The 71,144-nt window shown below is 32.7% G+C and overlaps 6 protein-coding genes, 2 long non-coding RNA genes and 3 pseudogenes across 17 annotated transcripts in view; 2 read left to right on the plus strand and 9 right to left on the minus strand.

The window, feature by feature from the left end:
- Positions 1-3,098: 3,098 nt before the first annotated feature.
- LOC146908773 (putative polygalacturonase) lies at positions 3,099-6,979 on the plus strand. 2 transcript variants are annotated; one of them, XM_085722892.1, is made up of 6 exons: positions 3,099-3,168; positions 3,304-3,639; positions 4,767-4,887; positions 5,592-5,766; positions 5,859-5,929; positions 6,140-6,979. In XM_085722892.1, the coding sequence occupies exons 1-6, from the start codon at positions 3,139-3,141 to the stop codon at positions 6,850-6,852; spliced, it is 1,446 nt and encodes a 481-aa protein (XP_085579018.1). In that variant the 5' UTR covers positions 3,099-3,138; the 3' UTR covers positions 6,853-6,979. The 2 variants fall into 2 exon arrangements, with proteins under 2 accessions (XP_085579018.1, XP_085579019.1); XM_085722893.1 differs by having other exon boundaries at positions 3,103-3,174.
- A 71-nt stretch (positions 6,980-7,050) lies between these two features.
- MPK4 (MAP kinase 4) lies at positions 7,051-11,055 on the minus strand. Its single transcript, XM_085722894.1, has 6 exons — positions 10,726-11,055; positions 8,767-8,896; positions 8,369-8,506; positions 7,744-8,076; positions 7,436-7,619; positions 7,051-7,344 (listed from the first exon to the last, which is right to left on the minus strand). Exons 1-6 carry the CDS (start codon positions 10,881-10,883, stop codon positions 7,169-7,171), a joined length of 1,119 nt encoding a protein of 372 aa, XP_085579020.1. The 5' UTR covers positions 10,884-11,055; the 3' UTR covers positions 7,051-7,168.
- A 9,760-nt stretch (positions 11,056-20,815) lies between these two features.
- Positions 20,816-24,055, minus strand: LOC146908775 (protein BPS1, chloroplastic pseudogene; annotated as a pseudogene). Of its 4 annotated transcripts, none has more exons than XR_015017592.1 (3): positions 23,931-24,055; positions 21,653-22,765; positions 20,816-20,941 (listed from the first exon to the last, which is right to left on the minus strand). The product of XR_015017592.1 is annotated as a protein BPS1, chloroplastic pseudogene, transcript variant X3 (transcript). The 4 variants fall into 4 exon arrangements; XR_015017591.1 differs by lacking the exon at positions 20,816-20,941 and adding an exon at positions 20,969-21,134; XR_015017593.1 differs by lacking the exon at positions 20,816-20,941 and adding an exon at positions 21,189-21,421.
- Positions 22,235-22,753, minus strand: LOC146908776 (protein BPS1, chloroplastic-like). Its single transcript, XM_085729303.1, has one exon. The coding sequence runs from the start codon at positions 22,751-22,753 to the stop codon at positions 22,235-22,237; it is 519 nt and encodes a 172-aa protein (XP_085585429.1).
- Positions 24,056-34,159: 10,104 nt separating the features above from the next.
- Positions 34,160-38,409, minus strand: LOC146908777 (Protein kinase superfamily protein). Its single transcript, XM_085722896.1, has 7 exons — positions 37,462-38,409; positions 36,076-36,180; positions 35,860-35,982; positions 35,597-35,767; positions 35,329-35,458; positions 34,843-35,052; positions 34,160-34,592 (listed from the first exon to the last, which is right to left on the minus strand). The coding sequence occupies exons 1-7, from the start codon at positions 38,043-38,045 to the stop codon at positions 34,440-34,442; spliced, it is 1,476 nt and encodes a 491-aa protein (XP_085579022.1). The 5' UTR covers positions 38,046-38,409; the 3' UTR covers positions 34,160-34,439.
- Positions 38,410-42,641: 4,232 nt separating this feature from the next.
- Positions 42,642-44,357, plus strand: LOC146908778 (uncharacterized). Its single transcript, XR_015017594.1, has 2 exons — positions 42,642-43,132; positions 43,418-44,357. It is a non-coding gene; the product is annotated as an uncharacterized LOC146908778 (long non-coding RNA).
- On the minus strand, positions 43,104-45,340 carry LOC146908779 (uncharacterized). 2 transcript variants are annotated; one of them, XR_015017596.1, is made up of 3 exons: positions 45,158-45,340; positions 44,998-45,076; positions 43,104-43,421 (listed from the first exon to the last, which is right to left on the minus strand). It is a non-coding gene; the product is annotated as an uncharacterized LOC146908779 (long non-coding RNA). The 2 variants fall into 2 exon arrangements; XR_015017595.1 differs by lacking the exon at positions 45,158-45,340 and having other exon boundaries at positions 44,998-45,138.
- Positions 45,341-50,759: 5,419 nt separating this feature from the next.
- Positions 50,760-58,787, minus strand: ATSTE24 (Peptidase family M48 family protein). Its single transcript, XM_085722897.1, has 14 exons — positions 58,659-58,787; positions 57,412-57,559; positions 57,166-57,250; positions 56,987-57,082; positions 56,665-56,730; positions 56,415-56,513; positions 56,106-56,219; positions 54,862-54,972; positions 54,641-54,703; positions 53,474-53,566; positions 52,930-53,043; positions 51,543-51,614; positions 51,287-51,352; positions 50,760-51,197 (listed from the first exon to the last, which is right to left on the minus strand). Exons 1-14 carry the CDS (start codon positions 58,687-58,689, stop codon positions 51,075-51,077), a joined length of 1,281 nt encoding a protein of 426 aa, XP_085579023.1. The 5' UTR covers positions 58,690-58,787; the 3' UTR covers positions 50,760-51,074.
- A 1,486-nt stretch (positions 58,788-60,273) lies between these two features.
- On the minus strand, positions 60,274-67,560 carry LOC146908781 (TMV resistance protein N-like). 3 transcript variants are annotated; one of them, XM_085722899.1, is made up of 5 exons: positions 67,343-67,560; positions 62,883-63,045; positions 62,420-62,695; positions 61,335-62,330; positions 60,274-61,128 (listed from the first exon to the last, which is right to left on the minus strand). In XM_085722899.1, the coding sequence occupies exons 1-5, from the start codon at positions 67,420-67,422 to the stop codon at positions 60,601-60,603; spliced, it is 2,043 nt and encodes a 680-aa protein (XP_085579025.1). In that variant the 5' UTR covers positions 67,423-67,560; the 3' UTR covers positions 60,274-60,600. The 3 variants fall into 3 exon arrangements, with proteins under 3 accessions (XP_085579025.1, XP_085579024.1, XP_085579026.1); XM_085722898.1 differs by lacking the exon at positions 67,343-67,560 and having other exon boundaries at positions 60,274-60,888; positions 60,991-61,128; positions 62,883-63,961; XM_085722900.1 differs by lacking the exon at positions 67,343-67,560 and having other exon boundaries at positions 62,883-63,877.
- LOC146908782 (toll/interleukin-1 receptor-like protein pseudogene) lies at positions 63,915-64,623 on the minus strand (annotated as a pseudogene).
- Positions 67,561-68,355: 795 nt separating the features above from the next.
- LOC146908783 (TMV resistance protein N-like) overlaps positions 68,356-71,144 on the minus strand; it is a 4,485-nt pseudogene continuing 1,696 nt past the window's right edge. The window contains exons 2-5 of the transcript XR_015017598.1: positions 70,794-71,144; positions 70,334-70,609; positions 69,192-70,244; positions 68,356-68,976 (exon numbers count right to left, since the gene is read on the minus strand). The exon at positions 70,794-71,144 is cut by the window's right edge and continues 745 nt beyond it. The product of XR_015017598.1 is annotated as a TMV resistance protein N-like (transcript). The remainder of the gene's footprint in view (positions 68,977-69,191; positions 70,245-70,333; positions 70,610-70,793) is intronic.

A 71,144-nucleotide genomic window follows, 5' to 3' on the forward strand; every position in this document is an offset into this window, starting at 1 on the left:
CAATGCTCTGATATTAGCCCAAGATTTGTCACATAAAATAATAGTGTCGTCCGCGAATTGAAGATGCGACACTGCCACCGGGACATGGCTGCCCACAAAGTAACTATTAAAGAGATTATTTGCAACCATAGCCTCCATAAGCACATGAAACCCTTCCGCCGCCAAGAGAAACAAGAACGGAGATAGAGGATCCCCTTGCCTCAAACCCCTACCCAAAGGAAACTCATTTGTTGGAGAACCATTGACTAACACCAAAGTTGTGGCCGTCCCCACACACTCCTTGATCCATTTACGCCAAAGAGTAGGAAAACCCATTTTCACCATCACTTCCTCCAAGTACTTCCAATCAATGGAGTCATAAGCTTTCTCGAAATCAACCTTAAAAATTAAAAGATCCTTTTTGCGTTTACGAGCATCATCAACAACCTCATTCGCCACCAATATCCCATCTAAAATCTGGCGACTTTAATAAAAGCTGACTGAGTATCAGAAACCACATAACCAATTACTGAACGAAGTCGATTAACAAAAACCTTCGCCAAAATTTTATAAATGCTACCAACCAGCGAAATGGGCCGAAAATCATTCAGACTTTGAGGGCTGTCAACCTTAGGAATAAGAGCAATGAACGTGCTATTTATTCCTTTAGCCAACTTTCCGTTCCTATGGAATTCCACCAAAAAACGCATCACATCACTCTTCAGCATATCCCAAAAATCTTTTAAAAACCCAAAAGTAATACCATCAGGACCAGGACTTTTATAACTATCACAATCCCACACTGCATTCTTGACCTCCTCCTCGGTAAAAGGTTTAATCAAATCTATCCCTTCACGAACATTTAAGGATCGAAAAGTCAATCCATCCATACTTGCCGATTCACTCTGTGAGCTTGATAATGAGAAGAAAAATGATCATATACCGCTGCCTGTACATTTTCTACCCCTTCCACCAACACACCGTTTACAAGAAAAAATGGGATAGCATTCTGACGACTCCTATGAGACATTATTTTGTGAAAGAACTTAGAATTTGCATCCCCTTCACGCAACCATTGCAAACGTGACTGTTGCCAACAAATACTAGCCGGTATACGAGACAAGGAAAACAATTCCTCCGAAAAACCATGCATTTCTTCTATCTCCTCCTCCATCAAGGCTGAAGTCTCGGCCTTTATCTCAAATGCCTCAATACGATCCTTCAATGAAGTAATTCTAGCTGGTAAATTACTAGAGTGTTTCCTATGCCACTCCTTTAAAGCTAATTTGATCAACTTTAATTTTTCTCTCAAAACAAAACCACCCCAACCATCCAAATGATAAGACTGCTCTTATTCAACCATTCTATCCACGGGGGTTCCTTTTTATCCATTACAAAGGTATTGCTTTGATTCATTCATAACTCGTCAACTACAAATGTCTACAAGGAAAGAATGACATACACGGCCTTATTTGATATTAAACTTTTGTATGATTTTTTTTTTTATATATAACAAATAGCTTAGAGAGTTGGGTTATCAACATCAACAAGGTAAGGGTGGAGTTCAAACTCTAAAAACCTTGTTACATATGTATTCGTAAAATATATCTACCAATAAGATTTTTTATACGCAACTGTATATGAAACAAAAATAAAAATATCTTAAATTGTCCATTACAAATTTAAGATATACTTGCATTCTTAGTGGACAAGAAATTGTTTTATTCTAAGATTAAATTAATTTAGGCTCTGTTTGGTAAAAAGAAGCTATAAGCTAGCTGATAGCTGATAAGCTAGCTGATAGCTGAAAAGCTAGCTGGTAGCTGGTAGCTGATAACTGATAGCTGATAGCTTAAAAGCTACTAATTTAAAATTAAAGTGTTTGGTAAATTTAGCTGTTTTAAATATAAAATGACCTAAAAGTACATGACAATTTAATTTACAAAAAATCAAAATTATGTAAAAAAAAAATATAACCTTTGAAAATAAATATTCATCAAAACCTACGAAAGTCACGTATTTTTATTAATTGTGGGACCAAAATAAAAACAAGAAATTAAATAAGGGACCAAACAATCTAATAAGCCTAAAAAATAACAAGTAATCACATATGCTAATAAAACCAATAAATAAATACATTGAGGAGAGTGAATTTAGAATGAGAGCACAAAAGGATTTCTCCACCCGTGAGGAAGTGGGTCGGCAAAAGGGCAGTGGGACTGGGTTAGGAGCACTCACGAGACCTAATACTGCACACTCAGAACTTCCAAAATGTGAAACCTTTGGGGCCATGGGTCCCATTACAAAATACCTCAAAAAATTATTTCCACTATTTTAATTCGCGTTTTTGTGGAGTATGAGTCAACTGTTTAACTGCACCCAAAAATGAATATTCAAAATCAACATGCCTAATTTTTATTATATCTATCTTCGTCTTTCAAAAAATAGTTATATTTTTCTCTGTATAAACAGTTTATAGGACCACAAATTTGATGGCTGTGTAGGATTTGAGACTAGGAATGTTTGTTATTTTTTCCAACCTCAAAACCTTCCATAAAGAAAATGAGCATCCACTCATAAATATTGGGGGAACAAATGATGTCAAACACAACTCCAAGTTGAAACAAAATGACTTCCACTAAACTAAACTATCATTTTTTATATATTTTTTGGTATGTTATGCCATGCCTCTTGTCTTGAAGATAATTAGTATTTCATCCTTAGACATTAAAATAGCAATCTCTAAGTTCATACAAGGATAGTATATGTTATCTCTGCATCTCATATAAAAAATGTAGTTTGAGGTAATGCACATTTCTTAAATAAATTATTGAGTGCACTAATTTCTATGACAATAAAATTTATTGACTAAATACTCTTACCAATAAAGTAGTTATGGAGTTGTAAGGTGAAAAAAGGTAAATAATTTTTTTATTAATATTTTAAAATAAAAAATAATATGAGACAAACAAATATAGTAAATGTTACTATTACCCTAATGTGCCTTAATGACAAAATGCTCGTGAAGTTTATCCTTTTCAACTTTTAGGAACCAATGGGCCTATTAGCCTTAACTATACTTCATCTATAAATACTTATCATACATAGCTTCACTCTCCAAATATACCAAAATCAAATTCCAAACTTATTTTTCTTAGAATGAAGCTCTTGTGGAAAACTCACATAAGGGTACAAGTGAGGGAAACCCTTTATCCTCATCACCTATCATTCTCATATTTTATTCTTATATATAGTTCATATGCTTAGACAAATTCTGCTACATTTTTCTAACTATTTATTTTCATGGCTATGTTGATTTTACAGGTTCTAAAAATAATTTTTGCTCTCTTTGTGGTGACACTGGTGTATCCAGAAAGAGCTGAGAGTAGAAAAGCAAAAATTGTGACAACTTCATTTGAGTACAATGGTATAAATTGTAGAGCACATAGTGCTTCATTGACAGATTTTGGTGGTGTTGGAGATGGAAATACATCTAATACAAAGGCTTTTGAGTCTGCAATTAGTCACCTAAGTCAGTATGGTTCTCAAGGTGGCTCTCAGCTGTATGTTCCAGCAGGAAAATGGCTCACTGGTAGTTTTAGTCTTACTAGTCACTTTACTCTCTATTTGGATAAAGATGCTGTTCTCCTTGCTTCTCAGGTATCTCATTAATTTTTACTCCATTTTGGTGACTAATTAACTATGAAGTACTCGAATTTGGTGTGTCCTGGTGTCGCACATGAGTCGTTGTCCCACACCGACGCATATGATTACATTGAATTATGTGTTTTTTTTCAAATTATTAGTGACGTCGACGTGTCAGTATATGGACTTTAAAGGTATTAGTCATCACTTCTAGATTTTGACACTTAGCAAGTGTTTATTATGTGGTTTCTGAGAGAAAATTGAAGTTTGATTCAAATTCACCATAACTTGTTATGTTAAAGCCCTTTTCAAGATGCAGCTACCCCACAATTTTTTATCAAACATTTTAGGATTCTATGAAACACATTTTTTTTCGCCAAAATCTTTTTTTTTTTTTTTTTTGTTAAAACTCTCCGGTTCCTCATGAAAATTTACTATGGTAATCCGAAATTCAGCTAAAGGTAAATAAAATCTGATGAAAGATTCAGATTATACTTATAGATTCATTAAGTTCATTGCAAAATCAGTTATTCTATAATTTGTTAAATAAATTTTGCAAAATAAAAAAGAAAAATTCAAAGACCGTTTTTAATTTTCTTCCAACTAAATTATAGTGTGTATATGTTTGGTTTAATAGTCAAGTATAACATACGTGATTTTGCCTCACGTAAACTTAACTTTACGGTGAATCAATTGGTTGAATTCAAGTGATTAATGAATTCACGGAATCATAGACTCAATACCAATTTAAGAATATCAAGAAAATAGATGGTTATAGAGGGAATCACGTGAGGGAAGCTACAGATTCAATAAATAAATGAAATGTAAAGAATATATGTCACAAGTTTCCTCACTTTCTATTAGAGCAATATTCTTCATTGTTAATTGATGAAAGCAATATTTAATTAAACACCTAAACCTTTGATTCACAAAAACAACTTTATCGTGACACACTTTTGTTTTATTCCTACATTCACACACCAATCAGGCCATAATGTGTGGTCCGTTAAATTTGTCTTTTGCTATCTAGACTAGAAGAACTATTCTGAGTGTGAAACATTTTTGGCACTTTCTTGTGTGCTACTACTAACTTTATTTACTTTGTTTTTTACTATATTGTTTGTATTAATAAAATAATGTAGGATATCACTGAGTGGCCTGCGCTTGAACCATTACCATCATACGGTAGAGGAAGAGATGCACCAGCAGGAAGATTCAGAAGCTTCATATTTGGAACAAACCTCACGGATGTTATTGTCACAGGTATGGGGAAAAACATATAAAAAAATTATTCAAAGCAATAGTTGAGTGATTTGTAAGAAAATCACAAGTTCAAATACTATGCATCCAAAAAAAAACATAGCCTATTCGACGTGGCGGTGATAAAAATTGATTTTGAGCAAATTAGTTATGGTTAAAAAGATTTTGATGTAAAAATATTTGTATTTTAGTACGTTAACATAAAAATGATTTTGAACAATTAGTTTAAGGCTAAAATTTACATTGACAATCAAGTCAAACCGACATCAATAAACTTAACTCATTCATTTTTTCTTGTTTTTGTCAAACCGACATCAGTCAAGTCACTGTCTTAATCGTAAGATTAAAAAAACCGCAAGGTTCTACTTCTTCTAGAAAACGGTGTCAATCACTGTTAGTGTTTTGGACAATGTACAAGAAGTTATCCACAGTGTACCACCTTCATAGGTGGTCCAAAATACAATTTGCCATTATAGATAAATTTTAGGGTCATGTTAACTTGTGCCCTTAGGGCACAAGTTAAGGAACTTAAAATAGAATTAAGTAATAAATTTTATGTTGAAAATATAACTTTTGAAACTTTCAAGACATTGAATGCACAATTTCTAAGAAAAAACTTCTACTTTTGGTTCCTTAACTTATGCCCTAAGGGCACAAGTTAACATTTTCCTAAATTTTAATATCAACTGTGACCCTTTTGTTAACAGGGGAAAATGGCACCATAGATGGTCAAGGTGCATTTTGGTGGCAACAATTTCACAGAAAAAAATTGAAGTACACTCGTCCATACTTGATTGAACTTATGTTCTCAGACAGCATCCAAGTCTCAAATCTAACTCTCCTTAATTCCCCATCATGGAATGTTCATCCTGTTTACAGCAGGTACCACTACTAATGCGTATATTCACATTTCATCTGTTAGTCCCTCTTTTACTTTTAAAGACTGTGATAACAAAATTTTCAACACCATACAGCAACATTATTATACAAGGTATCACAATCATTGCTCCTATCTCATCTCCTAACACTGATGGTATCAACCCAGGTCAGTATTTGAAGATTTTCAAATTATGCTACTCCCAATAAAAATGTATGATTAACGCTTAATGCATAAACGTTTAATTAAGTTGATTATCCAAACATAATCTAACAGAAAAGTTAGTAATAGCATTATCAAACATTTGATACAATGCAACCAAAAAACTATGGATTGGATTGATAAATATTTTGTAATTTTCCTTTATGTTGATGTTAGATTCTTGCACAAATACAAAAATTGAAGACTGCTACATAGTTTCTGGGGATGACTGTGTTGCTGTGAAGAGTGGATGGGATGAGTATGGCATCAAATTTGGCAGGCCTACAAAACAACTAGTAATCAGAAGACTAACATGCATTTCACCATTCAGTGCAACCATTGCCTTAGGAAGTGAGATGTCAGGAGGGATACAAGACGTCAGAGCCGAAGACATCACAGCCATTCGAACAGAATCGGGTGTCAGAATCAAAACAGCTGTTGGTAGAGGAGGGTATGTGAAGGACATATATGTAAAAAGATTTACCATGCATACTATGAAATGGGCATTTAAGATGACAGGTGATTATAATTCACATGCTGATACTCACTTTGACCCTAATGCTTTGCCTGAGATTGCAAATATCAACTATAGAGATGTTGTGGCTGAGAATGTTACCATAGCAGCTAGGTTTCAAGGAATCTCTAATGACCCTTTCAAGGGAATTTGTATTGCAAATGTGACACTAGGGATGGCTGTTAAGGCCAAGAAAAGGTCATGGACATGCACTGATATTGAAGGGATGACTAGCGGTGTGACGCCTCCGCCTTGTGATCTGTTGCCTGATCAAGGGCCTGAGAAAATCGGGGCATGTGATTTCCCAGCAGAGAGTTTACCTATTGATAACTTGGAGCTTAAGAAGTGTAGTTACAGCATGAAATATGTAATGTAGTTACTGTTAAGGAATGATCTGTATCAAACAGTTTTTTTTCTTTTTCTTTTTTCTCTACTAGTTTATGGAACTTAATGGTTTGATGAATGATGTAAGAGTCAAAGCTATTTTGATAAACTTTTTACAAGTAATTGTATTAGTAATCTTATACAGATTCATTCTAAGTAAGCCAAATAAACACAAGTGGTGACATAAGAATTAAATAAAAGGAAACCTCACAACAGTCTTATTCAATCTCAGTATAATTTGTCAAAAAGAAGTTCTCGATAAGGTATCAAGTATTTCACTATATACATAGAACGGTAAATGCAAAATCTCAATAGATAGGTGGATCAGGATTGAACTTCACAGATTCTCTCCAGATGAGCTCCTTGATATCTGCTTCAGTGAAAGACGGTTTCTCAAAATCAAAATTGAAAGGTTTGGAGCAAACAGGTTCCTCGTTAATATCATGGAGAGGTGCCAAGTATTGGTGACGCAGAGCCTCGTCAACTATATAGCAATGGTAAGAAAATAATAGAAATTTAGAAGGGAATAATATTATAAAGAAAAATAAAATAAAAGATCAAACATGTGAGTTTACCTGTAATGCGCCTGTTTGGATCAAAAACAAGCATCCTCTCTAACAAATCAACAGCACCAGGAGACATGTTGGGAAACCTAGCAGCAAATTGCTGCCTTGGATATTGAGGAAGCTGTTTTACATATCTACGAGCATTATCACTTCGTATAAATCCAAGGCTGGCGTCATCAGGCGAACCTATGAGCTTTTTTAATCAAAGAAAATTTGTCAAACTAAAATCAAATTTCAAGAAGGCTCAAGTCTGAAAAGGATCAAAGAATATGACATAATTTGCAATATTTAACGCAAAATGCATGGCCTATTATTACCTCTGTGATCAATTTGAGCTGATGAACATAATCTTTCCCAGGAAATAGGGGTTGTCTTGTCATGATTTCACCAAGGATGCAACCAACAGACCATATATCAATGGCTGCAGTATATTCTGAACAATTTAGAAGCAATTCTGGAGCTCGGTACCATCGAGTAACCACATACTCAGTCATGAAATCGGTTTCAGACGTAGTTCTAGCTAGACCAAAGTCTCCAATCTTAAGATCACAATTGGAATTCAGTAGCAAGTTGCTAGGCTTTAGATCACGGTGAAGAACGTTTGCTGAGTGTACATATTTCAGTCCTCGTAACAACTGATACAGAAAATACTGGAAAAACTTATCGTATCAGTTGCTGAATGATAGTATGTTCACAAATTAAATATCTATTGCTATACAAATCTTTGCTTGTTGAGTACTATTGTGATTCAAAAGAAAAGTAAAAGTTATTGAGTAAGAAAACAATTCAACACAAACTTTTCAGTCAAAAGCTATCATTTCCATTTGGATTAAGCTAATCAAACACAGGAGAATAGATTACCAGTGGCATAATCTAAAGATCTTCCATTTAGGAAGACATTAAAAGCCATATGCTATAAAAAAAAATAGGTGCAGTGCTAACCCGACAATGATCATCAGTCAATGGTTGATTGGAACGAATTATTTGATGCAGATCAGTATCCATTAACTCATAAACAATGTACACATCATTGAAATTCTCCGTCTGTGGTGGTCGTATAATGTCCTTGAGGGCTATTACCTGCATTGGAGAGGTAACCGGTAAGTAAACAGCCTTGTTTGAAATTGAATTCTAATAAAGATTATAGAATTGAAATACAATCACAAATTTTTCATGAATCAGGGAGAATTGCGAAGTTATATCTAGAAATTGGCTGACAAATGGCAAGTATCTGTTTTGTTCTAGAAAAATCAGTATCTGTTGATCCATTAAAGCATAAAGAAATTATTCAAACAAAATTTAAGTAAGAATGCCTCGAAGTAAATGGTTTATCAAATTACATTTTCATGATCCATGTGCCGCTGAAGTTTAATTTCTCGTAAGGTCCTTTTCGCATCAATTCTGTTGTCAAATGCATTGCCAACCTTCTTAATGGCAACTTCTTCCCGTGTCTCCGCATTTACTGCAGCACTGAAGGAAAATGGAAAAATAATAATAATTATTATGTTGCCTTTCACATTATAGATAGCAGAGTCTAAATCCACATGAATGTGAAAAAACAAGTTATTGTTGAACACACCAAATTTTAAGAAGCCGTCGACAAGATACATCTTATCTTCAATTTAACAAGTTTGAAAAACCTTAGGATTGTGTTCTTTACAGTGTAAAATTGTCAATCACCTGAAATAATGATCCTATCGTATTCTAAATTCAGCTTAAACGATAGCATCAATCTCTTTGTTTTCTCTAAAACAATCACTTACGATCAACAAGTTCAGATTTGGATTTTTTTTAGATAAAACTGAATAAATACCACAAGTCTAAATCTACTAGATTATCTTTCAATTAATATATTCCAAGAAAACTCATCCGATGATCATTCCAAGAAAACTCATCCGATGATCAAAAAGAATAAATGTTTAAACTCAAGAATCACAATTAACCCATCGTAATAGCTCACATTCAGCTTAGAAATCCCATCAAAAACATACTTCAAGAAATACACAACCAACTATGATTTATGAACCCCTCCGCTTACATTCAAATCCAAAATCAAAAAAAGGCTTTTGACTGCAATCAGAAATCACTTCCTTCCTCTCAAAACCAAGCCTTCCAAACCCACAAGAAGATTCAAGCAATCACGGCGCATTTGGATTGACTTGCAATTGTCTACTAACCTAAGCATTTGTGAGAGATTATGAAAACGGCTTATGACATGTCTATAAGCTATTTTCAACTTATTTTGATAAGCTCTCCAAGATAGCTTAGAAAACAACTTATAGCTTACAGTGTTTGTCCCTAAGATTTTGAGTGTCCTGTGGAAAGTATAAACTTGCTGCCCTATTTTTTTTATATGTTGGACATGTGCGCTCGCACACACCCATATTTAGAAATATTTGAGTCTAAACCTATTTTTTTTAAGTCAGATATGCACGCGCCCTTGCGCACACACTTATATTTAGATATATTTGAGTCTTAAGAAGCCAAAGTTCCCAACAACTTGGTGCCCCTGAAAATATGGAGCTTTTGCTGCAATTGCACACTCTAAACATGCTCAGAGCCGCAACTTATGGCTTATATAAACATTTTGACTTTATTTTGTTTTGTTACAGAAATAACTTATACATAACCACTTAATTAAGTTGTTTATCCAAACATGCCTAAATAGCTAAGAAAGGGAAACCCTTTACTCCCACAAACAACAACAACAAATCAACCCCATAATTTATTTTTCCTTACGAGAAAATACCATAAGCTCCTCTTCCAACAGGACGAATAGGAGGGACATACTTGTTAGACACTTTAAATAAGTTGTTTATCCAAACATGGCCTAAATAACTAAAAAAGGGCAACACTTCATCCCCTATGAAGGGCGGACGCGGACACGACACTGACACAGTCGATATCAATAATAATTTGAGAAAATGACGTAATTCAGTGTGATCATATATGTCAAAGTCGTATCAGTGTCGGACATCGACGTGTGTCTATGAAACATGGATACGAACACAGACACCACACACTACCGACACCGCTCAACTATGAATTGAATAAAATCACATAATTCGGTATAACTATTGTCTCGGGACACGACACGTGTCTGACACCGAAACACGTCTAATTTGAGGAGTATCCGTAATTCATAGATGTGTCATGTGTATCCATCACTGGACATGTCTAATGTCTAATACGAGGAGGGTCTGTGCTTCATAGTTTACCCCCCACACACAACACAAAATCAAATCAATCAAGCAAGAAAAAAAATAAATGAAGCCCATAAATATGTAGTATTTCCTTACCAGACAATACCATAAGCTCCTCTTCCAATAGGACGAATAGGAGGGACATACTTGTTAGACACTTCAAAGAGGTTACCGTAGATATTATACTGAACATAGCGTCCACCATGAGTAAGAACTCCCTTAATATTGTTGTGATCAGATGAAGCAAGAGACATGTCTGCCTTTTGTAGTAGAAATCAAGTATCCAAATTAAACCAGACAATGGGAAGAGACCCAACAAAGAAAGCAAGAATTTTTATAGAAAAGAGGCAAATTTGTGAAGTGGGGTGCACTGAATTTAGAAGGTACTAGTCGTACGTGTTTTAAGTTGTAGTTAAAGTCTTTGACATTTCGCTTGGGTTCAGGTATTTGGTTTTGTACACGCGGTGAAGGAGAGAGAAAATGTGTATTATGACTTTTGACCAGAGAGGATTAAGGTGTGTTTAATTGCGTAAGCATGTTTATCTGAACATTGAAATTGGATTAAGCTTTTTTGAACTGGGAAACCTCGTGTGAACCCGTGAGAAGATGTGACACTTTTTGGACCCTATTTGGATTTCCAATTATTTATTTATTATGTTTTCTCTAATCATGTTGTGCTTGGTATTCAAAGTCAAAAGATTGTTTTTTAAGTTAAATTTGTATTGTTCTCCTTTGAAAACACGAGTCTCGCATAGTGAAAAAAAGAAATACCAAGAGCATTTATGATGGAGAAATTTATGTTTTGAGTATTTAAATGAATCTTGTTACTCATTTATAATATTTTAATAGTAATAATATTTAGTGAGTATTTGATCTCTTCAACTCAACTCTTCACACAAATATCTTAAACGAGACATGATAATCATCTATCAATAACTATTTATCAATAATTTTATATTTTCAAAGGAGACAGACGGCAGAGAGTGGGAGAGAGAGAGAGGTGCCTATCTTAGACACTCTTCTCATTAGATACTCATCTTCTTTACTCCAAAATGGGAGTACATATTAAGTACTAATGCTTATGAGATGTCTCAATTTGGGGCAATTCATGCACTTTTACAAGACTACTTGTATTAGACATTCTTGTCAGCAAATTTGTTTAAAGTATAGTTGTAATATTAAAAATGCAACATAAAATCATTTTTCCCCTTTATTTGAGGCTCTAGTGTTTTTGCGCTTTTAGAATGAGTCTAACATAAAATGATGAAAGTTGTATGTATTTCATGAGGCACAATCTTCTATTTATTTAGAGTTATATTATGGCTAATTTTTCCAACAACTTCTTCGATGATCCCATGTCATTGGGTCCTAAGGCAAACAAGTTCACATATTCAATTGGTTGGTCAAGCATCTTAATAAATTAGTCATTAACTCAATATTTTTTTTTTTTATGGTCGAGGTTTAAACCCCGAACCTTGCATATATTATGTGTTGTCCATACCAACTAAGGTGAGTTCACGAGACATTGACTCGATCATTTAGCATAACACAAATGTAATCAGTTCATCCTAATTATACTCACTCGGTTATTAGTAAGAGCTCGATCATATGGACAGAGATATTTGGTATCGAACACGGTCCAAGCATTGACTGGATTTGGTGTCAATGTAATTTCATCATAATTTCAAACATCCATTTATATTAGTATATAAAATATCAAAAACATTTTTCTACATGTAAGCTTCGTAGATATTACATTGCCCTACACGATCAAAGTAAACTGAAGCCAAATTCCATGTTTGTTTACGTAGTCAAGTCTTTGTTTGCTTCTTTATCGTGTTAGTTTCTTTTTTTTTTTCCCCTTTGTGGTCACAAAATTGACCATAATTAATTTGAAAAGTGAAAACGAGTGGAAATATAGGGTATAAGTCGTCCCTCGGGTCATTTTTTTTCTATAAATGTTGTGTTTTAAATGATAAGTTTTATCATCTAAAAAAGTTTAGCGGCGGTGCAACTTTTGTTTATCTTACATTTATGTATAATTTTCAATAAATATAAACAATAGAATGATACAACATGTAATATTTTAAAAAAAAAAATCAACAATAGGTCGCTAAATAATAGTAAACGTCTCCAAAAATTTGGTTTTCCAGCTATTACTATTGATTTAATTATGCACTGTGTGACTGCTTCAAGCCTCTCACTCATTTGGAACGGCACACGGTTACCTGCTTTTACTCCTACTCGTGGCCTGCGTCAAGGGGATGTTCTCTCCCCTTATCTTTTTGTGATTTGTATGGAGTTTTTGTCCCGTGATATTTTGAAGGCAGTGGAGTTGAATAATTGGAAGCCGGTGAGCATATCCCGCAATGGGCCGACTCTATCCCACTTATTTTTTGCAGATGATGTTCTTTTGTTTAATAAGGCTACGAGATCTCAAGCTATTATGGTGGAAGGGATTTTAACATATTTTGCAAATCTCGGGGTTGAAAGTTAATATTACTAAATCTCGAGCCTTCTTTTCAGCTACCACCAGAAGAAGTAAGATTGAATCGATGGTTGCAACAACTGGAATTCGGCAAACCTTTTCGTTGGAAAAGTATATTGGCTTCCCTATGATTCATGGGCGGTTAACTAAGAGTGACTATGAGTTTTTGACTGATAAAATTCAAAGGAGATTAGCTTTCTGGAAAAAAAGCTACTTAACAAAGCGGGTAGATTGGCACTAGCTCAGTCGGTGTTGACCTCAATTCCCAGCTATTACATGCAGATTGCTTGGTTACCATCTTCTATTTGTGAGAACATAGATAAGTATGCACGTAGTTTTTTGTGGAAGGGGAACAAGGATAAGGGTGTTCATCTTATGGGATGGGATAAGATCACTAGGCCGCGGAAACTTGGTGGTTTGGGTATTCGAAGGGCCCGTGAATCAAATACGGCTATGATGGGAAAGCTGGTTTGGGACATTCATTGTAACTCAAATAAGTTGCGGGTCTCTCTGCTTCGACACAAGTATGTTGGTGATAAGTTCTTTCTTGATATGCCCATAACCCATGGTTCCACTGTGTGGCAATCTATTATGAAAGCAAAGGCAGCGCTTCAAAATGGGTTCGAATATAAACTGGGAGATGGGTCTTCTTCCTTTTGGTTTGCACCATGGACAAAATTTGGGAAGCTGTGTGAACAGGTTTTATATGTTGATATTCATGATGTCTGTAACGCCCCATTTTTATTCTATTATTTTTAATAGATGTGTGAATATTTTTATATGACTTTATCTGTTAAATATATGATTTTAAGTGAAATATGTGTTTTTGGTGATTTTATGTGATATATGGTGTGATGCTATTTTATTATATGATTTAGGGAGTTGTATATTATTTAAATGAGTATGGCTTTATTATTTGTGGAAACATTAGGAAAAATAAAAATAGGAGTAAAATATTAATATTTTGGTTAATGGAAGTTAATTAGTAATTATGTGAGTTTAAGGGAGTTAAGAAAAATAAAGGAGAGGTTATGTTTATTGGGAAATAGAATAGAGAGGAGTCAGAAACATTTTTCACGTACAAAAGAAAAACATAAGTTTTGGGAGAAGAAGAGAAAACCTAGAAGAGGCAAAGAGAAGAGGAGGAACAATTCTGTAAGCTTTTGATTCATCTAAACTAAGGTAAGGGTGGGATTCCTTTCAATAATCATGGTATATAATTCTGATTTTTGATGATTGTGGTGTTTTGGGCATGTTTCTATGTTATTTGATTGCTATATTGCCTAATTGAGCCTGAAAACTACTGTTGAAACGTATTTTGGGTAATCAGGGATTGAAAATTGGGATTTTGATTGAAACGTCGGTGTCTGAATGTTCTACAGACAAGTGATTATGTGAGGTTGGGAAAACGATTTTTTTTGAGTGGTTTAAACTTGAATTTTCCTGTAGAATATGATAGAGCTTAGTGTCAGGAGCGCATGAGCGAAAACGGCATCGAAAACGGATTAACGGTTTAGGTTTTACGCACGAAAACGTGAGAGGTAGAAAATCTGATGTTGTCTGTCGAATTATGAACGTGCCACGATGGCATCCCAACGTGCCACGATTTTTCCAGGAACGAAACCATTTTTAGGCTGTCCAAACGTGCCACGATGGTACCTTAACGTGCCACGATGAAGTATTGACTTAGACTATTTTTGACCTATTTCTATGCCTCTAAAGGGGTCCTAAGATGTATAGTAAGGCCCCAAATCAATAAACATAAGTGTTAGGGATTTAGTTGAGGTGTTTTATGGATATTTGACTTATGTTCTATTGATCAAAACTTAATTGCTTTTGGGGGATGTTTTAGACTTTGAGATAAATGTAATTGATTTATAAATATATGCTATGTTGTTGATTCCCGTTGTTGACGTTGTTGTAACGTCTAATGTCAAAGTTGGGGAGTGTGTCATAATTGTTGTAGGCACATATGTTGTTGTTGTAGTCGTTGTTGAAGTTGTATGTTGATATACACAAGTCGAGTCCATATGCATACTCATGTTCTGTTGGGGGCTTATGCCCTGGAATGTTTATCATTCAAATTGTTGGGGGCTTATGCCCTGGAATGTTATCATTCACCTGTTGGGGGCTTATGCCCTGGGATGCTTTAACCATCCAAATCGTTGGGGGCTTATGCCCTGGAATACTTAGCATTCAACGCGCGTAGATTGGTACCACCTGCATGATGCATTAGTTGTTGTTGTCGTTGTAGCATTGTCGAGTTGTTGTCGTTGTAGCATTGTCGAGTTGTTGTCGTTGTCGCATTGTCGAGTTGTCGGTGTCGTTGTGGATAACGTTGTTGTTGTTGTTGCTGTACCTTGTTGCTGAAAATAATTATGTCGTTGCTTATGTGTTTATTTAAATACATTATTAATGATGCCTGTTGTGATATGCTTTGTTGTTTTCATTAATTTGATGAATTATATATTATTATTATTGGATAAGTTTCTCACCCCTTCTGCGTATATGTTGCCTCGACCGTGGGTAATGTGCAGGTACTGATGACTTGTAGGTTTGGTCGGCTCAAGTGTCTAGGGCTCTGATACATACTAGAATGGGGAAATCGTTGCGAATGTCTTCTCATTTCTTTTATGTATCACATATTTTGGAAAAGACTTGCTATTAGAGTTTATCGTTGTTGAAAATAAAGTTGAATTATGTTGGGGCCTTTGTGCCAAGATTTTCATTGATGTTGAATTTTGGTTGAAATTATATTTTTAAAGAATTATTCCGCTGAAATTTATTAAGATTCTTTATGTTGGCCTTAAATAAATAGATATTTTCTATTTATGAATTTTTGAAAACTAGTGTGACACTCCGTTGTGTGATTACTCTGATTATAATAATTAATATTACGTTGTTGGGAGAACGGGGTGTTACAATGTCCACTTGACAATAGCGGATGTGATTCAAGATGATACTTGGTTGTTGGGTCGTTTATATACCCAACTTCCTTCTCCTGTAGTTGAGACTATATGTGGCACCCCAGTGTGTTTGAATGGTCGGATTCAGGATGGATTTACATGGAAGGGTAATTTGGATGGTATTTATTCGGTGAAAGCTGGATATAATTGGCTCATGAAGGGGAACTCAAGCTAGGATGAGGTCGGATCTTGGAAGTGGATTTGGCGTTTAGCTGCTCCTGAAAAGATTAAATTTCTATATTGGATGGTTTGTCATGATGCTGCTCCTACGAGGTCGTGCTGCATAACAGAGGTATGCTAGACACTAATAACTGTTTGAGGTGCCTCAATAGTAGTGAAAGTATCATGCACTGTTTTCGAGATTGTCCGTTTGTTAAGCATCTTTGGCTTGCTCTTGGATTTGACAATATTAACTTCTATTTGGGGAATTCTCTGGTCACTTGGTTCAGACAAGGTGCGTTTAGCGCAAATAATCATTTATTCTCTACTGCTCTTTGGTGGATTTGGTGCGCTCGAAACTCACTTTGTATGGAGAATGAGATAATTTCTATTTTCTCCTTGAAGGTAAAAATTTACAATTTGGCAGCCCTTCTTCGTTCTGTTTTCTCTCCGGCATTATCCACGGATATAGGAGGTCGTTATGTGACTTGGCATTCAGAGGAGAGTATGGTTGTTGTCTTGAATGTTGATGGAAGCAGTTTTGGAAATCCTGGAATATTTGGTTTTGGTGGCGTTCTTTGTAGGTATGATGGTAGTTGGCTATATGGGTTTGCTGGAAATGTTGGTATTTCCACAGTCATACATGTAGAGTTGTTAGCTCTGTATTATGGCTTGAAAGCGGCTTGGGAAAGAGGATATAGGGATGTGATTTGCTACTTTGACTCAACTCTGGTTGTTCAGTTAGTTTCAACCATGGTGAATCCCTGACATCATTATGCGGCAATTATTAGAAATGTGCAGGATTTATTGCAAAGGAGTTGGAGCGTCCAGTTAAAGCATTCTGTTAGGGAGACAAATCCGTCCGCGGATTTCATTGCTAAACTAGGAGTTGCAAGTTCTGATGTTTGGCGTGAGTTTTTGGAGCCACCGGAGGGTTTGCTTCCGCTGTTGCAGGCTGATGCCCGGCAAGAGATGCATCACCGAGACTAGTTTTTAACTTTTTATTTTTCTTTTCTTTTTGTTAGCTCCTTTTCCAAAAAAAAAAAACTCTCATATAGGCTCGTAACTTCTTTTTATATGAATTCTTATATGTTGTTACTAATAAAATGTTTGGATATCTTTTCTTTAGGGGGAAATATTAGGATATTTATCTTCTTGAACTTTCCATCTTGATATAAAAGTCAAAAAGGTGTAGAAACTAAAACCTTTCCCCATATATTGATCAAATTCACATCTAATCTACTTAATTGGGTAGTGTTTTGGTATGGGTCAAGGTTCAATCATTGATTGGATATGGGTATCCTGATTAGCAGGTACACAAAGACCATGATATGGATGCTCTTTGGTACGCACTGAAATAATGATCTCGTGCAGTGGTACGGACCGTCCAATCTGAATCTAGTGATTAATCCTAATAATCTGCTTCTTGTTGTTCCTTGAGCACAACTATCTAGGTAAAGGTTTAAGGACCAAAACTCAAAACTTTCTCTATAAATACTAACTTATTGTATCCATCCACGTACGCATATATTTTACTCCAAAATACTTCACAGATCCACGACTCTTATTGATTTGAGCGTTGAAGTGTCCTTGCATGTACCAGTCCCCTCCATTGAAGAAGGTTGTTGACGAAGGTCCAACACGTGAAGGTCATTCAACACCACTATCCAGAGATCTTAAGGTTGACAAGATCAGATAATTTGGTCTATTAAGACATGTCAAACATATTTATTAAGCTTAAAGCAAAATTTAAGTGATGATAGCTTGTGTCCAACAGAAAGAGCTAAACTCTCGCAATGTGACACATTAAAGTTTAAAATTCAACTAAGAGAGATACCCACATTTAATATTTGATACACCTCAAATAGGATTACCTCGGATGGAAGAAACCTATAAGAAAAAGTGAAATTAAAACTGAAGACTTTTAAAAACACCAAACTTAAAGATCTTTTAAAACTAGTTATATTTTACAATAGTAATAGATTCACATGATTTATTAAAAAAATTCCCCTATTAATAACAAAACTAGTGAATGAAGGTAAAACCAATAGGCCGAAAATTTTATATCAAGGATAGTGTTTGATCTGCTAAAAAATGAATGACATGACAAGACAATTTCAGTTGTATAGTGTTTGATTATAGACTTAATTAAGCCTTTGGTCCCTTAACTTATTTTTGGATTTAAATTTGGTCCCCTAACTTTAAACTGTATCAAATTGGTCCCTTAATTATACCTCCGTTTACTATAGTGGTCCCTTCTGTTAGTTTTTGTCAAAAAACTGTTAACCTTTGCCACATGTCAGTTTTGATTGGTGATCAATGGTTGGATTTGAAAAGCACACATGACATACCGTGGACTCCCAACATATGATAACTCCTATTTTTAACATTTTAAAAAACTTATTTAAATTAAAAATCAAATATTTAAGAAAAGACCATACTGCCCCTGACTTATTTCTTCTTTCATCCCTCTCTTCTTCTTTCTTCAGAACCGTGTTTCTTCTTCCCCATTCCCAATTTCTCAATCCCTAATTCTTCTTCCCCATTCCCAAATCCAATTTCACACCCATCCCAGTCGGAAATCTCGAATTTCTGTACATCAATTAAAATCATTGTCGTTGTTCAGAGATTTTCGTATTTTTGCTGTGTATATTGAATTTGGGTTTGAGATTTTCTGGTGAAAATCGTTGTTGTTGCTATTCTGTTATGACTTCGTTGATTGCGGTGGTGATGCATACCTCACGGCGGATAACACTCAATCTTCTCCAATTTGTTGTTGGAATCCACTTTTATGGATGTATGTGATGTTTGGTTTTTGAATGGTGATTGCTGGGTATTTTGTGATGGTTGTTGATGATGTACTGGTTTTATGAAGAAAAAAAAGACGATGGTGTCATGACTGGAGAAAAAAACTTGAGTTTGTGAGATTGTTGTGTTTCTCTGTTTGTGCAGGTTTGGATCTCTAAGAATTGGTTTCTTGGGTTGTTTTTTCGTCCCTATGATTCTGTTTTCTCTTCGTTCTTATAGCCAGACATTTTCAGAAAAAGGAAACAATTTTAATGGAATTAAAAGCCTGAAACGTGTTTTGTGTTTGAGAAAGGAAATGAGCTTCTGACTTTGTGTTTGATTCCTGGAATTGCGGCGTGTTCTTGAGAAAAAAAACGACATAAACCGCACAGGCCACAAAACTCCATCTTCATCTTCTTCTCAAATATTTTCTTCTCATTCTTGTTCTTCGATCCCAGAATCTTTGATCAGAATCTTATATAATCAAAACTCAGTATTTCAAAACTAATAACAAGCAAACCCAGAATTCAAATATTACGAATCTTATTTCTTCAAAAAAAAAATTACGAATTTGTTGTTGAGAGGAATTTGTTGTTGGTGATGATTCAAAGGAAGAGAGTTTTGGTAACCAAATTGTTTTTTTTAAGGAAGTAGAAACCAAATTGTTGTTGTTGTTGTTGAAATTGGATTCCCTTGATGTTGTTGAAACCAAATCGAAAGATGAAGAGGGAAGAAGGTGGAGATTATTGCCACATGAATTCTGGTGTGAAGAAGAAGATGAGGAGGGAGTTATCATATGATGTGAGTCCACGGTATGCCATGTGTGCCTTTCAAATCCAACCTTTGATCACCAATCAAAACTGACACGTGGTAAAGGTTAACAGTTTTTACAAAAAAACTAACGGAGAGGATCATAATAGTAAACGGTGTAAGATTTAAGGGACCAATTCGAGACAGTTTAAAATTAGGGGACCAAATTGAAATCCAAAAATAAGTTAAGGGACCAAAGAATTAATTAAGCCTTGATTATAAAACTGTATTTGGGACATGGCACACTTGGCACAAAGGACATGGCAAAAATTAAAATTATTCTCACTAAACAACATTTGTTTAAAATACAAAAAAAAATATTGTCCAACAAAATCGTATATGACAGAAAATTGTACCATACCAAAAAAGATTGTTAAAAATGAATGCTTACCAAAAAAAAAAAATTGCTCTCATCTTTTGTCAAAAAAAAAAAAAAGTTGCTCTTATCTATATAGGTTTGGTGAATGAATGATATTAAACATCAATCAATATAAACTCATTTTCCTTCTGCTCAATGGTCACTATTTTACTTTTTGTAGTCTTTTTCATAGTTGCTTTTGCACTTGAAAGCACGCAATACGAATTATTAATGTATTGAAATCCTTAGAAATAATGCAAATATGGATTTGAAAGAATGCACGCAGATCTTTCAGATCCACATCACCCAACTGCTGGTTTCATGTTTGTGGGCAGTCTGAATTTGGAGGAGCAAAGAAGCTAATTCAAGTGCCTAGTTTTAATTCACTATTTTCATTTCTAACAATAACTAAAAAATATTGACATCTGCATTGATCTCAATATATATAAATATGCACAACTAAAACTTTTAAAGAGGATCAACCAAGAACCATTTCCCAAATAAATAAGGTGTGAGCAGGATGAAAACAAAGTCCATTTATAATGGAAACTCCCCATCCTTAGTTTTATTTTAGCTTTTCATTACAGAAATTGCTTATTAGCTGAGAAGTTTTGTATAAAATCACTTGACTTCCTCAGATCATTTTCCTCATAAAGCTTGGTTTCTGACATCTGTCTGATGCAAAAGCTCTCTCACCACAGCTCGGACTTGTTATAGCAATTTTCTTCTATATGAAGTTGTGTACTGCAGCAAAAAACCTCAATTTTTTCAGATCTCAACAGCAACTCAGTTTTCACAGATCTCAGCTTGCAAGGAATGCATGGCAAACCCTGATTATCTTTGGCAAATTGACACTTACAAGGAGCCATTGAATGATTCTGCAAGCTGAGGTATCCGGAGATCAGGTGTAACACTTGGGATACAGAGGAGTTAGCAGCTGTTATGTGAGTTGTACAACATCAGTCCATAAGTCACAGTATAGACCGTGTAATAATAAACAGAAAATAACTATTAATTTTACTGCTATGAACCGTTAATCAAGTTGGAAGGCAAAACCTTCCATATCCAAACAAGCTCATAATCAAAAACCAACAACTGAACTTTACCTGTCCCCTCCCCACTTCTACAGGACTGAAATATACCAGTACCACATTAAAATTTCCATGAGAGAACACTCCCTCCAAAACTCGAAGAGATCTCAACTCTCAAGATTTCAAAGTGACACTTGTTCAAAAAAAAAAAAAAAAGATTTCAGAGTGACAGATTAACCAACCTCTTTGACCACAAATAACTTTTTTATACATTATTTCACTGTTCATTGTTACACAGAATATCACAAGTATACATTTCAGCTTGATAATACAATTATAAAACTTATTACTAAAGATAACTTCAATATCATAAGCGAAACATGTTTGAAAAACATTAGCGATAATAAAAGATAAAGCCCAATACCTAGATCCGTCGGCATATACCAGAGGCAGGCTGCAACATATTCAATTGACAGCTTGTGCATCTTTGTTACCCCCTAAGATGTGGTCATTGACAGTTGCACCTGACCTCAGATTAGACAGCAAGGCATCACGACCAGACAAGACCACTTGGAAAAAGCCATCCACCTCCTTTGTAAGAAGATCTAGTCCTTGAGAGAAATTCTCTGTTGCTCTGCCTAGCTTCTCAACAGTCTTCGCATGTGATTCTGTTTCAATGGTATCTACAACACCTTGGATAATAGGGTATAATTCCCTCGCAGACAAATCAACAGCTTCCAACTCGTTCAATACAGTGAATCTCCCACTTGAAAATCTAACCCTAATTTCCTCATTTACAAGATTCTGTAGACCTTTAAAAGTTGGAGCCCAAGAGTACACATCAGCCACATCCATATCCATCAAGTTCTTTGTAGAGCCTGAAAAAGCAGTAGCAAACACACCGCACACAAAAACTGTCAGCGCCTTCACTCCATAGATAGCTTGCATCAAAACCTTCCCTTTTGCTGACTTTTTAACCTTTGGAAGATCAGATGACCCAGCCAGATTATCCAAAATGCTGGCCACAATTTTCAATTCTCAGGTTTTTAGAACCAATATGCTGCCTCCAACCATCAAGTGAAGAACATGCCCGGAAAAGCTGATCTGATGAGAAGGAGCCTAAATTGTGCAACGTGCATTGAAGTAAAAGATGGCCCTGCTTCAGACGTGATAACTCAGAGCTAAATGCAATGCATATGTCTAGCAACTTCACACTGATGTCCAAGTACACATCTATCCATTTCTCATCCCAGTCAGTCACGGGAAGCTCAAGGTCTGTCATCAGGGTTTTAATGTCATTGTGACTTTCACAAAGTGCCTGCATAGCCGAAGTCATCCAAGACAAGCTAACAACTTCATCCTTGCTTTTGGGAGTGAGGTTTTTCAGCCTCTCTTCCAAATTTGCCTCAAAAGCAGATAATACTGACAGCAGTTGTGGAGATAACTTAGTGCCTTTAGGTGCTATCATCCGGAAAGGATTTCCAAATGGGAAAAATGATCTGGGTGGATCCTGTGGACGACTCATTTAGATGTTTTGCTGCAACAAGAAAGACTAGCAAGTAAATACAAAATCGCTAAATAAAGAACATATTCAATTATCCGTCAAAAGAGAAGCAATTTTTATCTAATGAAAATCGACTGAAGAAAAAATAACTCTACATATATTTAATTATTTGTTCCTTAGTTTAATAATATGTATGCCCGACTAGTACTTTCCATATACTGTTAAACGAATATAGGAAGGCAATATGAAATATACATAATATCGACAATATTAAATAACTAGCCTTATTTTGCCAAAATATAAATTAACTAGCGTTGTTGACCGCTTTAAACTTTATTTACTTCCATAATTAAACATTTAGTTTCTTATAACCCGATTAAGCCATGACTACGATAGACATTTAGTCATCTTTACAAGTTTAGTTATCTTTCCGAATTTGAGCTGTGACACACTATGGCATGTTTCGCCCATAGTTGTAAATTGCGGTCCACAACAACAATGGCAGCCACAATACTATAACATGTTCGGAGGCCTTTGCAAATGCATTGCTTCGACCTCAACAACATATATCTGCAATATAATATCAAGGATCATAGTGTAACTGCAGCCATCGCAACCACAATTTAAAACCTTGGTTTAACCAACAAATTCTAAACATCTATCCTAATGATGGTAAGAATGCCGAAAATACCGAAAATAAAAAATAAAAATTCTAAAACTAAAAGTTTTCACATCAGCTCCATTCTAATCAGGTTAAAAAATCTAAATTTTTATCACAAATTAATATCCACCTACCTAAACTTTTCCTACAAAAGCAAATTAGGTAAATCAACAAAACCTATAAAAAAATCTTCCTCAAACTAAAAACCACACACCTGAAATTAAAATTAAAAATTTCTAACAAAATTAACTCTTCATGGATTGATAAGAAAATATTACTGTTTACAAGCAATCCCTAAACAAAAATTAAGTAAATCAAAAAAAAAATTGTTTGAACATAATGAAATACGTTAGATCGTGCACATAGAAAATGAATCAAAGCGAAAGAAATCATGGATTTACAAAATATTCAGAAAAAGACACAAAGAAAAATGAGAAAAATTGGGGAATTTCAATTTGAAGATAATTTAGGGAAATAAAAAAATAGAAAAGGTAAGAATGGTTAAGAAATTGAAGGAGACAGAGAGAAAGAAAGAACCTGGGTGGAATGAACCGGATCGAGAGAGAGAGAGAGAGAGAGAGAGAGAAACTAGGGTTTGAGAGTTTTTTTGTTGTTGTTGTTTTTGCCTCTTGGTGGAATCGAGTGTGTGGATCCGAATATGTGATTTTAGTATTTCTTTTTGTCGAATTTATTAAAGCTTAGTTGGCCTCATATTAAACGTGTTCTAATTCTATTGGAGCCTTCACCCTTTATACTGTCTTTTTCCACTCGTACGTGTATTTTCCTCTTCAAATACGTACTTGTATTTTCTTTTTCAAATACTCAACTCAGTTTTGCTAACGAGTGTTCTAAAGATACTCTTTAAAAAAATTTAATTGAAAAAATATTTGTAAAAAAAGTTAAATAGTTCAATTTTCAATACATTGAATTCATCATTTTTTATATAAGCTTACTATTTAAAATTTATTATCGATGTTCAAAACCAAATCAACTTGATAGAAATATTGAAAACAAAATGAACCCAATTTTATACAATAGAAAACTATATTTGGTTCATATGTATTTGAGTCATTTTTTGATAGAATTGTGTGGTTTGGTTTGAGAATATATTTTGTTGTTGAAAATATCTTTGGAGAAATCAATCAACCACAACATAAAAGAAACATTAATTAAATTTATGTCATCTAATTCAAAACTTGTAGTAAGTCATATCTTTACCTTCAGATACACGAGATAGCAAAGTTATCATAAACGCACGAACATAAAGGGGAGGTGCTGATGTTCAAACCTAGATTATGGCGTTCAGTATAACAATTTTGACATTTTTATCAGTTAAACTACGATTTATGGGACTTGTATTCATTTATTTATTAGTTAAAAATACTATGGGCAAATACTGTTGGCAGAACCGTTGGAATGGAATTGAATGCAGCAAACATATGTATGTATCTGCATCACCACATTCATCTCAACGGATAGTTAATCACACGGTTCACGTGTATCTTTGAGATATTAATCAACGACTTTTAAAAATCACACGTCATCAGGTGGGTCCTACCAAACCCAACATTAGATGGCCCAGGCTCATTGCTTCTGTTTTTCAACATTGATTTTTGGACTTATTATTACGTAGGAATAGGATACATTGTTCTTCCATTCTTGGTAATGCACACCAATCCCTTTTCTACTTAGAGAAGCAATTTCTTTTGAGAAAAGGTACATACATTGCCAATGAGAAATGGTTTAAGTGATAAAGATAATAACTCAATTTGACTAAAGGAAAACGTGATGAGAACTCAACTATTTTATGTGTAAGAGTTGGATTTAAAGCCTGTTTGAAAATGGTGTACAACAAAGGACTTCAAAAACATAGTCATTTAACTCTTATCATTCACGTTGGATCCGGAACAACCACATGAATAAGAGAAACAACACATCTTAATTCAAAACCTTAAAAAAAATCGATTTATAGATCTCTCACTCACTTTTCTAATCAATGTGTGACTTCTAAATCACACTTACTACACAAGACTTGTTAAGCTAACCTTTTCTGCTTATTTTATTTCGTTGGTAGGCAAAATCATAAACACAACATAAAATTTACACACATAACTGTTAAACAAATGTGTCAAGTCTTCTAATATCGGCAATATTCGTTGAGTTAACCCTACTTGACACCATTTCTATTTATAATTAGTATATAAATAATTATAGTTTATATAAAAGTTTAGTTATTTTTAAAATATATTTTTTTTCTTAAATGTCCAAGTTAAAATGATCAAAAATATCGTGTTTTTAATTATATTTTCCGCTAACTTAGTGTGTGTTTCGAACATACTAAAAATCGCTAACTTAGTGTGTGTTTCGAACATACTAAAAATCATGGTGAACCAAAAACTACACGTTAGAGTTTTTAAAAATTATAGTGGGAAAGTTCTAACTCAAGGTGGTGGGATAGTGGTTGCCCACCGTCCAACCAAACATACACTTAGACCATGTACAATGGTCATTTACCTTCAACAACCTTCAACACCCACTTTTTCAATTCCCAACACTCCACATCATTTTCTCTCTCTTAATTCAACACCCATTCAATTTTTACCACTCCAATGGTTTTCATTCAACACCCTACCCCACCACTTTTTATTTCTTATTCTTATTTAATTTTTGTTTTTACAATCACATAAAATTAGAATTATCGATTATAATTAAATTAAAATAATACAAATATATTTTTTTAAAAACAGTATTTATTTAAATAATTTATTTTTATTTTCGTAACTTAAAATGCAATACAACAAACTAAAATTAATTTTTTTTTATTTTTTAATTTTTTTGAATTGATTGTTATTGGGATCCATTTCAAGAGAGTGAAAAGATAATTATAAGATTAAGAGAGGAAAAACTTGGTTTTTGGTTCTGTATCCAAATGAAATGATCCAAGTCTCTATTTGTAGAGAAAAAAAAATCACGAATTTTAGTAAAAACATAAAAAAATAAAAAAATAATTTGCAACCAAATAATTGAGTCCAAAGCATTAAGAAAATAAAAATCGAAACAGCCAATCAAACTGCCCCACGTGTCCTGTTACACCCACAACCATTTCTCTCTCCGCGTCCACCTGCATTTCACGTGCCCTGTCCCCGCGTGTACTGCACGCGCTAGTTTTGACAAATAACAAATCAACGCGTGGCAATTCGTACAGGCATTAAACATGTTGAACTCATTCATCAGCTCACTCCTCCAGCTCAGCTTCAACAAGCCCTCCTCCAATGGTTTCAATAGCTTCAACATGTTTACCCTCCTCATTCAACAAGCCATTGGAGATGGTCTTATATTAACTATATCTTGTTTGTATTACCCAAAACTATTTCCATCTCACACTTAACCATTTTGTTTGTTTTAAATTATAATCAATGATAATATAAAAATGAACATTTCAAAATGTAGAGATTTTGATCCAATTTAGATCCTTGCAACTTGGTCCGGTCATATGTTGGTTGTTACAAACATGAATTAATTTGACAACCGACATTAGGATTGAGTAATTGACCGAGTTGTTTGTAGAACATTTAAATTTAGTTGTAAGACTTGTAATTCAACTCAACGATTGTGGTTTACTATATTTAGATCATGTTTTATTTGTGTCATTACTTCTCTATAACTCTAATTTTATTCTATATAATATAGTTTTATCTTCTTCGATACAACACTTTTACAACCCTTTTTGGGAAAAGTTGTCCTTTTTATGTTTCCATGAAACAATAATTTTTGTTTGTGTCTACAAACATACATGAACCCTCACCAAACTCACAAGTTTTTCAATTAATCCATGTGTTTGAAAGATTGTCCCTAAGCAAAGGTGAAGCATATGACTAGAAAAAGTACCTTAGTTTACAACACTTAAGCTATAAATTGCAACGTGGTAAATGACTTGAAAGATAAGCAATATGATAACTGGAGTTGAACTGAATTAGGCATGGAGAACCAACATTTTTCCCACAAAAGGTTCAATTAACACATCACAAAAAGTGCTCAAAATAAAGGGGATCCTTCCCTTTACACCAATATGTCAACATCACACGTCATGATAAATTCTAAAATTCATTAACCATATAATGATGATGAATATTTTTAGCACTTAGTAGAAGTGGTTTCTTGAAGGGATTGCTTTGTAATCAGTTGTGTTTTGATTGCAAGAAACTTTATAAAATTTGGTTAGAATTGAATTACACTTTGCCTACCATATTCCTACTAGCTACTCCAATGCCAATGAATATGATAAGCAACCGGTTATTTCAGTTGAGTTGAGAATATGAGGAAAAAAAGAAAAGAAAACTTGAAGCACACACCTCAAAGAAAGGGCCAATTTGGCAACTTGATTGTTTAATATTCACTAAATCAAAATATGGGCAAAGTTTAAGTTAAAGGAATTATATCCAACGGATCAATAATATTATATAATATGATAATAAATTCAATCCAACCACTTTAAAAAAAACAGAAAAAACGTTTGCTTTGTCATTTTTTTTTAAATAGAATTTTATAATGTAACATCTATTTGTTATAAAAAAATTGGTACAAAGAGTTTTTTAAAGAAATCTTGAAATGAAAAATTCGTTCGAAGAGCTTCCCTTAAAATGTCGTTGTAGATATTAAGAAGCTATTTCAAATAGTTTTTCATAAAAATAATTTTTTAAAGATGTTTTTTTTAAAAAAAAAAATGTGATTTTTATTTTGTAAATTTTTTAATAATAAATATTTAAGTTAATGAATGTCAAAATCACATTTTTAACTTTTTTTTTTGACGATACCTTTTTAACTTGTAACGAAAGACTTTGAAATAACTTCTATTATTTTTTAGAATATTTTTAAAAAATCATTTTTAAAAATACAAAGAAAAATTCAATTTGTTAAATTCGATTACAAACGGGTCCATGATATTGTTGATTAAGAATCTTTGAAGTTTTTACTAGGTAAAACTAACGAGTCTCATGCATTTGCACATAAATTTCAGTAAAACTAGATTCAACCTTTTTTTTTTAAAGAAAAAACTATATGCAAGCTTGCGCGTTGTTAGCGGTGGAAATAAATCAGATCAACCGATGGATGTTATAGTCTAGGATTAATCTTCTACAAAGATTAATAAACTTAATCTTTTACGGACATTTAGGAATAAAATTTGTCCAATGGGTTTATGGAATATAATAAAATTTGACTTTTATGATTAATCTTCTACGAACAATTTTTTTCACATAGGTTGACTTCATTTAAAATAATCCTATTTGAGGCATATCGGATGCTAAATGTGTAATTTCTTTCAACTAATATTTAAATATTGATTTGACACAATGTCTCATGTTTGAGTCTAACCTTTTTCGTTAAACTCGACTCTCGTTGGTAGAACAATTTCATTTTAATTATTTATGTTGACTTGAAATATCTGCTAAATATGGTAGCATATGAACAGAATGACATAATATTTTCCTTTTTGGTTATTGACCAAGTGACCAAAACATACTCAAATAAACGTACATATACGAAGAGTAAAAAATTTAATAACCCAAATTTAAACTCGAAATTTCACATAAAATATCCTTACAGTGAAACTACTAAAATGTAACATTGAAGACAAAATTGTATATCAAACAAATGACGAATGATTAATGATTTTTTTTTATTTTCTTATTTTAGGATTAACACGATGGTGTCCTTGAAAGTATTGTATTGTATTATTCTTTGAGTTTTTAAATTAAAATCTGTAATTTTTATAACTTTTTTGCAATATTCTTTTTTATTATATCTATACCGTAGATATAAAGAGAACTCTAAAGTAAAATACAAGTAACCATTAATTTTATCATAACTTTTTTTAGACAAATTTATCTCTCTTTTTTTACGGAAACAAACTTAACTCATATTACTATTAACGGCAATAACAATACAACTTGACATCAACTCTAAAATTTGATGATTAGCCCATATATTCATTTGCTCGTGCTAAGTCGTGAATAACAACATTGAATTGCCTCTTAGAAAACTCAACATGAGTTTCAACATAAGTCTTTCTAGGACTATAAGTACATACCTTTAAAATAAAATCAAAATAGGATAAGTCCCAAGAGGGATTATTAAACCCATAAACTACTAATTTTGCATAAACTCAAAAATAATATCATCCAACCCTACTTTTGCAATCCATCTAATAGGTTGTAACAACTCATGTCTCATCTTCTTTCACCGTCAACAAAAGAGAAAAGCACAAAGTTTCGACGCTTATGAACTTGTTATGGTCACTGAGGCATATGTCAATGTACACTTTATCACATATAAAAAATGCATCAATGTTGCATTTTAGTTTTTCAATCATGATTTTCTCCACTTCATTAAATCTAGTCAGTTTTGGTTAACATACGTATGTGTCTCGTTAAGTCGAGCTCATGTGATTGGTTGAGGAATGTGATCGCATGTTTGATATATTGTTGTATCCTTGTATTAACCTCATCAATTTCATCCCATAACTTCGTATTATGACTTTTACCATCAATTATCGACCACCACTATAATTGCCAGAAACCACCACCATCAATCATTGACCACCACTTTTACCATTGTTGATCACTACTCCTACTATCACTCACCAATTAAATCACCACTATGACCACAATCAACTACCACTACAACTATTGTCGACTTATTTTTTTATTATGTTTTAATAATTTTATATTGGATTAATTTATAGTGAAACAGGATAAAAATATATTGTTTTACCCCATAAATAAAAACTAAAAATAGACTTAAATTCGAAATCGAAAATTGGTTTTATAATTTATAAAGGATCAAAGATGCAACTTGTTGTCTGTTTGTCGTTCAAAACATGTGTAATTGTTTATATAAACAAATAATATAATTTATAAATAATTCATAAAGAATCAACGACACAACTTTTGTTCGCAGCCACTCATTCATGTGTAATTATTTATATAAACAAATAATATAATTTGAAAAGAAAAGAAAAAACCAAGGAAATCCTAGGGTCTAGGCCTAACATTTCAGTGGCGTCTTTCCCTTGGTATTGTTTAAAAATGTATGATTCAAACTAACATGTGACAGAAAAAATTTGTAGTTAGATAGATACGAGCAAATATTAAAGTTAACCACGGGAGTAGTTTTAACCCATCGATAATTGTTGCATGTGTTACATGTGGGGCTAGTAACCAAATTCTTAAGACACACGTCTAGGAAAATTTCTACCAAACTCATGATCAAATCAAAACCGTTTGAAGACACAATTCTATCATAAGTGCTTGAAGAAATTTTCATATTAGAGATACATGGTTAGAAGATTTAAAGACAAATGTCAAGGTAAATATGGTTTTGGGGAATACGTAATAATACTTATTGATTATTATTATTATATATATATATATATATATATATATATATATATATATATATATATATATATATAAAAACACTAACTATTGATGAATATCCTTAAGGGGAAAATTGAAAGGACAAAGAATGCAAGTTAGCTATAATATTAGGAGTTTACACTATAAAACTTTGAAAATTCACTCAACCAATTAGAAAAATATTGATAATTTCCTTAGGTAAAATATAGAAATTCAAAAAATAGAGACATTGGGTTAGGACTTAAGCTCGTGACGAGAAGCCAACTCAAAAGATTAGTCCATTAGGTGAAAGAGCCCCATGACTTAAGTACTGCGTTAAACACTTTTATATATTCAATGTGAAACTCCTAACATTGTTACATGCTTTATTTTGCAATATGCTAACAAGACATTATAAAAATCAAGTTGGTTTGAAGAACAATAACACATCATTATTTTGATGATAACAATACTCGTAAGAGAATAATTTATCTCCTAATGTGTGTTAAGTATGCATGTAAAAATCTAAAAAATAATGAAGATCATGATGATCTTGTGGTAATGTACTTTGATAAGTCAATTCAAGTATTGTCCTAAAGACTGTATGGAAGCTCACTCTGAGTCATTTATGTGATACCACAACATACTCTAGTAACTAAACACATTATGAGAAATCAGCAATGTTAAATCTCTTGAGAGGGAGTTTTGTCACCATTGTGATCATATTCATATCTTACTCAAAAGACTGATCTTTATAATTGCGTGTAGAAGATACTTGATTCACATCACAAAAGAAAACAATTCGAAAGTTATGTTGAAACACCTTAAGTGCAAGATATCAAGAGAAGAGAAAGAGTTTGAGAGTCATAGAATGGAACTAAGAACCAAAATCATTTCATTTGATAGTTCTTTTCAACTATTTGTAGGGAAATTTGTATCCTGTCTCTTTGAGAGTAACCTTTATTTTTTTAAATCTTTTTAAAACTTGTAACCGACCTAGTAGTAACATGAATCCTCAAACAACTTATTTGTACTAATCGAAAAGCTTTGAGAATACTAGAGTATAACAATATTGACAGAAGTATATTGCACTGGTTTTGGTATGTAGGAGTGAATAATACAAGAATATTATATTTTGCATTGTTTAAGAATCACTCACGCTTGCCTAGTGGATATTTGATAGGAAAAAGAATAGTTTTAAAAGATAGTTATTGTTTATCAAAATTATTCAATATGCAAAAGTAATAAATTGAGTATAATTGGGCAGAAGGTAATGCATTGTTGTTCAAGTAAATTGTAAAGATAATATTATTTAAACAACTAAAACTTGACAACGTATTTAACAGATGTATAAAATTATATCTCTCATAACTATATTTGATTTGAGGAGAGAGAAAAAATTACTAAAGAAACAAAATGATATGTATACGTTATTTCAACTAGGCTAAAATATGGTATTGGTCCCTGCAAAATAGGTCAGTTTTGGTTTTAGTCCCTGTAAAATTTTTTTTTATAGTTTTTGGTCCCTGCAAAAATATGCCAGTTTTTGTTTTAGTCCCTGCAAATTTTTTTTTTATAGTTTTTGGTCCCTGCAAAAAATTTTGCTTTTGGAAATAGTCCTTGACCCTAGTTATGTGATGATTTGTCACTTTTATAAATTAAAAAATAATTATTGTATCTGTTTTATTATTATTTTTTAATTAAAAAATAATTATTGTTATATAAATTATAAAAAATAATATTTTTTTATTAAGTAAGCACATATGCCACATATGCACAAAAGTGACAAATCATCACATAATTGGGGTCAGGGACTATTTCCAAAAAAAAAAAATTTGCAAGGACAAAAAACTATAAAAAAAAATTTTGCAGTGACTAAAACCAAAACTGGCCTATTTTTGCAGGGACCAAAAACTATAAAAAAAAATTTCAGGGACTAAAACCAAAACTGACCTATTTTTGCAAGGAACAAAAACTATAAAAAAAAATTTGCAGGGACTTAAACCAAAACTGGTCTATTTTGCAGGGACCAATACCATATTTTAGCCTTTCAACTAAATGATTCTTCAAATAACATTTCTCAACTGCTAATTTGTCATGACAAGTTAATCGGATGTTGAATATTGCAATGAAACAAGAGTGTGTGCAGCTAATATAGTTTTAGTGGACGAGTTGTAACATCATGGGAATAGAACATACACATTCCGTTTCGTATTTGATGCATATTGAAACCAGCACATAACAGAACCAGAAAAAGACATATAGAGCTGGCAATTATATTGTTGCTTTCTATCAAAATAGCTGGATAGTGGGTCTTTTGCTCAATGAGCATCTTAATTGGGGGTCAATGATATATATACTCAAATTGCTTGGGGCAAAAAATTATAGACTCAAATTGTTATATTGTATTCGGTTTTAGTTAGATATCTCTACACGTTTAAACTTTTTCTAGAGTTTTAATATTGTTGCATTTTGAGAGCTTAATTTGAACGAGGATGGTCGGGTAAGTTGAAAAAAGACGGGACTATCTCATTTAAACATTTTTGGATACTCAAATTACTATATGTTTCTTATTTGGATTAAATATTGTATTTTTTTCTTCTATAATATGGTATATGATCGCAAATTTTAGCTAGTTTTTGGGATGAAGTAACATTCAGTTCAAATTTTAATATGGTATATGATCACATATCCTTTAATATTGGACCACTCATAAATGTCTGGTTCTGGACAATTACACCACAAGAATGTTTGTTTTTATTTTTGACATCACATATCCTAACAAATTATCCTCCACTAAAAAAACAACATGATATTAACTGTAATTTTTTTTTTGAGAGAAGATATTAACTGTAATTTGTTTGTTGCTTTACTAGGCACATCTTGTGCTTGGTTAGGTTTTTAATTTAATTTTCTTTTAGCTTCTTTAATAAAAAAAAAATTACTTTTGATATGCCTTTTGAAGATAGATAAAAATACCACAATTTTGAATTTTCATATAAAATTAATTTAAATTCTAACCATTCATAACGTCAAAAAGACCAATTTGATTCTTATTCTTCAAAACACATGTGCAAACATCATAAACAGTCCAGCATTGTTGCAAAGCTAAAACCAAAGTGTGTGAGTTGAAAGGAACTGATTCTATTTTGTGAACACTTTGAAAAAGTGTCACTTTTCTTTTTATGTTTATCGACATAATTGTTAGGTATCAGAATGTAAGGAAGGAGAACACAAATTGAAAAAAAATGTAAAACACTAATTAAGGTTTCATATCCAGTTGATACAAAATGAATGATATAAAGTGTATTTATACACATTATTGAACAGCATCAAATAATAACTAACAAGTAAAATGAAACAAAAAGATTATTTTCATAACATTTTTTATTATACAAAATAACAAATCACAGTATACACATGAATATGAATCCCAAATTGGGGTTGATTACAAGAGGGGTAAAATTTGTGTAATGACAAAAACAAATAAACAGATACTGCTTTCATATTTTAAATTGATATAAAAATAAATGAAGGCAAACTACTAAACATAATTTTTTTTTTCAAAAAAATAAATGAAGGCAAACTACTAAACATAATTTTTTTTTCAAAAAAAAAAGCACATAATTCTATTTAATTTATCACACTATTTTCATCTCCTAGACTGATGATTATTATCTCTACCACTACCATGTTCACTTTGACCACTGATTCCTTCATCTGTTCTCTTATCCAAATTTGAGTCCTCATGCTCTGGTTGAAAATCATTAAGAGATCGCGAAGACTCTCCCCCAGTTTTGCGATCCTATAAACCAGATGGACAAAAAAGTTGTGAGTATCAAAATATTCGATTATATTAAAAATTTAATTGATATGCATTGTCAGTGTGGATACTTTATATGCCATCAACCAATAATATATTGCAACATCATTGAAAATGTTTGACTTTAACATGATTTGTGATGGTTGACGGTGTAGAAATATTTACACTAACAGTGAATCAAAATTAAACTTGTATCAGTGTGATTGCTTTTTAGTAAAGTCAAAGAACATACATTATGGAATAAGAGGTCGTCTGCCTCGAGCATGTGAATCACATGTCCCATTTTAGGCCTCTTTGTTGCATCAGGATCAACACACCGAAGAGCGATTAACAGAGCGCGTTTAAGAGCCTTTGAAGATGGCAACTCAGGTAGCTTAGGATCAACTACTTCCTCGGCTTTTCTATTACCAACCATAGTCTTCAACCACTCTATTAAATTGACCTGTAATCACACCAACACAAATAGTCAGCCCCAAAAAAAGAGAATACTAGATTGATAAGTGTGGTATGAACTGTCTCTAAACCTATATAGCACCACACTTCAAATTGAATGTGTCTGTTGGTGTCTGAGACCAACACGACACTAACTATGTGGTTATATTCAATAATTTACATATTCTCAAATTATCATTATCAGTGTTGAAGTGTTAGTGTCATGTTAGGTGTTTGTGCGTCAGTGCTTCATAGCTCTAAAATGTTGTTAGTGATAGTCTCTAACCTCTCCTTGAGGTCTACCGTAATCAACGGGACTTCTCCCAGTAATTAGCTCCATGATTAGTATCCCAAAGCTATAAACATCACTCTTCTCGGTCAGCATTCCAGTGCATGCATATTCTGGTGCAACATAACTACAGAAAGAACAGGACATACAAGAGAATCACTATCTTTTTACCGCTCGAAAACGTGACAAGTTGAGAGTAATATTGACTAATCATGCACATTACAAAAATACAGGAACTTAAAAATAATAGCTTGATCATACTAACCCAAATGTCCCCATCACTCGAGTTGTGACATAACTATTCTCGGAATTCAAAAGCTTGGCAAGCCCAAAATCAGAAACCTTGGAGTTCCATTGGCGATCAAGGAGGATGTTACTTGACTTCACATCTCGATGAACAACCTTTGGTTCAAGACCCTCATGTAGATAGGCCAATCTGAAAAGATACAAATAAAAAAAAGCACGGTGACCAAAACATTCCTGAATTGACATGAATTACAATGTGTACATAAATCACAAATATGATACCCTCTGGCTGTTCCCAATATAACGTTCATGCGTATTTCCCATGTCAAAGGGCTTACAGGTCCAACATCCCCATGCAACCACTGTTCAAGATTGCCATTGTCCACATATTCATACACAAGCATCCTGCAAAAACAATAATACCATGTTTCAAATCGTACATCTCTTCAAAACAAACAAATTGGTAGCCTGGATTATTAAGAAAATTATATGAAGTACCTGTAGGCCCCTTCAACACAATATCCAAGCAGCCTAACAAGATTTTTGTGTCGTACTCGACCAATTGCTTCTACCTCTACTTTGAATTCTTTCTCAGCTTGGCCCCTATGAAGAAGTTAAACATTAAGTACTTATTAGCAGGAAAAAGACAATACAAGACCGGGACCAAGGAACCTTCACTAACAGCAAGTTGAATTAATTTAAAAGTAAAAAATATTGAAAGGAAATCCAGCAATATACATGAGAATGCAAAATACCAAACAAGTGCTAACAAAAAGCTGAAAAGAAAATTGATTATTTTCATCACATGGCATGAGTGAGCCCCCACTTAAATGATAACTCTTAAGGATGCAAGATAAGGAATTAAGGATAACACAAAAAATAAAAAGTTAAAAGTGGAAACACTAGTGAAAGTAAAATGAAAATACTGGCCTACATAAAAAAGCTTATATTGCTGCCTACTCCATAAACTGCCCAGAATATATTTAGTTGGTTGCAAACGGGGAAATCATTGAGGACTTAAAGACAACAAGGAACAATTACATGCCTTAAATCATTTAAATTATAGAAGATGCAATTAACTATGAATTGAATAGAAACATCTTCACGCAAACATCCATTAATATTTCATCACGTTATGTGTTTTAAGCAAAAACTTCGTTAAGCTTTTCAGAAACAAACATAACAAATAAAAAATAATTTGTTTTATCATTCCCTGGAGCAATTATATGGTTGGTTGCCAACAGGAAAATTATTGAAGACTTAAAGACAACAAGGACCAATTATAAGTCCTAAATGATTCAAATAATAGAAGATGTGATTAATTATGAGTTTAATAATCATACTCTGATAGTGAAAACATATCTTACAGAAACATTTTCACACAAACATCCATTTAAATTTCATCTTTCGTCGCGTTATGTACATTGAGCAAAAACTTTAACCAAAGAGAACAAGTAAAAAATCATTTGTTTCATCCTCTCTGGATTCACAATATCAATAACCTCTATAAAGATAAATTTTTCAACATCTCTGAACTACATCAAGGAAAAGCAGCTAATGCAAGGTTGAAATTGCATATGTAAGATAACAATATGTCATTACTTATCAGTCTTCACACAGCATAAAATGATCACAGCTATGAACAAAACAAATAATAGTAAATGACACAGAAACATGTAATCAATAGTCAACTAAATTAGACACTTGAATTTTTCCATAGATTTCTCAACAACAGTCCAAATTCCAAGCATAAGCAAAACTCAAACTTTGAACACAAACTATACATAGGAAACAGGATAGAGTCAAATTAACTACTCAACACCAAATTCATGCAAAGTTAAAATTCAACTACAAAAAACAAAACATAATTTAAAAAACACATACTTGTTATTCAAGAGGTTTTTGACAGCAACTTTAGTACCATCAGTAAGAACACCATGATAAACAATTCCATAACCACCTTCACCAAGAACATTTTCAGGACACAAACCACCAGTAGCATCTTCAAGCTCTCTCAAAGTATACCATCTACCCCACCCAAGATGTGACACTTCAGGTCCAATCCCACCAACACTACCACTTCCAAAAGACGACGTTGTTTCACACCCACTTCCCACTGTTCCCTTACTCTCACCACTGGAAACCTTGTCAGATTTAACAACCACACGATGCTCTTGTCTTCCAATGTCCACGTGGATCTCCGGTACCGGAGTTGGTCGCCGGAGCATATGTGGACCTGGAACATGCACGATCTCTTGGATTTCTTTAGCTGGTGCAGCTCCGGTGATCTTGTAGTCTCCGGTACGGCGGTGACGGCGACGTGAAACTACACATAGAGAGATTAAGAAGAGGATGAAGACGATTGCGACGCCAATTAAGATTCCGATGACTACCCATAAACGGAGACCGAAGATCGATGTGTGTTTGGAGAGTTGTGTGTTGAGGAATGTTCCGTCGAAGATCGACATTGTTGCCGGGAAATGGGTGGCCGGAGATACTTGGTCAGGATGGTTTCGTCGGGAAATGAGGAAAAAAATGGATTTTGCGGTGAAGGAGGATCTAACAGTGAGATTTTAGAAACTGGGTCGCATTGATTTTGACGGAAAAGTTAGAAAAGAGTGAGGTTTTTTATTTTCCGGCGAAGTAGTGTAACTGTGATTTCGCCGGAAAATTCAAAAAAGTGTGAGGTTTTTTATATGGTTGAAATGCAAAGAAACAGTGGAAGAGAATAAATGGAAAACAATTGAAGAAAGTGTAGAGAGAGAGAGAGAGGTGTTAAAGACAGCAAAGAGAAGAGTGTTGAGTTGTGTTATGTCTGTAACCTTTCTGTTTCTGTTTTCTTTCTGATTCTGTCTTTAAATATAATAATGAACAATTAATATTTTTTATCTACTTTAACTGTAATTTGAAAATCATTTATTTGTACAATTTACTCTTTTTTAATGGATCTTTTGAGTTAATTTTACGACATTATATTTTTACAAAAGAGCATTTATTATAGGACTAAGGGAATATATTTTTTATGCAATGACACTAGTAATTCAAGGTTCAATAAGAGGTAATTAAAGATCTAACCAAAAGTTGTTAAATCCACGATCAAAGTAAGATTTTTTGGAATAATTTATAGTTTAATGGAGTTCATCAACTAATTGAATTTAATTGATTGGTATTTTTATTTAAAGAACTTTCTATAATAAAAGAATGAGGTTAATATATATTTTTAATTACTATAATTATTTTGATTGTGATTTTGTTAGTGTTGGCTCAACCAAAACGCCTTTCAAGTCTCATGTGAAATTTTGTCAAAAAAAAGTCTCATGTGAAATATTTCTAAAATAATCACTTGCATTACTTTAATTAATAACAAAATAAATTTAATTTAATCGATTTATGTTGTAAGAGCATCCACAATGATGGGTACTTCACCTATTGAACACCGGAATTAACAAGCACCTCCATTGTGGAGAGAAAATGCTTAGTACTTATAGAGATGAGTGGTTTTATAAGCCCCCTCTCTCTTTAATTTTTGTGGGTCATACAAAATAAATTGTACATAAAACAATAAACTTTGTTGAAATACAATGACATTGAGTTATTAATATGATCTATTTATTAACCTTTTTCTAAGGTGGTGGGTTGGAGAAATTTGGTGCTTATTAAATAATATCATTGAAAATTAAAAAGTAGATGATGTGTACATGCATGGCCCACTTAAGCACCCAAAATGGAGTGCTCTGTTGTAGATGATCTAACATTTTAAATTAACATTGTAAAATCATCTACAATGGACTTCCTCTATTTGGGTGCTTAAGTGAATTTCACATGTACACATCATTCATTTTATAAATTTTTAATGTTAATATGTAATAAGAACTCAATTCATCTAACCTAGCGCCACAACAAAATTTTCTAACAGGTTCCATTAATAACTCTATATTATTACATTTCTAAAACACTCATTTATTTCATTAGAAAATATTAAATGAAATTCAAAAAAAAAAATGAAGAGAAAGAAGGTCCTTATATAAGCACTCTTCTCTATAGGCACCAATAAATATCACTTCACAATAGGAGTGCCTATTTAGCTCGGTGCGAAATAGGTGAAGCACCCACCATTGTGGATGGTCTAACATCAAGTAACTTAATTGGTTTGAACTAAGGAATAAATAATTGAAGATTATGAGTTTAAATCTAGAGAAAGAAAAAAAATAATTTAACAACTAATTAATTTATATCATTAATGGGTGCGATTGATCGGTTAAACAGTAAGTACTCGACATAACACCACAAGACGAAACAACAGAATATCACATGACAAACATTTATGATATTGAATAATCTTTGGAATTTTAGATAAATTTTACGTTAGAAAAAAAGTTGTGTTGTGATTTAATGAGGATCAATAATTTCAATTTTTACCATGTCACTTACCTCTGGTTTGCCTGATCACTTATACAACTTTGCAAAGACCATACAATTAACGTTGTCATATCATGTCTTTCATTTTTTAGTAGATCAAATGACTTGAACTTATAACCTATAACTCATTTAATCTTTCACACAAATCAATTGAACTACCCACCATACCCTAATATTGTAACATTAAATTAATGTACTATGAATTAAAATCCATCCAAAGACAAATCATGATTATTAATATAACTTTAATAAAAAAATCCCTTTCCAATTTTTTTTTTAAAATAGTTTGTTTTTTCTTTTCTTTTTTGGTAGTGATTTCTTTTTTCTTTCTTTGACTCAACAGAAAAGAATAGTTTAGAAACTAAAATGTGAATTCAAGAACTAAAAACAAAAATATTAATTTTATAAACAATAAAAACATATTTAATACCAAAATGGGGTAGATAAGTTCTTATTCAATACCCAAGCCTTCAAAAGTACTCACAAACAACAAAACTTTATTTCCCTTCCCTAAAAAAAAAATAAACAGCTTTATTTTCCTATAAAAGAATAATATTTTGAGAACATTTATTAATACTTATTATAAAACAAAATATTGAAAGGATACAGCAATGATCACACACTTGTCAAAGAAAAAAAAGCATTAATCTCACAACAATGGATAAAGAGAATTATTTTTAATGAAACAAAAGGATGGGAAAATTCCAGCAAGACAAGATGTGAAAGTGAAAGAAAAGAAACAGACAGAAGAGAATGAGTAACGTTCGAATTTGAGTCAGTCAGAATTCAGAATTGTTGAATCCGGCAGCGTGCCATGCCAACGTTTGGAACCATCTCATGCTACATTATTGATTTCGTTGAAAATGTCTTTTATTTTATTTTTTTGGATATGAAAAATTTCATTATTTATTTAGCAGTATTTGTTTGATGAGGCGCGGGGGTTATAACTTGTGGCTTTTGGCACACATTTTTGTCAATTCATTTTTTTTTTGTCAATTTTATTGTATGAGATATTGATTTCATAGATAATAAATATAATTTAGTTTATTTTACTATAAATCATCAATTTGATCTTTAAACTATCCTTCCAGTCTTTTTTATATGAGATGGATTAACAAAAAGTTATTGTATTTAATCTTATATTATATATAAGCTAAATAGATCAACTTTTGTTGACGGTATTGAAGTGTCAAAAGAATGAGGTCCATTCCTTGACACTTCAATACCTTCATTTAAACATGCATAACAAGAATTTAATCTTTTGAAAGGAACAATGGGAATGCCGGTCGAATATTGGAGTCCCGCTGTTTGGCAAGTTTGAATTACCCCATCCAAAGGAAGACAATTGTTGTAGCTGGAAGGTGCATTCATTCGGTATCTAATGACGATCTTCTGGCGAAATCAGACTGTTGATAATATCTTCAGTTGATCTCAGCAACGTTACTCGCATATCGATCCACTGGAACATGATGTGCTCCCAAAACATGCTCTTCACGTTTTCGTCGTTCTTTAATTCCACCCAAGTGAATGATACTCTCCCCTCGTCGAGCGTTGGACGTTTATACCGAACTAATTCCACCCTTCTTGTGTCTCTGGGGTTGACTCCTTGGTTGAATTCATTCCGTTGATCCTTGAGACCTCTTAACGTTACACCAAGGCACCGAACCTTCAACCTCTGAGGTTCTCCGCCATTGAATTCTGCATGAACGTCGATCCACCCGGCCATTGTTTCAAATCTACACAATTAGAAATTAAAAATAATCAATGAAAAACTCATTCAAACACTTGTAGTAAAAATTTGACATAAACCCTAAAAATCCTAAACAAACCCTAAAAAATTTATAAAATTCGAAAAAAAATTATAAATTTAAGCAATATAACTTCATTATAACAGGGGTTCATAATATATGTTAATAGCATTTCAGATAATATAACTATATTAAAAACAAATATTCAAAGTAATATGATATGAAAAAAAATATAAAGAAAAAAAAATGTCGAATCAGTATTTTTTTTGTTGACAAAATGTCGAATCAGTATCTGTGAATTAAAAGTGTTTGACATACAAATACTCATCCGGTAAAACTTAACTTTTTGGTGAAGTAAAATTAATTAATTACTACATAAGCACTAATCGAAATCTCTTTTGTTTCTATGCATGCCTATGATACATATGAGTGATACAAAGATACTTAGAATATAAACTTCCTCCCATTATGTTCCTTATTATTACTGGAAAACGTGGCAAAATGACTGAATGGGAAATGGATAATCTGAGAAGTGAGAACCAATACATGTTGTGACTTCGCCAAGAAGAATGACACTTTTTGGCTTTCTTTTCGGCTAAGAATGAATGATAGGGTAAAGGAAAATAAAAAGAATAGTACTATATACTCCCTCCGTTTCAAAATGAGTGTCGTTTTAGCCAAAAAAAATTGTTTCAAAATGAATGTCACTTTCAGTTTCCAATGCAATAATAACTTTTTCTTTTCAATTGTACCCTCCAATTAATACTCAGCACACTACTTCCAAAGTATTACTTTTAAAACTAACCAATAGTTAATAAGGATAATTTGGTAAAATAACCATTCTCTTTCTTTTAATCATTGCATTTCGGTAATTCATGATAGGGTAAACACTTACTATCTCTCTTAATATAAGAAGAGAAGATGTTGTGGAAAATATATTATTACCCTAAGCTGGTTGCTTGCCAAATCACACAATTGAGGGTAAAAGTTGTCTAAAAAATACTTTATTGAACTAAATGACCAAAATTAACTATGATGATGTCATGTAACTACTAAAAGCATTTGGTTTAGTTTATTTGCTCTACAAAAACAATCTTTCACTTACATTGCAACTAGATAAATTACTTTTGCGTCGGCATTTATATCATTTACCAATGCTGCAAGTTGTACTCTTGGGGGGCAAAAATTCAAATTTCAAAATTCAAATACTCTTTTATATATCATCTAATACTCCTTCACTATTATATCATTCTCCCTTTTTCTTCTTTCACTGTTTTTATGTATACTATTTTTTCTTCTCAATTTTTTCTAACCATTTTTTCATCTCTATTTTGCAGAAAAATCTTGAACACATGAAGATAAATGAAACTTCTTTTATCATCACAAAGGTATGAAGATGATAATAAACTCACTTTTTGGTTGTGCATTGTCTTTAATTTTTTTCCCTCTTCATATCAAATCTCTATAACATGTTAAATGAAGCTTCTTTTTTTGTAAGATTCTCCATGAATGCATAAGAAACAATATACATATAAGAGGAAATAAAACAATGAATAAGTGGGAGAAGTGAGTGGACACATTTTATAGCTTTTGCATCTTCTCATCTTCTTATCTTAGATATCTCTACTTCATATATGTTACAAGAATGTTGAATGATCTTCTTGTGTCTCCAGCAAACTATAAAACAAGAAGAAAAGCACATACAAGTTAAAAGAAAAGCAGAAGTAAATGATGAGAAAACATGGGTAAGTGAACGATCCTTTCTTTTTTTTTCTTCCATTTCTATTGGATTTTAGTAATACTTGCTGTTTTGAAAAAAATATATATAACTAATTAGTCAAAATAAGAGTTCAAGAAATAAAATAAAATCTACATAAAATACATGTTTGGACACATTTCTACTTTCATTCATAGACATGCTTTCTTGTGTTACAAAATCAAATGCTCATATATCTATCCTTCAAATGCTGTCATAGTCATCTTTAACTTCATTTGTTTTAACAGTGGAATTTTTTTTTTTTCTTAGTAGGAATGTTAAACAATGTTCTATCTCTCCAAGAAACATCAAAGGGGGTAAATAAATGATGAAAAACAGCTAGAAGAGTACTAATATTTCTATGTGGTCATAAATGTATTTTTCAATTTTATGAGTTAAAAAAGTGATGAATTTTAAAGGTAACTCCTTCTGAAAATCTGATTTGAAAAGAAAGAGGAGAATGAAATGGTGGATAATATTCAAAAAAAATAAATATATATAACTCGCCGGAGGTGAAATGGGTGTGACTGAAAGGTGGTTGGTGTAATTGGTGGTACACAGTGGAGATGAAAAAGCAAAGGAGGTTAAGTTTTTTTTTTTTTTGGTGCATAGAGATGAAAAATTATGTTTACTTGGTTAGGTTAAAAAAATAACTATTCATTATTAATAAATAACAATAAATAAAGAGTTGATGTGTATTTTTTTAAGAAAAAGTTGATGGGTCATTGATTTGTGGTTATGACATATCACGTGTGAACAGTTGAGGAATTGATGTGTGATAAAAAAAATTATCATAATCAAAATATCATAATAATAATAGAAAAAACAGTGGTGATAGGTGTCACTATTTTTTTGTATAATGTTGTGGTAGAAAAATATTTGAAATTTTTTGTTGCAGATAGATGAACTAGGAGATAAATCCATGTCAATAGTGCCTTGAGGATAATTGAACTCTTTCTGTTTTCTTTTCTTCAAAACACAAGATAAATGGTCTTTTTATGCTAACCTATTTCTAGAGATTCAACAAATGTTACTATATAAAAAAACACTATTTAAGCACTATTTTTAGTTATTATATATTAAAAATAAATGTCCTGCTCACATATTTTTTCTACAGAACAGATATGGAAATAAAAATATTATGTATTCATTACTTTATTTATGTTATGTAAAGGAACAAATGATACATCCAATTTTTATTCATTGTAAAAACAAAATTACACGAGTTTTTGGATCTAGAAAATCATGTTTTTTAAAATCATGTCATACAACTTCTATTACAAAAATCAATTAAGAGAAATGCAAACAGTAAAAAAGCAAATCCATATGGCTTAGATTTTTTTTTTTTGCTTAATTTATCAACAAAGTTAATTCATGAGAATGTATCAACACAAACCGAAAGAAAATGCCTCAAAAATCTCTAAAATTGTAGATGAAACTTAAAATTGTAGATGAAACTAAATTAATTCCCAAATCCAAACCAGATTTGATACTTACATTTTAATGTCTATCTCTTATGTTGTTGCATGCATAAAGTTGAGAAGAAATAGCACCATGTTGTTACTGTGCAAACATTCTGATACGGTGGTGAAAATTTCAGTACGGTGGTCATCAGAAAAAAAATGGTCAAAGTTTACAAACAAATAAAAAAAATTACTTGATTTTCAAGATTCCTCCTTTTGTAATTATGATTTGATAGAAGGATAGAGGATGAAGGGAGCATCAAAAATATGCATTTCGTTTGGAAAAAGGAGGCTGGACGGAGGGGTTGGTGGCCAGAAAGAGAGTGGCAGCGGCTAGGGTTTCTATTAGGGGCGGAGAAGACAGAGAGAGGACGGGAAGCTGAAATGAATACTGGTTTATGATTTTCTTGGTATTTATATTTGGGTTGTTGGTTTTTATTGGGCCGAAATTTAAACAAGCCCATGCCTGTTATTTATTTTTTCTTATTAAAAATTATTGCATCTCAAGATTTTCTTTTTTGCCAAAAGTTCCCTTCAATTTTTATGGTATACGGGAGATTAATTATTTTTTTCTCCAAGGAACTCAATTAATTATTTAAATATATGTATTAGGAAAAGTTGTAATTGATATTAATTTTAAAATAAATTTTATACATAGAATAGATTGTCACCGCTAACAATTTAAAATAATTATTATATATGGGATAAGTAGTCATTAATACAAATTTAGTAATAATTATTATGCACAGGACAAGTTGTTTATTAAAAATTATTATACACGGGACAAATCATCGCTGATACAAATTTTAAAATAATTATCATACACGAGACAAGTCGTCCCTTAAACAAATTTTAAAATAATTATAATTCAAAATAAACAAGTAAATAATTAATATACACGGAAAAATTGTCAATAACTAATTCATCACTCCTAAATGCACGGAATAAATGGATATTATATAAAATTTTGTAAACAACTAAAATGCATGAGAGAAACGGTCAGGAAAATTCCAAAAGTAACTCAAATGCATGGTATGAGTTGTCACCGGCTAAACTAACTTTGATACACGAGACAAATTGTCATTTATAAAAAATTGATCTAGCAAAAATGTTTATACTATTTAGAATATCACATCACTTTAATTCTACAATTATATTGAACTCTCATCAACTAAAATTAAAGAGATAAGTGAGCATTGTCTAAAATTTCGTAAATATATAAAATGCATGGGAGAAGTGGGCAATGACTAAAAATTCAGAATTAACACAAATGTACAAGATAAATTGACACCGACTAAATTAACTTTGATATCTGAACAAGTTGTAATTTATAAAAAATTATTCCTGATAAAACGTTTATACTATCTAGAATATCACCTCGCTTCAATTCTACAATAATATTGAATTGTCATCTTCTAAAATGCACGAGATAAGTGAGATTGTCTAAAATATCGTAAATAAAAAAATGCACGGGAGAAGCGGGCATTGACATAAGTAACTCAAATGTACAGGATAAGTTGTCACTGACAAAAATAACTTTGGTACACGGGAGAAGTTGATATTTATAAAAAATTGTTCTTGCGAAAACGTTTTACTATTTAGAATATCACATCACTTTAATTCTACAATTATATTGAACTCTCATCAACTAATATGCACGGGACAAATGGACATTGTCTAAAATTTCGTAAATATATAAAATGCATAGGAGAAGTGGGCATTGACTAAAATTTTAGAATTAACTCAAATGTACAAGATAAGTTGACACTGACTAAATTAACTTTGATTCACATGACAAGTTGTCATTTATTAAAATCAATTCTTGATAAAACGTTTATACTATTTAGAATATCACATCATTTTAACTCTATAATTATATCGAATCCTCATCAACTAAAATGCACGGGATAAATGGACATTGTCTATAATATCGTGAATAAATAAAATGCATGAGAGAAGCGAGCATTGATTCAAATATCAGAAGTAACTCAAATGCACGTGATAAGTTATCTCTGACTAAATTAAGTTTGATACATGGGACAAGTTGTCATTTATAAAAAATTGTTCCTGATAAAACGTGTATACTATTTAGAATATTACATCAATTTAATTCTAAAATTATATTGAACTCTCCTGATAAAATGCACATGATAAATGGATGTTGTCTAAAATATTGTAAATAAATAAAATGCATGGGAGAAGCGAGCATTGAGTAAAATTTCAGATCCAGAAATTGTAGATCTAAATGCACGGGATGAGTTGTTATTTGACTAAACTAACTATGATACACGAGAGAAGTTGTTATGGTGGAAATACTTTGAACAAACCAAACTGGTTAAGTATTCTTGACTTCTACATTTTCAACTTTTCGTTTATAACTTTTGTTATACCTATGATAATTATTTATAATATATTATAGAAATTAATGATTTTTTACAAATAACAAACGTTTACTGTACCCGTGCGTCAGCACGGGTTTGTTACTAGTTCTATCACTGAAAAATATAAAGTAGGTAAGAACCTTTAGAATCTTAATAAACCACTAAAATATACTAAAATAAAATAAAGCACTTAGCATATATAGGACCACCATGAAAAGCCATTTTCTTTGTTGTCTAGTGTCAAGACAGTTGGCTTTTCTTAGGCTATATGGATTGAGTATTGTTTACTCTATCTGATGACTTTCTAATTATTCCTAAGTTAGTTATGAATTACTAATTCTTTGGATAAAGCAGGATATAAGGAACCGTTAATTTTTAATTAATGCAACATTGCATATTCATATAGCAAAAATTGACTTAAGTGCACATCACCAATGCCTCATTAGCCATTTGGTTGGAGAAAAATAATACAAGTAGCAAAAGAAGACAAAGATGGAAGAAGTAGGGAACAAATAAATGAGGTAGGGTAGGGTAGGTCTTTGTTTGGGTTGAATTTGTGACAGATTTAACTGTGATGCCATTGTTTCATATAGCTGTTGATGCAAGAACACCTTGAAGAGGAAATCATCTAAGGGTTAGGTTTTAAAAATAGAAATGTTTTTGTTGTTTTATGATTTTATTTATAGTTAATACTACTTTTTTTTATTAAGGAATAATAGTATCTGATATTTTTAGAGGTCCAGAGATCACCACACTAAAATACTTTGTCAAAAGATAACACCTATATATACATATAGGTCCTGAAACTTTGAATATAAAAGTAAGAAAATGATTCCAAACTAGCCATTGAGCATTATCTTATCCTTCTTGCATTTTTTTTTTCAAAGTCACTAATAATATATCAATAATATATACTCTCATAAGCATAAAAATCACATTCCATAAAAGTTAAAGCAATTATACTATCATTTTATAATGTACCTTGTAAGTTGTAACATAATTTTTAGTAAGATCACTATGTAGGGACCTAACTACAAATTATTAAAGTCTTCAAAGACTTAAGAATAAATTATTTAAAAGTTTACAAGGAATATAATTACAAATTGTTTAAAAGTTCATGAACCTAGCTGAAAAAAAAAATAGTCCAAAGAATTAATCACAAATTACAGTATTGAGAACTTCGGGGACAAAATTGCAATTTTTTAGTTCAAAATCCAATTTAAAAATTTTAAATGCTTTGATAACTTTTAAAGTAATTAAATTTTTGATAAAGTTTAATTTTGATTCATATTTTTTTTGGTTACCACCTTTTTTTTATTCATATGTTACAACCTACTCCAAAAGAAATTCAACAAGCCAAATAAATGTATTTAATTCAGTCCCCGTGAGCTTAGCTCAGTTGGCAGGGACATGCATTGTTATATGCAGGGGCCGGGGTTCGAACCCCGGACACCCCACTTATTCACCTTGAAAAAGGTGAATTCTAGCCACTAGGCTACCTGACCAAAAAAAAAATGTATTTAATTCAAAATTTAGAAGAAAAAAAACATTTGACTTTAAGAATCACTTTTACCAAAAAAAAAAATGTATTTAATTCAAAATTTAGAAGAAAAAAAACATTTGACTTTAAGAATCACTTTTGCTTAGATTTTGTTATATGTTACAACCTACTCCAAAAGAAATTTAACAAGCCAAATAAATGTATTTAATTCAAAATTTAGAAAGAAAAAAAAACATTTGACTTGAATCTGTTTTGCTTAGATTTTGTTATGAGGAAATTTCTAATAACACAAATCTTTAAATAAAGGGAGTTTGATAACTCTACTTAATTTGAGCTAAGGGTTAAAAGTGCTGAGGAGTTTTAAAGGACCAAAACGTAAACATTGATAAAAAGGAAAATACTAAAATAACTAATATATTAACAGTTGTAAAAATAACACAATCACCCAGTATAAATTAACTATTAGAGAATTATAGGCATTTTGTTTTTATTCCTTTATTGGAATAAGTAATCAAAATTTCTCATTAATGGATGAACCAAATGGAGAAATATACAATGAAGAACAATATAGGAGTAATATAATTTTGTCCAACCAACTTGCAAGTATATTTTTCCAATGTCAAGATATTGGAAAAGTTTCATTTATCAAATTACTCCACAAAGCATCAAATCTCATGCTACTAAGCAAGACAAGTGGAAAGGCAATTAAAATCAGAGAGAGAAATATCTAGCTCTTGACAAGTTATGAATTGTCATACACTTAACATGCAAATGATGAATTATAAGTCAAGTATCCTTGATGAATTATGTTCAAGCATTAAAAAAATAATGGAAATCATTCATGTGAATGGTGCATGCAATCAAAGGATGTTGAAGCAATTGCCAAACGCATGAAGGAAGTCATGTGTCTCAGAGACAAGAATGGCAATGAGGTGGAGGCAATTGGAGGAATACTGTTCTGATAAGGATATAACACTTACTACGTCATGTGAATTAATTAAAAATGTAAGTGTAAATTGTACTTGCAGTAAATAAGAGCTCATGCTGACGTATAAACCAAGTTGTAGGAAAAAAAAAAAAAAAACTCGTGTAAATTTCTTTAGGAAGCATAAGCTAGTTTTCTAACTTTTCACTTTTGTGCTCTTTTTAGTTCTTGTATCAATAAAATTCATCATTTCACTTGTTCTACATATTTATCTACTAAAACGGTACTTATCCGTTTCCTTGGAGAAATTTGAACTACATGCTATATCTCTCTAATGCTAATATATCTATATTCCATTTCTTAAAGAAATAAATATTTTCTATTCTCAACAATTTTTTATGCATTTTTCTCTATTTTTTATTTTCAGCATTATAGAGCTGTATACTTTCGCCCAAAAAAGAATCATAGCTTTATATAACGGTTTACCAACATCTGAACAGAAAGCAGATGAAGTAAAATCAAAGCTAAATCTCACTTCATAGAAGTTAACGTGCCAAACAGAGGTGAGGAAGTGACAGTGAAATGTAGCATGTATTATTTCACAGAAGTTAAGGTGCCAAAAAGAGGTGAGGAAGGGTTTTAAGAGGATGGTCGACCCCTGCCCTCAACCTCACCATGACTTTACTTACGCATCTTACAAAATTATTTGCACATTTAACAATTAATTGTTTTCACTATGAAATAAATACCAAAATGGACAAAAAAATATAATCCACATGTACCATTTTCATAAACCTTCTGCAAAAACTTATCAAATTAAACTGAAACCAACATTGGTAAACGAATTATATCAAATCTTCGAAACATTTAATCAAGTTTTCAGGTTAACTTCTTTCAAATACTCCTCTAGGTTTAAAAACTGTTTACTTTAATAAATTTATCCCTGTTGATAAAAAAAAGAATTACATTAAAAGAACTACAATAGTTACTTGAAACAAATGAATGTTAGTAGAGTTGTATTTTAAAAGTTTTCATATCAAATTCAGAAACCTAATCAAGGTTAAGCAACCCATGATTTTGATGTATAGTAAGATGATTTAAAAGATAAACTTATAAAATATAGTACTACTCCTATGATAACGTCACTACATATTGTATCAGCGTATAAACCTGTGAGGCCTAGCAGTGTGCAAAACAAGTAACTGAACACAAAAGTCATCAACTGTGAGACATTATAGCACTAAAATCATTGCAAGTTGCAGTACAATGAATTTTTGCTGTTCTTCATCCATAGGTTGCTTGCACTACTCTGACTTCTCTGACTTATCTGGTATGTCAAGTGCAGCCAATCTTTCAACAAGGGGAGGATGAGAATAGTGATAAGCAGAGTACCATGGATCTGTATTCATAGCTGACAGATTCTCCTCCTGAAAAACAGCAAAGTAAATAATGTTAGTACAGTCAGGTAAAACTTGCATCAAACCAAGAAAATGAAGCAAAGATGTTGAATTGTCACCTGTAATTTCACAAGACCAGCTCGTAGCGAAGATGAATATCCAAGCTTCTTAGCAAAGCCATCAGCCTACGTAGGAAGATACAAATAAACAAAGTCAAATGGAGACGGAAAATGCGAATGCATAAGACTAAAAGGGGTAGGTGAAAAACGACAATGTAATTGGATTGAATAACATATAAGCTTGATACATTGCGATTTTCAGCACAACCATTTTCACCTGAACAAAAAGAGAAAAGGAGAAGCAAATGAATGTAACCTGAAATTCAAATGATCTGCTCACAAGGTTCAGACCAAAACTGACTAGTTGCTGGAGTGGGATAACAGTATGCTGCAAATAAATACAGGGAACAGGATGTTAATGCTTTTGAAATAAATCCTCCAATGGTGGAAATTAAAGGAATACTGGCGTGGAGGTTCAAAATTTGAGCCTCCTGCAAACTGAATAAATAAAACACTCCTAGTGTCCTTGAAACTAATGTATGTATGAACTGATTAGATAGTTGTGAGACTCTAGAACCAGTCAATTCCAGACGAGTGCAATAGTGGTGGTTATGAATTTGATGAATGAGTAAATTGATCTTATGAGACTTCAATACTATCTATTATAAAAAAATAGGAAAAAGAAAAGACAGCAACACATTCAGCCTTCCATATTTTAGAAAATTAGTCTGAATTTCAGTATTATGAATTTCCTTCTGATGAAATTGATAAATTATCAAGTTTTTTTCCTTTTTATTTTTTACGACCTCCAGTCCTTTTTATAAGATGATTTTTGACTTTTTTGTCCGATTTATAAGAAAAAATCCCAACTTTTAAGGTGTATTCATTGCTTAAAAGACTTCTTTACACTCATTTAAAGTGTTTGTTATTTAATATAAGTAGGTGCATTTAATGTCTCACAATTTTCTAGAGGGGTAGTATATCTGGAAAAATTACCAAAAATTTACAACGATAAATAATTTCATTGATTTTGATGTTATTTGGTTTTTCTTCTTATAATAGAGAGCAGAGGGAGTAGTTTGTAAACTTCACAAAGGTCACGTCTGAGAACACAGAAGCAGCATTTGCACTTGCCGCCCTTGTGGAGATTCCATTTCAGTACAAGGCAGCCCAAAACATACAACTTACCAAGTAAGCAGTGGATTATAATTATAATGGTTCTATTCAATTGAAATCGTCCTATTTCTTTTCCTGTTTTCTATAATCTAAGCCGCCGTCTATAGTTTCTACCGTTTAGTGAGTTTTCACACTTGTCCAGATTCATATTGGTCCATGCCATGGGGTGCATGCTTAAAAAAATATAACCATCACGTTTAAGCCATAATGTTTAGAAATTGAATTTCCTAATAGCTATGAAGGAGGGAAAGCAAATAAAAGGCATCTTAACCAGCATATTATATGCAGCATTAAAATTTGAATGCTTAAACATTAAATAAATTATGTCAAAAAGAAAAAACATCATCAGAATGCTGGCAGAAAAATTTGACAGTAAGATGTGCATTGAAATATAAATCAAGATGTGCATTGAAATATAATAAGATGTGCATTGAAATATAATAAGATGCTGGCAGAAAAACATCATGCTATATAATAAGATGTGCATTGAAATAGAAATCAAGATAGACCATAATATTCAAAAGCACCTGAAATAGGATGAGTCCAATGAGGACTGGCTGTGTATCAAACCCAAAACTTTGGAACAGATCAGTTGAATTACGCACTAGCGTATATCCTCCAAATTGCAAGAGTGTAAGAATCTACATCAGATTTTAAGAAAAATGTCACACAAACATCAATAGATCAAATAATTAAACATAATCTCATAGTCAAATATTGCAATGTCTTTTCCTTTGAAGATTAACTCTTGACATGACGAAAAACTAGAACGAAGGTTAACTTTTGACAGAGACAGAAAACAAGAGAGGGTTTAACATCTTTTAATAAATTGATATTTTAAGATTACCCAAGTGAAGCATACATTTGTTTTCTATAGGAGTCCTACAGAGGTACTTTCATTGAATTTAAGTTCATAGCATAGATTGTTTAAAGCTACATCAAATGCAATCATAATGAGTCGTATAAATTGTTTACAGATGCACAAAGTGAATAGCACAAATTGTTTTTCATGGATAATCATTAGAGGCATTCAACTATTCACTTTCAATTCAGGAATGCTATTACACAAACCTGCATAGCAATGAAGGTGTACACAGTATGGTTGAGCTTCCAGTGTCCAAGCTCATGAGCAATGACAGCAACGATTTCCTCATCGTTTTTGCACTGCATAACATTATTTATAATGTAACAATCAATCGTATCTAAAAAAAAAATTGTAATTACAACTCTCACGTAAATATGGACACTAAACTAGTAACAAATATTGTAATGCTACTGAAAGTTGAAATAAACTGAAAAATTATGATAATCAATTTTTTGTCCCAAAAAAATTGTAAAGGACATGTGCATAAGAACATTTGCTCTTAACCAAAATCATGCTGTGATTCAGTAAATAAAGAGATAACAAAAGGATGGAGCTACAATAACTTCCTGGAGAACAACCACATATATATTTATTAGCTTTTTCCCCTTGGTGATACTTTAATTGCTCCATTCTTATTCTTATAGATTAAAAGGGAAGCATTGCATATAAGAATCGATACACAATTACTCCCTCCGTCCCAAATTATAAGCATAAAATTCTCATTTTCTTTGTCCCAAAATATAAGCAAAAAATACCAACTTTTATGTTATTTCAAGAAAATCATCTTTACCAAAGTAAAATTAAATGCAAATTGCATTCAATTTGTTCTCCTTTCTATTCTTTTCATAATCATTAACCAATAAGAATTGTTTTTACATCTTTCCATGAAACTTATTTCAAGAAGAACACAAAAAATTATGCCTCAAACTATTATGTTTTCGTTTTCTTAATAAGTGTGAATTTGTGTTTTTTGCTTATAAATTGGGACGGAGGGAGTATATCAGATAGGTACGACAGTATTATATGTAATTCACATATAATGCAATATTATTCATTAAATTAGGAGAATAAACTTCCAGTTAGGTATGGAACAACAAATTTGGACAACAAATTTAAATTAAAGATTTGAGTCAAGTATTTTTCAAACCAACCTTAGCCTAGCCTTCAGTATTGGAGTGATAAAATATAGATATTCATTTAACAAGATTTGGAAGAAGGATAATATAATATTCACAAAGAAGCATTCAAGAATTTTCAATTAGCAGCAGCTAGATAAAGAGCAAGATTTTTATAGAATAATACTGTTCTAAAGCTCAAAAACAATATAATAGTCTGAAAGATGAAACAACATTCTACGGTTAGTATTTTCTAACCTGTTGAACTAATGTGTCATAAAGCACAATCCTCTTGTTCTTGAAGAATCCATACATATAGGCCTGCGAAGTATTTATAAAAACAGACGAGCAAAGAAAACTAACATTAAAATTATATAAAGTGAGAATGTATTTTAGATTACAGTAAAAATATTCATCATAAGTCATAACATTAAGTGTAACTATTGGATACGAATATACAGGAGTTCAATATTCCTTACATTGCTGTGACTTGATCTTGTGGATCCATCAACAACAAACAACTTCTTCAATGGAAAATTGAGGGAGGAAGCAAGTTTTTCGATTTTCTCTCTGAGTGGACCATCTGGAAGCTGGTTACCAGAATACCATATTAGTGAATAGATAAGAAATTAAATCAAAAGATACATTAAGGTCCTTCCGGTTTGTATTCATTACAGTAACACCCTCTCTGTTTCAACAATTACACTCTGTTAATTTCAAAAATTACATTTACAAATATGTGACTTTTGTATTTTTCCGGTTTTTTTTATAAATAAAAACAGAGTAAAAAACTTCTGTGCCTTTCCTCTAGGATGGATCTATTTAAACTAAGACAGTCTCTTCCTCATTCTGGTCAAGCTCTAACTCCCCCCTCCCAGCAAATTTTACACTTTTTGATCTTCCTTTTTCACCTCAACATCTCCCATAACCCCATGTCCCACTCCCCCAAATCCCCCCACCCTCTGCTGCTTCAACAGTGCAACAATCGGTCCAACAGCACATAATCTCTAAATGCAAAAAGACATTGCTCGTTGTTAGATGAACCAGACCTACATCATCTACCCAAAAAGGTCATAAAGATTTGCGAGCCACAAGCATCAAACAGAATTTCAAAACAAAGTCCTAGAATTCCGTCACAAACAAATATTATAAGCACCCTTCAAGTGATGCAAGCCAGTCATTAAACCAATGCCAGCAGGTTGTTGGTCTTTCCTTTGTCAATGTTATGAGTTGTGAGCCATCAAACCAAAAGATTACTCCCTGTTTTTGGCTCCAGATGTTTTTGATCTACCCCTTTGGAACTAGATCCCATACCACAAGCTAAGCATATCATAGTTCTTAAACTCCTATAAAGTGTCATTCCTAATCTCACAATTCAAAACACAAGGTCCCTATATCCTCTCCAACCTCGAGTCAAAACCATTGTACTACACAATCAATCCATTGATCCCAAATTGGTAAACCTCGACCAATTTAGGATCAAAGGAGTTCTTTATATTGGGCTAAACTAGGCATTTCACTCAAATGACCAAGTGTTCCTAACAACGTCTATTTCACGGTGGTATGTGTGAGTGTAATTATTCAATCAAAGAGGGTTGACTGTAATTGACACCAACTTTGAGGAGAGTTTGATGTAATAAACCCAATATAAATTAAACAAATAAGGATCGTGCATATTATATATCATTTTTGTCAAAAATATTGCCAAGTCAGAAATTCTCACAGGAGTGAACTTATTGAAGAGTGGAGCTATTAGAATTGGATAAATTGTTAGCATCACAAGAGAAAGACCAAACATAAATGCCCAAAGATAGATCGCCAGGTATGGACCTCCTTTCTGCAAATATTCAAATGAACATTAAGAGATATAGCAAAGAGCCAAAAACTCCATGATGGCAAACAAAGTGAAGTAAAGACATATAACAGAAAGTAGTAAATATCACAACCAAAAGTAACTTTAAATCAACAAGAGCTAGGAAAGCCAAATTTAATTGTCTAAAGCTAATTTAGTAATGATTGAGCAGCAATTTACCTGTACTATTACAATGATTGCAGCCACAATTGGAGGACCAATTATTATGGAAAGAAAAATTCCTTTAATCATGTCCCTGAAGAATAACCATGGTGTTTGCTGTAGGATAGATGATAAAAATGTAATGGTGAAGTCTACAACAGATAAACTTATTAGAAAAATCGAGATATCAAATCAAACTCAAAAGTAGTGAACTAGAAAGGACGATGAAATATTAGACAGATTGTTGATTTGAAGGAAGGATGCGAACCTTATTAAAGCCATGACGGGACTCAATCACAAAAGTTGAGTAAAGAGAAAAAGGTAAATCAGTTGTCTGCACAAAAGGTAGAAGAGCACAATAAATTTCATTGAAATAAAGATGTTATTAAGGTTGATAATGATATTCAACGCTTATCACAAGCACCAAAAAGCTAGCATACACCACTAATCCTCTGAAATAAAAAATGTAATACAAATGAAAGCTAGCATAAACCTAACTCAACCCCAAAAGATATGTAGGCCACTAACATAGATCTCAACAAACCCAAAGTTACTTTAGTCACTAGAAATAAGAACTGTCAAAAACATACCTGTGACCAGATCATCAAACCAGCTAAAAAGCCAAGGGTATGAAATATTTCATTTTCTGCATTGAGACCAGCTAATGTCACAAAATCTCCTGATTTCTGCAATCAATAGACATCAAATATCAATCTTAGATTGGGAAGATATGAGTTTGTACTTCATAAACACTGCACCAAATTCTCACCTTCCAAAACCAGGGCAATACTTTGAAGTACAAAATCGTAGAGTCTGTGACGATTGTCACCAACGCATGAACAAAATGGAAGTGGCTGGACAAAGTAAAGAAATGGTCATGTCATGTGTAAGACTGCTAGTGAGAGAGACAGTAACAGAAATTTGCACTTGTGAGAAAATTCCCAGAAGCAACTTTGAGATTGCAATATGTAACCATCATCCAATGAAAGAAATTCATACGTGAGAAAGAACCAACCTCTTATCAAGACTATAGGCTCTAGATTTCTCAAATTTCTCTTGGCTGATTACTCCTTCTAAAGATTTTGGAAGAGTAGGAAGTTTGAGTGCCTTGTGTTGTCGCAAATCCAAGTAAGATTCAAAAATGTACATCAATATCATAAACCCTGAAAATGGATTGGATTAGTTAAATCCTATATTTTATTTTCAATATTCACCTGTGGAAAACTACTAAAGTAAAAGTAGTACAAGAAAACAATACTGGACAGTCAGAACTAGGACAAATCGAATTCGAATGACACAAGAAACAACAAAGACTTCTCAATAAGAATAGTGGTGAAACTGGACTGAAGAGAAGAGACCGATTGGTTGTAGGATTAAGATGCATTACAATTTGGCTTTGAAATTTGAACAGTTGTTTGTAATATTCATTCATCTGTTTCAGTTATGTCTGTGGGTGTAAGCTTATAGTTTTCTATATTATCAAACCACACAAGAATCCATGTTTATTGCACATGTTACAAGGGTTTATTATCTTCATAATTTACAAAAAGTCTCCACAAGAAAAATGCTATGGAACGAGATTTTAAAAAATTGAACGAATAACATGATAGATGATCATATAACATTTCAACCACACTTTTTTATTTACAGAAATTTTTTTAGTTTCCTTAATTAAGAAAAGAAAAATGAGTCATCCTTTCTCTTTTTCATCCCAAACATACCCTTAACCATCAAAAACCACAACAACCAACGCCTTTCCCGATAAAGTGAGCTCGGCTATCAAGAACCATCTATAATGATAGAACATTCAAATCCAAATCTCTACTTCCATAATTCTTAATCATAATAATCTCTCTTAATGGCAAGATTTACCGCAAAAGGATACATTGATGGAAATTTCAATTCAAAACCCCATTTCCAACTATAGGTTTCTTCATTTCAAGTTATATTTTTTAAACTAATAGTAAAAAACAAAATCAAAGGGGTTTCCATTTCCAAATAAAACTCCAATTACACAATTTTAACAAGTTTGTTTCATTTTCAATTCAAAGATCAAATAAAAGGGGTCAAATTTCAAGAATAGCCCAGAATTCAGAATCTAGCTAAAACCCTAAACCCTAATCATAAAGCCATAAAAAATCATAAAGCCATAAAAAACGTAATTTCGTAGAAAGATAGAAACTTTGATGAAAATTGCATGACCTAGAAGGTGAATGAAAAGAAAAAGGAGAAAAACGAAAGCATGAAATGAAGGGTGCTCACCGACAACAGCTTCCATGTAGGGAAACGCCATGGTTGACAGAGGCGGTGATGAACGAAGAGCTAGCTAAGAACGAAACGAAGAAGAGTGAGAAAATCGCAAATTTAGAGAGAGAGAAATCGGTTATATATAAAAATTAAGTAAATGTATTTTTACTTATATGATAAACATAAAAATTTTAGCCTTTTATTCTTAAAAAAAAAATTAAGTCTTTTAATTTAACCATTAATTCCAGAGTTATATTTCTATGGGCATTAAAAAACGTTTATCATTAAATGGATCTCAGTTATTCATAAATGAATTTAGTTACTTTTAGGTGATTAGTCTATGTAATTGTATGCAGTAATGCAAATGAATTCTAAAAAAAAAATCAATCAAAACAATTAAATATATATAATTATATAATTATAAAATATTTTAACAATTTCACACAAATTAAAAAATATAATTAATTAAGTTCGAGAAAGTGAGATTTTGAATTAAATTTTGAGAAAGTGAAATTTCGAATAACCAAACAATTACACTTAAGTGATTAATGAGTTCTACCAATGATGAATTGTTCAGAACAATCGAGTTTAATTTTTAGGTGGAACAATATTTTGTCAGTTTTTATTTAACTTTCAACCAAACTTCAGATTATCAATGTATTTTTTCTCCTGAGAATCGAAGTGTAAAAAAATGAAATTTTGAATCATTTATAAAAGTGTCATTCATGATGACATTATGAGACAATATATTTTTTTTTTAAGAAGATAGATTAATAATAATTAATGACATGGTATGAAAAGAGTCATTAATGTTTTATTAATATTGTAAACTGACTTGTAATTTATGATAAATTTATTTTTGGTAAGTGTTTTATAATTTCGAATAGATGTAATAAGATACTCCCTCCTTGTTTTATTATATGTCATTTTGAAGAAAAAAATATATTTGTCTTTTTATTGTATGCCAATACTAATGAAACAACAGTAAGTTGACTTAGTTAGTAAGAAGTTGACTCATAGCTTACAAGAACATGGAATCAACTTCCGCTGCTAGCCTCAATACCTTTTTGATGGGTCATGAGTGATCTATAATTTAGCCAAGTCTTTCTTAACACTAACGAGTCCCGGAGCCCAACTCACCTAAACTTTATCTTATCACAAGAGAAGAAAAAAAAAAACGCACTACTTGTGGAACTTGATAGGTACTTTAATTTCCACATGACAACTCTTAGGTTTTTTATTCACTGGACACAACAATTCAGATACAAAACCCCTAATGTTATCCTAATTTGTGCATTCAAGAACTCTTCATGTTTCCCGATGCTATACCTGATCCTCACAAACTTTGACACTCCTGTCATATTGCTAACATGTTACTCCAAATAAGTCTATATCACAAGAAAGAAAGAAATTAAATCAGATAAGCCTATATAGTTCAAGACCAATGCAACATATGCATGATGGCAATGTGGCCTTTAGATTAAAACAATGCAAAATGTTTATGTTCCACTTCTGCATCTAGTTACTAGGAGCTAGTAGTCTCAGGTTATTCAACATTAATTCCTAATCACCCTTGTTTCTGATTAGCCTTTCTTGTTTCTTATAAAATCTGAGAAAATAAAATCTGAGAGGCACCAAAGAAAAGTAAAAAGGAGTTCATCTATGAATATAGATGGAATATTAGAAGAACAGGATTTATGAATTTATACATAGATTAAAACAATCTTATACATCAAGTTCGAATTAAAACCACTCTAAGTAACATAGATTTTCTTTGACTGAATCTCACCAATATAAACTGTAGTCACCGTAGCATAACTTGAAAATCACCCTCAAGCCCGGCTTCTTTAAAACAATGGCCACCCAAACAAGTTTCAAATATTGAAGATTTTGCCTACATCTGATACTGCTTCTGCAAGTTTGTTGCTTGTGTAGCATTTTGTTGGTCAAATTCATTTCATTTTGCCCCAGGAAGCTCCATGTTCATCGCAGAATGAACGATGCTATTGTCAAGGACTGACGACTGTTTGATCTTGCAACACTTTTGTTTGCACACCAAACGGCAGCCACTACTGAATATTCGCAATGAATGGCAACAATAACATTTCAATGAAAATTCAACGCCATCCCAATAATCATCTTGGAGAATTTTGTCGTGGAATTGTTCAATGGACAAGTAGAGAATATAAAGGTGAGGATAACATGGATCCATAGGAGGTAATCTCCTGGTGTTGATCAAGATCAGCTGCTTACCATTAGGTGAAAACAAATAACAATCAATCTCATGATTGCACAATTCAGGTGGGAAGGTATAACTCACTAGCTGGAAACACAATGCAAATCCTACCCATTCATCTTGAGGCAAATTATTAGGGATATTTACTTTAGCCCAGGAAACAGATCCTTGAGGAACACACCAAGATGGAATTTCATCCCCTGGGAATGGGATAAGCATGTCAAATCTGGTCGCAGGTAGACAGCGTCCCTGCAGCACATAATTGTGTGAAGTTGAATAAGTAACAAGATGGGAGATTATGTCATCCACCCAAAGGCTGAAATTTTTACTGCCAAGTTAATCTTACAGCTCATATTCTATTTGCGGCATGTGTTACGCATTGATTAACTTAATGTATCACCATGAAAGTACTTCAATAATTTATACAGTTACAAATAAATCAAATGGATACATACCTTCATAAAGCTCTCTGTTGGATCGAATTTACGAGTTTCCAATGAATCACAATTGCTTGCATCCAATTGCATTATTCTTGATGGAAGCTCTGGCAACAATTGAAGTTGTTCGCACCAATTTAGACAAAGATATCTCAGTCTTGAAAGTTTAGAAATGCTGCTTGGTATGATAACAAAATTGTTATCAGTTAGATCCAAAGACTTCAAAGATGACAGGTGGTGAAAATAATTCGGGATCAATTCTTCAGAAAGATTACAATAACTTAGGTTTAAATATTTCAAAGAATGTAAGCTCAGGAAAGAAGTTGGTAATCTGAATCCAGTGGAAGCTGGTTGACTCCCAAACATCCAATTGAAGGGAAACCAGTTCGTTGACATGGCCGGTGGCCCTTGGCAACCAGCAAATGATAATACTTTAAGATTATCTAGATAGAAAATGAATGAAGGTAGTTCATCAATAGCAGTATCATTGGCATGAAGTTCCTTCAAACACTGTATTTCCTTTAATCCATCTGGCAATCTACAAAGTCTTGAACATCCAGAAATGTTCAAAATTTTGAGGGAATTCAATCCATGAATGGTATCCGGTAGACAAACAAGATTTTTGCAGTCCTTTAAGTTCAACTTCGTAAGTCCATCTAGGCTTCCAAGTGATAAGGGCAGTTTTCTTATATCGGTTCCTTTTAAAGCAAGGATTGATAAAATTTCCATTTTTTCCCCAAACTCTGGAAGGAATTTAAATTCACTGCAGCCTGAAAGAATTAACTTCTTCAGGGAACTCATCTCCAACTTCCCTGGAAACGATTTTAGACTTCTGCAGTCTTTTAAACTCACTACAACAACTTTCTTGTGGTGTACAAGGGATGGATGAACCTCAGTTAGGATTGAGCAGCCTTTAAGAATCAATTTTTCAAGATTTGGAACCCCCGAAAAATCAGGCAATCTCTTTAGGTTCTTGGAAAATTTCAAATTCAGATACTTCAGCTTTTCCATAAACTGCTCAAAATTGTAAAATATGAAAAGATTATCAGCATCAAATGTCACAGTGATAAAACTTTTTAGATCTCTTAGTAAAAGGACCTTACATATACTCCTTGCCAAAGTTTTTCGATTTTGCTATGAGATAATTTAATGTCAACAACTTCATCCAGCTGATTTGTTTGTGCTAGAGTCTTTAGAGGACATCCTCTCCACCGAAGAACTTTCAACGAACAAGGAAGGCAGCTGAGGCCAAGGGGAAGATGCACCTCATTTAAGCTGAGTAATTTTATCTGAGTTGCCTTTGAGAATGCTTCAGTGCTCCAGCGTGCTTCATATGGTTGAAGTAAGTTGAGAACTACACTGCAAATTTTTTCCGTTCCCTACAAAATCATAATCTCTTAGAATGTAAGTGATTCTTATTCAACATAGAATGAGGGGGACACAATCTTAAACAAAACAAAAAAATATTGTAATTATTGCCTTGTGTGTATCTTAAAGTAAAATAAAATATATATTTACTTCATGTAAAATCAATTATCCAACAGTGGCAGAAAAAATAGTAACCACCTTATTTTTTGTCAACACAGAATCGATGTCCTCTTTAGACCATAACCTGCTGCGTCTGCCAGGATCATTTGGAGATTCCTGAAATACAATATTCCTGCCCATTTCTTGAAGCAAATCGTGCATCCCCAGTTTATTATTTACCTGATCTAGAGTTATCAAAGATCTGTCAATCAAAACTTGAATTATAATTTTGGGGAAATAACCACAATTTTCTAATATATCTATTACTTTATCTATCTTCATTCCCTTGAAGAAACATGCAATATCAAGAAATACATCCTTCTCCATTGGATCTAAGCTCTCAAAACTTATTTCCAATTTATCTTGGATTTTACGTAGAGGCACACTTCTTATTTTTTGAATGGCACTATGCCAAACATCAACACTTCTTCCATAAAGATAGGAACCGAACACCTCAAGTGCCAATGGAAGACCACCAGTATAGTCCACCACTTCTTTGGACAAATCCAAATACCCTTCTTGTGGTTTATCTCCTTTAAAGGCTTTCAAACAAAAGAGATTTAGGGCTTCGTTTTGGAATAGCATCCCAACCTCATAAGTTTTATGTACTCCATGTGTCATTATTAACAAGTGTTTATCTCTCGTTGTGATTATTACTCTACTTCCCGGACCAAACCAGTCTTGCTTCCCAGCCATATTCTCCATCTGGTTTAATTCATTCACATCATCAAGAACAAGTAGAACCTTTTTTCTACGGAAAGAGTTTTGTATTGTTTTTTTGCCATCATACAAATTATGAAAATCATTCCTACTTATACTCATATGAGAAAGAAGTTGTCTTTGTATGTGAACTAAACCATTCGTCTCAGATATCTCTCTAACATTTTCTAGAAAGCAAGTCAGTTGAAATTCACATCGGATTGCTTCATAGACGGCTCTAGCAATAGTTGACTTGCCTATGCCGCCCATACCCCATATGCCTATAAAGCGAACATCATTCAACCCCATACCTAAACTCATGCAAATGAGTATGCTTGACATTTGATATTAGGAAGAATTGGTCAAGATGAGTAAAAAAGAGTACACTCTAAACTGCTATAATATACAAATACAAGAAGTAACCGTACATTTGTGTGTTTAGCATCAAAAACTGAACTTTCCAATCTCTTTAATCAAATGGATCTCATCAATGAATTCCACAACATTAAGATCCAGAGCTTAAAAACAACCATGTCTATATAATGATGAGATAACTAACTTACTGGCCATTGGAATCCCATCCAGAGTAACTGGCAACTTGTGTGAAAGCGTCTCTCCATCTTTGAACCCTGTCACTGTGTTGACCAAACTTCTCTTGATGTTTTCTGAAGGCTTCCCCAAAGCTTCCTCTTTGATGCCTTACATCAGACGGATCCACACCATAGAAGACTGGCAAAACATGCAGGTTGTTATTGCTACCGCACTCCATGATCATTTGAAGTTCATCCAAACACCAAGTGGAGGAAGCATAATCTGGTGAGAGAACAGTGATGGCAAACATAGAATCTTTTATTGCATTAATTAGCTTTTCTGAAATGACTTGCCCTCTCTCAAGGTCTTTGTCATCTCTGAAAGTTGTGATCCCTTTTCTTTCAAGGGCAGCACGTAAATGATCAGTGAATCCTTTGCGTGTATCTTCTCCTCGAAAACTCAAAAACACATGGTAGCTGCATAACCGTGTGGTTGAACTTGAACTGCATGGAGAGGAAGAAGAGCCTTCACCTCCAGTGAATGTTGCCATTTGTTCAATAATTGGCACAACCTTCTGGCTTGTACTGTGCTAGCTGTGGTGTTTTATATAATTATATGTGCTGCTTTAAGGGTGACAGTGTTTGAGGATTGTGATTGATCAATGTCACCAATATCACAAATTCTATATCACCCAAATGCTGTTTGAGACACCGTTTTTATCACACCATTTTTATCCCCTTTTTTTTCTTTCGGCGTCCCTTGATGAACTTCTAAGTGTAGCAAAAATGTGTCAGAATAATGTAAAATATAATTTGTCTTCATAGGGACTGATTAATTTCTACTCGGCAAAGTTTATCATTTCAGATGTATAAAAAGAGGAAGAATGCACAGGGTATTAAGTTTGGTTTCGCAATCATAAACTAAATTGCAAGATATGAATAAATTGGTAAAGATTTAGAAAAATTGATTAAGTCTTTCGAATCCTCTATCTCTAGTTGTTTAGTAGAGTCTCAGTTTCGGTGGGCTGAACAGAGGTATAGGAATTGGAATGTGATATGCAGAAAATTAATAAACAATATTGATACTGATGTGAATTGGTTTTGGAGTAATTAGCTTGCCAAGTTGAAAACTACAGCAACCATCCCTTTTGTAGTAAAATATCCAAGTATACCTTGAATCAAAACTGTGGACAATTATTTTAATTGACCCTTCCACCGTCTTTATAGTTAGTGGCCTATTGGTCTTTTAAAGGATCACGTATTCCTTGGCGAGGCTGCACTTAATTATCACTCAAAATGTGAACCTCCTAGTATCATTCCCCAAAATATGTGATTGTAGTTATATAGGTGTATACAATAATAGTATAAAATATTTGATGATGTGTAATTGTTGAGTTATTTAACGAAATGTAAATGATGAATTATTTGACTAAGTGTAATTTGTGAATTATTTAATGATGTGAAATTGATGAGATTATATAACGATGTTGATATGATGATGTGGATATGACGATGTTGATATGATGATGTTGATATGACGATGTTGTTGATGTGTAACTGTTGAGTCGTATGAATGATGTGCATTGTCGAGTCATGATGTGATGTTCATGCATTTATGGTCAGTCCAATTTAACGATAGTGAAAAACGATGGTAAGACGATGGTGTGATAAAGCAGAAACATGCTTCTGATATCCAAAAACGGTACCACATGCATATAGAGTCGAGTAAGGAACATTGCATATGAGTCTACATGAAAGATGTGTTATTTGACTATATGTAACTATGTCAAAAATGTGTGATTTGACGATGGTGAATCTGTGTGAATGATGTGCATTCAACTTGGTGGACACAACAATTCATATACAAAACCCCTAATGTTATCCTAATTTGTGCATTCAAGAACTTTTCATGTTTCCCGGTGCTATACCTGATCCTCACAAACTTTGGCACTCCTGTCATATTGCTAACATGTTACTACAAATAGGTCTATATCACAAGAAAGAAAGAAATTAAATCAGATAAGCTTATATGGTTCAAGATTAATGCAACATATGCATGATGGCAATGTGGAAGGAGGTTGCATCCATTTGCTCATTAGATTTAGCTCAAAACATGCATATTTAGTCCTTTAGCTTTGTCACGACCCAATCTCAGGTCCTGACCGGCGCACAGGCTAACAGTGACTCATCATATAATTAGCCTGGCAAGCCTAATAACTATACTAGATACACCTTTCTGAAATATTGAAAATAAAACAAAATTGTGAGTCATACGAAACCAATGAGAGTATGATAACCAAAGTGGACAAGAAAAATGGATGTGAATTTCAAGGGTTCTTATTTTCACAATTTTTCCGTTAAACTAAATCTTATCGTTTGAAAACTCATTTGTGCTTATAAGAATGCAACATCCAAGATAACACTTTTCAACAAAAACCCTTAATATAAACCAATAGTTAGTCGTACACAAAGTTCTATAACACATCCAGAATCGACAATAATAATAAATTCAACACATCTCATATTATTTATCTTTTATTTCCTTTTTCATCATGTATAATATAGACCACATTGTCTCTTCGTTGTGGTGAACGGAGATATACTACATTATCTCTTCGTTGTGGCGAACGGAGATATACCACATTATCTCTTCGTTGTGGCGAACGGTATTCATCTTAGAATACTATGAGTACTTGACTCATAGGCTGCATTATCTCTTCGTGGCAGCTAATGGTAATCATAATTACTATGAGCTTGTAACTCATCGGCTGCATTATCTCTTCGTGGCAGCAAACGGTTATCATAATTACTATGAGCATTTAACTCATAGGCTGCATTATCTTTTCGTTGCAGCAAACGGATATCAATTTTTATGTACTATGAACAATTAGTCCATAGGTTGCATTCTCTCTTCGTTGCAACAAACGGATATTAGTTTTGAAATACTATGAACAATTAGTCCATAGGCTGCATTCTCTCTTCGTTGCAGCGAACGGCTTCTATCATAACACTCAAAATATCAAATCAATTGCAGTTCTCATAAGTATATGATAAAGATAATAGAAAATTAACAAGTGACTTTAGCACTTCTCATATAAACATGCATCGAAAGAAACACACATGCATCATCAACAAAAGAAAATTTAACATTTTTTTTTATCTCAAATTATCCATAATTGAAGAAACCCAATAGAAGAACTTCAAATTCTTAATCCAATTTTCCACAAACAATTCACATAGTACAATATATTTAGAAGTTGTAAATGTCACCTTAAAATTTTCATCGAATGAAAGAGTTTACTTAAAAGCTTGGTTCTGAACCCTCCCATTTTTGCTTGATGAAATCCCATCTCTTTTTATTTTCTTCTTTCTCCATTGAAGCTATCTCTCTTCTCTTGCTATCGCTGCCCTTTCTTCTCTTTCATTTTCTTTCTTTTCCTCTCCCTTCATTCTCGTTCATTCCCTCTTTTTCTCCCCCTTTTTTTCTTCTTCTTATTCTCTGGAAAAAAAATTTCCTTCTTCAAGTCAATTTTTTTTTGCTCCTGTGATATTGACTTTTCCTGAAGCTTCTGGATGGCCCTTCTAACTTCATTATATTATTATTTTATTATAAAATAAATAATGATTATACACATAACACTTTCTTTTCTCTCAATATTATTTTAATAATAATACAATGAGATACCCCCTTTTTATTTAATCTAAAATATCATTTCACTTATTAATAATAGTGTAATAAAATAATGTATACAATTTTTATTTTTATTTTTATTTTATTACCATGTTTACCTTTTAAAATATTTGGGATATTACAAGCTTTTCCTGGTGATTACACTCATTATTGTCTCAAAAAATGCAAAATGTTTATATTCCACTTCTGCATCTAGTTACTAGGAGGAGCTAGTAGCCTCAGATTATCCAACAGTAATTAGTTCCTAATCACTGGTGTATATTATCACCATATCTACTGCTTCTGAGTAGACTTTCTTGTTTCTTATATATAGAAAAATGTACATCATTTTATCAGAAAATAAAATCTGAGAGGCACCAAAGAAAAGAAAAAAGGAGTTCATCTCAAATTTATCTATAAATATAGATGGAATATTAGAAGAACAGGATTTATGAATTTATACATAGATCAAAACAATCTTATACATCAAGTTCGAATTGAAACCACACTAAGTATCAGAGATTTTCTTTGACTGAATCTCACCACTATAAACTGTAGTCACCGTAGTATAATTTGAAAATCACCCTGAAGCCAATATTCTCTAAAACAATGGCCGCTCAAACGAGTTTCAAATATTAAAGATTTTGCCTGCATTTGATACTGCTTCTGTAAGTTGTTGGCTTCTGTAGCATTTTGCTGGTCAAGTTCATCTCATTTTGTCACCGGAAGCTCCATGTTCATCGCAGAATGAATGATGCTATTGTCAAGGACTGACGACTATTTGATCTCGAAACACTTCAACATCTTGTTTGCACACCAAACGGCATCCACTACTCACTATTTGCAATGAATGACAACAATAACATTTCAATGAAAATTCAACATCATCCCAGTAATCATCTTCGAGAATTTTGTCGCGGAATTGTTCAATGGACAAGTAGAGAATATAAAGGTGAGGATAACATGGATCCATAGGAGGTAATTTCCTGGTGCTGATCAGCTGCTTACCATTAGGTGAAAACAAATAACAATAAATCTCATGATTGCACAATTCAGGTGGGACGGCATAACTCACTAATAGGAAACACAATGCAAATCCTACCCATTCATCTTGAGGGAAATTATTAGGGATATGTACTTTTGCCCAGGAAACGGATCTTTGAGGAACAAACCAAGATGGAATTTCATCCCCTGGGATGAGCATGTCAAATCTTGTCGTGGGGAGACAACGACCCTGCAGCACATAATTGTAAAGTTTAATAAGTAACAAGATGAAAGTTTTCTTGTTAAAAAAAAAAAAAAACAAGATGAAAGTTTTACTACAAAGTTAATCTTACAGCTCATATTCTATTTGTGTCATTGCGCTACACATTTATTGGCTTAAGGTATCACCATTATAATTACTTCAATTTATACACAGTTACAATATAATGAATCAAGGACACATACCTCCATAAAGCTTTTAAATTCTCGAGGTAAGGACAGTTATATTGGTGATGCAAAGAGACTGCATGGCTTTGCTGGATTGAATTTGGGAGTTTCCAGTGAATCACAATTGCTTGCATCCAACTGCATTATACTTGGTGGAAGCTCTGGCAGCAATTGAAGCTTTTCGCAGCAATTTAGAGTAAGAAGATCCAGCTTCGAGAGTTCAGAAATGCTGCTTGGTATGGTAACAAAATTGTTACCAGTTAGATCCAAAGACACCAATGACGTTAATTGGCGAAAATAATGTGGGATTGATTCTTCAGAAAGATCACAGTAACTTAAATTGATATGTTTTAAAGAGGGTAGATTCCAAGCAGAATGTGGAAATTTAAATCCAGTGGGAGCTGGTTGACTCACTCGCATCCGGTTGAACGGAATAAATCGGTTCATTGACTTAGTCAACGTCCCTTTGCACCCAGCAAAGGATAATAATTCAAGATTATCTAGATGAAAAATGGAGGAAGGTAGTTCATCAATAGCAGTATCATTGGCATGAAGTTCCTCCAAACACTTGATTTCCTTTAAACCATCTGGCAATCTACAGAGTTGTGAGCATCCAGAAATATCCAAAACTCGGAGGGAATTCAATCCATGAATGGTATCTGGAAGACAAACAAGACTTTTACAGTCCTTCAAGTTCAAATCCGTAAGTCCAACTAGGCGTCCAAGTGATGAGGTTAGATTTCTTATAGCTGTTCCTTGTAAAGCAAGTATTGATAGATTTTCCATGCTTTCCCCAAACTCTGGAAGGAATTTAAATTCACAGCATCGAGAAAGAATCAACTCCTTCAGGGAACTCATCTCCAATTTATCTGGAAGAGCTTCAAGACTTTTGCAGTCCTCTAAATTCACCAGAACAACTGTATTGTGGTGTACAAGGGAAGGATGAACCTCAGTTAGGCTTGCACAGCCTTTAAGAATCAATTTTTCAAGATTTGGAACCCCAGAAAAATCAGGCAATCTCCTTGGGTTCTTGGAAAATTTCAAATTCAGATACTTCAGATTTTCCATAAACTGCTCAAAATTGTAAAATGAGAAAAGATTATCAGCATTAAATGTCACGGTGATAAAACTTAATAGAGCTATTAGTAAAAGTGACTTACATTTATTCCTTGCCAAAGTTGTTCAAGTTGGCTATGAGATAGTTTAATGTCAACAATTTCATCTAGTTGATTTGTTTGTGCAAGAGTCTTCAAAGGACATCCTCTCCACCGAAGAACTTTTAATGAACAAGGAAGGGAGCTGAGACCAAGGGGAAGATGCACCTCATTTAAGCTGAGTAATTTTATCTGAGTTGCCTTTGAGAATGCTTCAGTACTCCAGCGTGCTTCATATGGTTGATGTAAGTTGAGAACTACACTGCTAATTTTTTCGGTTCCCTACAAAATCACAATAATAATCTCCTAGAATGTAAGGGGTTCTTATTCAACATAGAATGTGGGGGACACAATCTTAAACAAAAAAAATAATGTATATATTGTGTGTATCTTAAAGCAAAATAAAATATCTATTTCCTTCATGTAAAACCAATTTTCCAACAGTGGCAGAAAAAGTATTAAACACCTTATTTTTTGTCAACACACGATCAATGTCCCCTTTAAACCATAACCTGCTACGTCTGCCAGGATCATCTGGAGATTCCTGAAATACAATATTCCTGCCCATTTGTTGAAGCAAATCATGCATCCCCAGTGTATTATTCACCCGATCTAGAGTTATCAAAGATCTGTCAATCAAATCTTGAATAACAATTTTTGGGCAATAACCACAATTTCTTAATATGCCTATTACTTTACCTCTCTTCATTCCTTTGAAGAAACAGGCAATATCTAGAAATATATTCTTCTCCATGGCATCTAAGCTCTCATAACTTATTTTCAGTTTATCTTCGATTTGACGCAGAGGTGCACTTCT

Source organism: Medicago sativa, chromosome 7, assembly GCF_051527215.1.
Source record: "Medicago sativa cultivar Bolivia chromosome 7, Bolivia_mono, whole genome shotgun sequence".
In the NCBI taxonomy this organism is placed as follows: domain Eukaryota; kingdom Viridiplantae; phylum Streptophyta; class Magnoliopsida; order Fabales; family Fabaceae; genus Medicago; species Medicago sativa.

Excerpts from the sequence above, each read along its gene's own strand:
- LOC146908773 (XM_085722893.1), top strand. The coding sequence starts at position 3,139 with ATGAAGCTCTTGTGGAAAACTCACATAAGGGTACAA. Across the intron at positions 3,175-3,303 it reads AAACTCACATAAGGGTACAA|GTTCTAAAAATAATTTTTGC; the intron begins GTGAGGGAAACC and ends TTGATTTTACAG. Across the intron at positions 5,930-6,139 it reads CACTGATGGTATCAACCCAG|ATTCTTGCACAAATACAAAA; the intron begins GTCAGTATTTGA and ends TGTTGATGTTAG.
- MPK4 (XM_085722894.1), bottom strand. The coding sequence starts at position 10,883 with ATGTCTCTTGCTTCATCTGATCACAACAATATTAAGGGAGTTCTTACT. Across the intron at positions 8,077-8,368 it reads TGACTGATGATCATTGTCGG|TATTTTCTGTATCAGTTGTT; the intron begins GTTAGCACTGCA and ends AAGTTTTTCCAG. Across the intron at positions 7,345-7,435 it reads TCCAAACAGGCGCATTACAG|TTGACGAGGCTCTGCGTCAC; the intron begins GTAAACTCACAT and ends ATTGCTATATAG.
- LOC146908776 (XM_085729303.1), bottom strand. The coding sequence starts at position 22,753 with ATGAGTCGTCCACAGGATCCACCCAGATCATTTTTCCCATTTGGAAAT.
- LOC146908777 (XM_085722896.1), bottom strand. The coding sequence starts at position 38,045 with ATGTCGATCTTCGACGGAACATTCCTCAACACACAACTCTCCAAACAC. Across the intron at positions 35,459-35,596 it reads CGAGTGATGGGGACATTTGG|TTATGTTGCACCAGAATATG; the intron begins GTTAGTATGATC and ends TTCTTTCTGTAG. Across the intron at positions 35,053-35,328 it reads ACGGTAGACCTCAAGGAGAG|GTCAATTTAATAGAGTGGTT; the intron begins GTTAGAGACTAT and ends GTGTGATTACAG.
- ATSTE24 (XM_085722897.1), bottom strand. The coding sequence starts at position 58,689 with ATGGCGTTTCCCTACATGGAAGCTGTTGTCG. Across the intron at positions 56,514-56,664 it reads CCCGTCATGGCTTTAATAAG|CAAACACCATGGTTATTCTT; the intron begins GTTCGCATCCTT and ends TCTATCCTACAG. Across the intron at positions 53,044-53,473 it reads ACACCTTCATTGCTATGCAG|ATTCTTACACTCTTGCAATT; the intron begins GTTTGTGTAATA and ends AATCTGATGTAG.
- LOC146908781 (XM_085722900.1), bottom strand. The coding sequence starts at position 63,863 with ATGAGTTTAGGTATGGGGTTGAATGATGTTCGCTTTATAGGCATATGG. Across the intron at positions 62,696-62,882 it reads CTGTGTTGACAAAAAATAAG|GGAACGGAAAAAATTTGCAG; the intron begins GTGGTTACTATT and ends ATGATTTTGTAG. Across the intron at positions 61,129-61,334 it reads CAACAGAGAGCTTTATGAAG|GGACGCTGTCTACCTGCGAC; the intron begins GTATGTATCCAT and ends TATGTGCTGCAG.